The sequence below is a fragment of the Caloenas nicobarica genome, chromosome 23, assembly GCF_036013445.1.
Source record: "Caloenas nicobarica isolate bCalNic1 chromosome 23, bCalNic1.hap1, whole genome shotgun sequence".
NCBI classification, from domain to species: domain Eukaryota; kingdom Metazoa; phylum Chordata; class Aves; order Columbiformes; family Columbidae; genus Caloenas; species Caloenas nicobarica.
The window spans coordinates 2,965,210-3,032,098 of NC_088267.1; the positions used below are offsets into that span (position 1 = coordinate 2,965,210).

A 66,889-nucleotide genomic window follows, 5' to 3' on the forward strand; every position below is an offset into this window, starting at 1 on the left:
TGAGCTTGACCGATAGCTGCAATAGCAGAAAGAATCATAATTTGTTTCCTGAGGTGAGGGTGGGAAGAGCTGGAAGCCTGGTCCTTCTGCTGCAGCCTGTGCCGGTGGGCATGCCGCAGGCACCCTGTGCTCGCAGGGACATTTTGAGACGGGGACGGTGCCAGCGACACACCTTGGCATTGCCTTTTCAGCATCCAGGATGCCAATAGCTTTCCTGTGCTGAGCGAGAGCTGTGGCCAGAGGCCCAGGCTCAATTTGGGCTAGAAAGCAAGGAAACAAGGAGGAAAAAGTGTGTGCTTGTCTGGTCTGGTCTGTGCTCATGGCCCCAAGGTTTCCCATGGCACTTCCCTGAACCTTGTGCTGAACAAGCCCTGAGGGATGGGGTACATGGCGGCAGCACAAGCTTCACACTGGCTCTTGGCACGCTGGGGCTGTGTTTGCTGCTGAAGAACGTCCCTGCTGCTGTCCCCGCACCGAGGGGACTTTGCTAAACTGGGAGTGTTGTGTAAACACTGCAGGACGCAGAGCGGGTTCAGCATGTGCTTCCTGCGAATGCGCTTCACCTGCAAACCTGCTGTAATTAAAAACGAGGGGCAGCCAGACGGGGTGGCTGCACCATGCTCCCTCCGGCGCAGCTGGTGCTCAGCGCTAATTTGGGGAGAGTTTGGGCTGTGCTGCACTGACACTGCCCCGCGCATGCCAGCCAGCATCCCTGGGGTTCTCTGGCTGCGCCGTGCATCGCCGTACCATGCATTGCCATACTGTGCCATGCATTGCCATACTGTGCCGTGCCATCCGTCCGGAGGGCCCCTCCTGGCCCAGCTGCCCGTGCCGCAGGGGAGCCCCGTGCTATGCCCAGGCCCCGGCACATCGGCATGGTGTGGAGGGGGCTCCAGGGCTGGGGTGGGATCCCTCTGCACAGCTCTCTGCTCCGGTAAACACTCCCAACAGCCCAGCTTAAGCACTTGACAGTGTTTATAAAGCCGCTTGCAGCAAACAGACGTGGAAGTGCAGAACAAGTTGGTGTTTACACAAGTGACTAATTATTTATTTGGAACTCCTGTGGATGAGCTGTGGGCTGTAACGACAAGCACATGGGGAGCGCTGTGCTCCTGCCCCAGCAGCTCGACAGAGCCACAGCAGGGACACGGGGAAAAGTTCAAAGCCATCAGGGCAGGAGGACGACGGCAGCATCCGATGGCCTTTGGGCCTCGCTGCCACACGTGAGCCAAAGCTGCCGTGAGGCGCCCGCGCCAGGACACATCTGGGTGTCAAGGCACGAGCTCCTGCAAGGCCCAGCAGCACCCAGGTCACATCTCCTGCAGCAGCGACTCAGGATGCTGCCAGCCTGCTGCGCTGCTGCGGGCAGCCCTCTCTGGTCGGGTATTTTGCTGCCATAGTCATAACCAGCCTACGGCTGGGCTGGAGCAGGGGAGCTACTCCGGCCAGTGGCCCCTCGGCAGGTCCCCCAGCCCACGGTGGCCATGGGGGAGCCGGCACCCTGGGGACCGTGTCCATCCCGCAGGCAGCGCACGGGCCGTGGCCGGGCTTCCTTCCAGCACCATCACCACTGGCCATTTGGGGCATCAGTGATTGTGCAGTGATTATAAAGGGATTAAAACCCTTTTCTGTTTCATTCGATTTCACAGGGTGAATGTTGTCGCCTTTATTCCCACACAACAGCAGCCGGTGGGGAGGCTTTGCCAGCTGCAGAGGGACGAGCGTGGCCCTGCCCGGCAGTCCCAGAGCTCTGGGTGCAGCCCGGAGGCGGCTGTTCCTGCACAGCAGCTCGGCAGGAGCGAGGGCTCAGCGTCTCCTGGGCTGGCTGCGCCCGCAGCCCTGCACCCTGAGCTGCCATCGGCAATTTCTCACTGCACTGGACTTTCTTTGCTCTCCAAGAAGTTCTGGCAGAGCAGTCGGTGTGCCGCCCAGCCTGTCCTCCTGGCATCGCCGTCTCGTGGCCCTGTCCCACCACGCATGTTGAGCAACTCACAGCTGCTGCTTGGCGAGGGCAGAGCGGCACCAACAGCCACGCTCGCTGCCCTACACTGGGCAGCCCTGGCAGCGCAGCTCCCACGCTCAGCGCTGCCTCTGCTCACGCAGGCAGCGCTGACCCTTCCCTGCTGCTTTGGGGGAATGGGAGCGGGGAGGTTTGGAAATTCCCTCTGAGCAGAAACGCAGCATTTCGGGCAGCTCACAGGACGATCCCGCCCCGTCCCCAGACAGCCCCGTTGCCAGCTTGAGACTGCAGGCTCGCTCTCTGCTCCTCCACCGGCCCCAGAGATGCCCACTTGATGGGAAACATCTTGTGCGCTTGGCATCCGCAGAGGCCATCTGCTATGTGAGGAGGGGCGGCCGAGGGGGACTGGCACCATTTTAAACAAGTTACAGCTATAACGGTGTGCAGCATCGGCAGATGGCAAAGCTGCGTTAGACGTTTCGACGTGTCTCACTGTTATTAAGCAATGCAGTGTCTCGTGGATGAGCTTGGAGGGGGATTCGTCCTGCACCCACTGTGTGCCGGTCCCCCAGTTCTCCCCACGGTTTCCATGCTCTGCCGCCGCCGTGCTGAGCCCAGCTGATACGGCAGCAATGTCGACCGGCGAGTTAATCTGTTCTCTTCTTCCTTTGCAGTTCCTGCGAGCACACTTGGAACCTGCCAGCAGCTAACGCTCGCTGCCGGAGCCCCAGATGGGACTAGAGCCCAGCTCCTGCGCTCCTCACGGGGATGAAGGTAGAGCCATGTTACCTGCTACCTAAGCTCGCTGTCGCTGATGTAGTGTGTGGATATGGTCCCGTACCAGGCTTTGCGCACAGACTCTCAGCTCTGATCCAGCCCGAGACGTTCTAGCGGCAGCAGAGAGGTCCCCAGCTGTGGATCGGCTCCTCCAACCACCCTGCCACGGAGGGGCCGCAGCGCTGGAGTGTTACTATGCAGCTTGGACTGTTTGTGGTGGTGGTTTTTCTAAGCTCGATGGATCTAACAGGCAGCAGCAAAGTGGTGAAGGGCAAGAGGCAAAGACGAAGTATGTATGAAACGCTTTTCTTCTCTACTTCTTCTTGTGATGCTTTGCGCGGATGGTGAATGTGTTTGTCAACACAGAGCGCTAGGCAGAGCGTGGGGTGACCCTCGGCACTCCCCTGGTCCCTGTTGCATGCAGAAATGTGCGGTGCCCTGTCCCACAGGACCTGCCGCAGCCCCAACCTGCCAGCGGTCACCTCGGCAGCTGTCTCCGCTAACCCCACAGGCAGCTCCAGGCAGGGACGGGAGGGCCGCGGGTGACCCGGGGTGCATGGGGGGTTTATTCTCCCTCCAGCCTGGCCGGTCCTCGGCCGGTTCCAGCCTGGGGCTCACGCAGGGCAGCCAGGCTGAACCGGCACCAGAGCGGCCCCATGGGTTGGCCCTCATTTTTGTACACTGGTTTTAGAACTGTTTTACATTAAAACTGTTTTAAATTAAATCATATTAAAATGATGTTGTATTAAAACTGGGATTGTTGAGCCCTGTGAGAACAGCAAAAACTTGATGTCGTGGCTAATGCTATAAAGTGCAATTTGCCACGAGGGCCAGGTTTATCCTTTGTTATGGACGCAGACCTGGGCACTGGGGCTCAGCGCTGCAGGATGGACAGGGCTGGACCCCTGGGGGTCCCCTGCAAACCAGGGGCCAGGGCACAAAATGCCAAGAGGAGATCCCAGTCCAGACCCAGCAAACCTCCTGGCGCCGGGTGCAGAGGGTCTGTGGGGCTGGGGACCCGTCTGCTTTCTGTGTCATCGCCCGAGGCTGCGGCAGCCACCAGTCCTGCAGCCCCAGCGATGGGGCTGCAATGGAGGAGCTGCCGGGGTCTCGGGTCACTGCGGAGGGGGAGGAAAGTTTTCTTACCTCTCAGTCTGCCATGTGAACACTGTGATGCTTTTGAAGTGTAGTAAACACAGTATTTAAAAGAATACTTTTTAAAATACACAGCTTTTCTATAAACAAGGACGCTGCTTGCATAATAAACTAATAAAAATAACCTGCATTCTAGCCTGCAAAGAATGCTATTGGTTTCAAAACAAGCAGCATTTTCTATGGTAATTAAAAGCAGAAAACTCTCAAGACATGGGATTGAGTATTTTTCTTGGACTGAATTTAGGAGCTGAGGACACATCTCTATTTTCAGGGCAGTGAAACCTCCTGCACTGCCAGATACAGCCAACACAAGCGAGGTCAGAGTGAGATCTAGCTGGGGATGCAGCCGGGATTGAGGCGCAGCGCAGAATCAGTCAGAGGGTTTTGCTCCGGCACCGCACAGCTCCATCCCGGCTCGTCCAGCAATGTGCCCGCGGCTCACGGGCATCGGGCGCGGGGCTGTGCCGGGGCAGCGCCAGGAGCTGCGGCGAGGCTGTCGGTGCAACGGGACCCCGGCCTTCGGGGTCCCCATCTCTGCCCATCCCGCCCGTGATGTCGGTGTTGTGGGGCAAGGGATGGGGCGTACGGAGCCCCACGGCAGAGCTGGGCACCAACCGCTGCCTCTCTTGCTCTTGCAGTCAGCACCGAGCTGAGCCAGGGCTGTGCCAGAGGCTGCGACCTGTGCTCCGAGTTCAACGGGTGCCTGAGATGTTCCCCCAAACTCTTCATCCTTCTGGAGAGGAATGATATCCGGCAAATTGGGATTTGCCTGCCATCTTGTCCACTGGGATACTTTGGCCTTCGCAACACAGACATGAACAAGTGCATCAGTGAGTAGGGGGTGGGAGGGAGTGGGCAGAACGAGGGCAGCAGCGGCCACGGGGAGGAGATGCTGCGGCTGTATGGAAGGGGAGAAGGCAGTGCCGATCAGGGCAGCCATCTCCCCAGAGAATAACCCCCTCTTTGTGCTGATGGTGGCCAAGGCACCTCGAGCGCCCAGCCTGGGGCTGCGTCTTTCAGCCAGAGCACCAGAAAGAAACTGGACATGGAAAAATGCGATCACTTCCCTGGCAGCTTCACGCAAACCACCCTCATGGCCAGATTTCCATCTAACCCCATCTCTTTGCAGCCTGTACTGTAGCTGCAGCTGGAGCAGTGGATATGGGACTTTATTCTTTGCACTGTCCCCCTTTGGCTGACTGATCCTCAAGCTGAACACCAGCCCAAACCTTTTCCATCCTGCCCAATTCCAATCTGGCAGCAGCTGGTGCTGGCCATGGGAGCCGCAGCACAGCAGCTCTGTCCTGTACCAGGGGACAGCACAGAAAACTGACTCTATCTGAGCGGCACAGCCAGGGCTGGCAGGACGCTGACTTGCCCTGGCTGTTGGCAGAGCCCCTGGAGCCAGGAGCAAACACCAGTTAGCAGTCACAAGCTTCCTGAGGCTTTTGCTCACCTCAGATTATGTGATGGGATTTTGTGTGTTTTTTATTTCCCCAGAATGCAAAATTGAGAACTGTGAGTCCTGTTTCAGTCGAAACTTTTGCACAAAATGTAAGGAAGGTTTGTATTTGCACAAAGGGAGATGTTACGTCACATGCCCTGAAGGCTACTCTGCTGCCAACGGCACCATGGAGTGCAGCAGTCCTGGTAAGTGATGCTCGGGCACCTTCCGCTGAACTTTCTGTGTGTCTGTCGGGTCCGGTCACATGTATTGCTACGGTTTGGTTTGGAAGATAAAATGAGCCCCTCAGAGATGACGGCTCATCGTAGCCGTGTCGGGTGGGTGACGGTACGGGCCAGACCCAGCCCTTCAGAGGGCAGAGCCCTCTGGGAAGCAGCCGAGATGGGGAGCAGCACCCCAGTGTTGCTGCTGCTTGTCCGGGCCGTGACTCAGAGTCTGTGCAGTGCGCCAAGGAAGGGGGTGCTCCGGAAACTGAGGAAGCTGCTGGGGAAACACACGTTCCCGTCCAGCCCAAAGTGGGGGAGAGGTGCGATGGTGTGCAAGGGTTCCGGGAATCCTGAGGCAGCAATGGAGAAACGAGAGTCACCACTGGCCTCTCTTGTTATCTGGCAGCACAATGTGAAATGAGTGAGTGGGGGCCCTGGGGGCCCTGCTCCAAGAAGAGGAAGCTCTGTGGCTTCAAGAAGGGCAACGAGGAGCGAACGCGACGGATTCTGCAGGCTCCCTCTGGAGACGTGTCCCTGTGTCCCGCCACCACGGAGGTGCGACGATGCACCGTGCAGAAGAACCAATGCCCCGAAGGTGAGCAGGCGTGGAATATCTCACCATCCCTCCCCAGCACCCTTTATTTGTCAGGCACAAGCATTCAGCCCATTGTCCAGTATCACAAATGTGCTGCTCATCTCACTGCCCCTCTGTGGTATGGGGAACACGACATGACAGCAGTGAGACAGACCCTGGGTGGAACCGGCACAGACCCCAGGGTGTGATACCCAGCACGGCCAGTCGTGTGTCCCGCGGGCTGTCAGATATTTTAGCTCCTTCCCTGGGCAGAGAGTAGCAAGGAGCTGAGCAGCAAAGGTGCACACCTGTGCGCTGCAGTGGTGGGAGCCGTCTTCTCCTCCACCTGAGTGCTTAGGTCTGCGTTTTTCCCAGGAGTGAGGGTGTCTTCAGGATGAACGGTGGTTTGGTCATCCTCTCATGGGATGGACAAGGATTGCAGCTGGGCTGAGTGTTTTGAGGGAAACCGGTTCTGAGCAGTAACTAATACCGCAGGGATTAAAGAGCCGGGCAGGGGGAGGCAGACACGGCCGATCTGCTCCGCTGATGCACCCGGCAGCCCGCGTTAGCTAAGGGGCTTGGTATGCAGCCGCGGAGAAATGCAAGTGTTAACACTTCTGCTGGAGACTGACAATTACAAAGCTAAATCCAGATTTGATCCTCCTTCCCTGCAATGCAAAGCGCAGCCTGGCAGACGGGGTGGCTTGGGGGCACCTCTGCGCGGGGAGGGTGCAGGCCCTTGGGCCACCCCCGGCGGCAAAGGGCCACGGGCCAGCTCGTTCTGCTGGAGAGCCTCACCGTGCCCCTTTGCTTTACTGCAGGGAAAAGGAAGAAGAAGGAAGAGCAAGGAAAGCAAGACAATGCGAATGGGAACAGAAATCGTAAAGACACCAAAGACGCTAAGTCTGGCACCAAGAGGAGGAAGAGCAAACAGAGAGGGGCCGCGGTACCCGCGACGTCCGCCAGCCCTGCCTAGTAGCTGCCCCTTTTCGTCACCTGACGGCAAGACTTCATTGCTGCTATGTATATGAAAGCTTTAATGAACCAGAGCACTGCTACACAACACGTACACATGTCCAGAAAGACAGACATATACTCCCAGACCGACCCACAGACCCAACAGAAACCACATACACAATATTTAAGGAGGCTGCAGACGTGCACACTGCCCGGGAGCGCGGAAGGACGCTGCCGAGGAGCGGGAGCACCCACGGAGGGAAGCCCAGCTCCCCAGGGCCCGTGGGGACGCTGCGGGGAGCAGAGGTGCGGGGGGAGTCCACCAAAGACCCAGACGCGAGACTTCACGACCAAAGGCCTCAACTCGAGACTGGCCCCAGCACGGCTGCAGCCAGCGGGACAAGACTGGACCTGCACGGCCGCTCTGCCCAGCGGAGACCTGGACTCACATAAAGGCAGCGGCCTCTTTCTCTTCTCCCCACCCTTTATTTTGTGTTTTAAGCTGTATGACTTTATCATTGTGAATACATGTTAAACGTTTGTGGTAAGAGGTCAGTGGTATCTGCCCTGAATCTGCTTCAAAGAGTTATTTCAAATTAAAAAAAAAAAAAAAAAATCAAAATGACAACCAGCTTCCTGAGTGTGTGGTTCGTGCCTTGGCCCCTATGGAGGCTGGTGTCCCACAGGACAGAGACTCTCTGGTAGAAGGGAAACCCACCAAAGCTTTAAGGAAAGCCCAGAAAACATTGCCAGCTGCCCTGCAGCCACAAACCAGCCGTCCTGCGCTCGCAAGACCCCAACTGTGCTCTGCAGAGCCCCCCAAGGAATTTCCCACTGAAGGATCCAGTTAACACGCAGCAGATTGAGAAAATGAGAGGTTACAACAAACCGCAGGTTGCCGAGATGTTGTGACCCTGCTTGTACAGTCACAGCTGCGGGACCCATCCTGGGCTGGGGACACGTTTGTCTGTCCGGACACCCCCCAGGCACAGGGCAGGGGGCGGGCGGGAGGGGGACAGCACCGCTGGGGCTCTGCAGAGGAGCAGCAAACTGTTCAGTTTGGTAGAAACTGCTGGTCTGTGTGCTACTGGCTGCGATTCCCTGGGTTCCACACGAGCTGCTCTGCAAGAGCCAACACCGGGGCAGAGGCACCGGGACGAGGAGCCCGCAGGACAGAGACCTGGTGAGACCGTGCGGTTACATGAACGCTGCATCTGCACAGAGAGCTTTGCCCTCGGCACCGTCATGAGGCGGCATACAGCTCAATTTCCCTTACATTTTGAAATGTGCTTCCTCGATATAAACACGTGCAGGCATTTAATTCCTCTAAAGTTCAGCAGAAGCCCTCTGGTCCGGGGGGACGGAGCCGGGGAGGTGCAGGGACTCCCAGAGACGTGCCCAGGGTGGATCAGGGATGTGTTGCTGGAGCTCCCAGCTCCCCTGCTAAGGTGATGGGCAGGGAGAAGCTCACTCCAAAGCTGAACCTGGCGAATACAATCTCTGCCACGCTTGCTTTGCTACCACCTGCTCTGCTCCGTGGTTTGGAGGGCACAGGAGGCAGCGAACATGTGGGGACACCTGCACGGAGCCCCCGGCTCGCCCCAGGGATCGCTGGCCTGTGTCTGGCTGTCCTCGTCCTCTCCTGGCACCTGCTGAGGACTGGGCTCCATATGGGACCCCGAAAACCCCCCTTGGCCCGGTGGCTTTGCAGCTGGTTGGGCTGGGGTGGGACGGAGGAGCTGCACGGTTGTTTCGGCCGCGGAGCTGCACCAAGCTCTCCGTGACTGCTCCGCTGGCAGCAGAACCTTTCAGCCCATCATCCACTTTGTGATTAAGTAAACAAGAAGCCGTTATATCTTTTAAAGGGGATTCCATTTCAGCACAATGATAAATGACCAGCATACCAGGCAGAGAGAGAAAGAGGTTCTTAAAAGTCATCCCTTGAGTTGTTTATGGATCATGTTCAGACGATTCCTGAAAGCCTCCCAGCTGAAAGATCAGATCTCACTTTATTTTCCAGCCTCAGCCAGCCCGTGAGATAAGTATTTGGGTTGTGCCACGGCGTTGCATGTAATCAGAACCGTTTTTCCCTTCCGCTTTTCAGCAGCAATAACCAGTAACCCTTTCGTGAGCCTCGGCTTGCGAATTCAGAACCAACTCGTCCTCATTTCCCCAGGCAGCAGCTCAGCCCTGTTCCCGGGGGGGCTCGGGAGGCGCCAGCGCGTTCGGGGGTTTGTACCCGGAGGCTCCGTTCGCTGGTGGGATCCCCAGCGGTAACTCATGGCAGTATTAGCACAACTATTTCAAAACTAAACTGCATATAATAAATCAACGCAACCTATATTTTTAGAACTTTCTAGAGTTTTTTGGAAAAACCGACAAGCTTCTTTCTGTTGCAGCCTTTTCCAGTCTTTCTTCCTTTTTCATAGCAAAATGGGAAGAAAAAGGGGAAAGGCAAAGGGAGGTTTAAAATGCAGCATTTTTCAGTATGCGTGATTTAAAAACAAAATTGAGTTAGAAAAAATAGGTGGAAAATATGTTAAAAAAAATTTTTTTTTTTAGCAGCTCAAGAGCTGTGCTTATTCCCACTCCCAGAGAGCTGGTTCATTTATGAATTTAGAAACATTTTGCCTTTGACTGATGTGATTTGCATGCTGAGCTCAATAGCCCCAGCCAGAGATTTCCTCAGACAAGTTGATGCCACCTCAACTCAGTGCACGTGAACACTCTCCTTCAGCCCACCAAATAAAATCTGTCGTGGTGTTCCCTCCATGGCATCACTGTAAAATATGCTTCTTTGAACAAATAAATAAATACGTGGGTTTGCTGAACAAGCTTTGTTTGCTTTGTTCGTCAAAACTGGAGTCAAATCCCAACTGGCGAAAATGTTGGGAAGCAAGAACCTCTTCCCAGTGACCCAGCTGTGGGGTAATTCATCCCACGTAACGGGGAACAAAGGGCAAGGAATAATCTGTTGAACAGCTCACAGTCGTGGGTTTGGAACTGTTTAATTTCGATCTCATTTGCTGGGATTTAGGAGCTAAGGCAGACAAATTTCGCCAAACACAGATTGGTTGTATTATGTTCTTATCCTCTCTGTGTAATATAAATCCGTATTTTTCATCAGCTGCAGTCAAGCTAAGTGTGTGCACACATACTCCTCAAACAATAATTTACTAGCTTTCTACCCCCATGGAGATGGAGGCAATGTATATACTTTTTAGCTCATGTTTATGTTAAAGTGATTTCTCACTCAGAAGAAATCTCAGCTTTGATGAAAGGAAATCGAGTAGGATAGTGAAACAGGTTATCCCTAATACTATTATTTGGATTACATTGTCTGAGAACATTAAAAAGGATATTTTATATATATTTACAGATTTTATTAAGTCAATAGTGTTCACAAAGAGAGATGTTAGGCATAACATTTTTTTAAAAACCCTCTATTAAAATCACAGGAATACCAGCTGTATTTAACCAGTCACCATAAATAAATCGTGCCGATGGCATTTATACACATGATAATATATTATACCCAACCGAATGCCAAACCATAGTTTAGATGGAGCTGCTTGCCAGAATCTCCATGATTTTTGAAGAGCAGCAGGATCTTACCGGAAAAAAAACCAACAGGCAACCAGGTAGATAATATATTGTTATTTCCAGCAGAAGCAGAACCACGTGGTTGGAGCCTCGGCTGCTGTTCATCACCGAACTCCGGGGCTTGGCCCTGCCCGCGCTGCGCAGCCCCCAAGGCCTTTTGCACCCTTTTGCCCTTTTTGCTTGGTTTCGATGTCGTCCTCCCTCCAGCTTTGCCTCGTCTCTTTCAGAACTTGGGATCCAAGGCAAACAGATCTGGGATCACTCTCGTTTCTGTTCAGGAGCTGCCAAACCTGCAGCCGTGTGCCCAGGGGCGCTGCCTTGTAGGCGACATCCCCAAAAACCTGCTCCTGAGGAACTGTTGGGAAAACTGCTGTGGTGATAAACCGTCGACGGAACCTTGCGGCCGTGCTTGGGATGATCTTGAGGGCCCAGTCCTGTCCTTGTGCTCTGCAGGGAATCGCTGCAACAAGGAGAGCAAGATGGCTGGCGGTGCCTTCCTCCTGTTAAATAAAGCAAAGTAGCTCAATACCACACTGAAAGTGCTCTGAGTACAAGTCCAGTCTTGTTCTGAAGTCTTGGAAATCTATTTTTCCTTCATTTAATTGACAAAATCTGTAGATCATACAAAGAAGGCAGTCCCTGCCAAAAATCAAACATCACTAGTTTTTAATAATACAATGGGAATAATCCCTTAGAACATATGTAATTATGGTGATGAGTCACTCTGACAGCATCACAGAACCACATTCACTGGGATTTTGACAAGGAAGAGGCCACATAAAATTCAAAATTATTTGATTTCAGGATGGTCGGGCTCATTTTGTCAAGGGAGCTGAGGCCGTTTGGCAGATCTGACAGACGCAGCATCTGCCACCGTCCTGTCCGCACACGGGATGGACAACAGCCCGTTAAAAAGTTAAAAATGGAAACAGGAGGATGCATCACTAGCAGATGAAAAGCTTGTGAGTCATACGGCCACAAAAAATTATTTTCTTAGAGTAAAAATCTGACTGGTATGTTATCGGATACACAAGTAAACAACCCCGGCTACAGAGATACTGCAAGTAGAACATGAACTGCCAGCCCCAGTCATGGAGCTTTGGTCAGGGAAAGCCTGGGAGGAGCATGGGCTGGAAGGGTGAATTTATTCCAGTTTGAATGCAATTCCCAGACATTATCAGTGTGATCTTTTCTTAAGATGGAAAATAGGGGATTGTGGCCCACTCGGGCTCACCGCGGGCGAGGCCGGGCAGTCGCGCTGAGACCTCCCCGGTGAAGCTTTAACGTGGGAACAACAATTAACTCAGACACATTTGCAATAGGAGTTCTCCACGACGTAACCTCATTTCTAAAGCGAGCGATTTCTGCCCTTTCACAGAAAGAGGCAGCAATTGTCTGGATACACTCCAAAGTATCTTGCTAACAATAAAAAGAGTGTTTTCTTAAGGAAAAGGAAGAAAGAGTGGGGGAGAACAGAGCAAGTATTACTCAACTATTTAGTCTAAAAATGTGAAAATCAAAAGGATCTTCTGACAGATTGATATCAACTCTAATAGAAAACACACTTGTCCTGGGAAAACTCTTCAACATGAGCCCTGAGTCTGATAGCTTAAACAATTATCTGCAATTTGGAATTAATTTTTCGTGCCCACATCAATGTGTATTTTTTGAATGCCCAAGGCATAGATAATTCTATTAAGAGAAAAAATGGAAATTGTAGGCTTAACTAAAACAGACTGAAAATTGAAGGCTGCCATCTTACAAAACATCGCACAAGCCTTGACTCATTAGGGCTTCATTGTACACCCGGGACTATGCACTACCTAAAAGCGAAATGCTGAAAATCATTAAAAGAACAAAACCTCAGCATCTCTGTTATTGTTCTGGGTTGAGAAAAGCATTAGCAGAACTAGAAGGAAATTGAACCAGCTCTGAATGCTCTGCTGCTAATGAGTATTTAGAGACGACGGGCCAGAGCTTCGTTTGGGGAATGATTCCCCGACGTGCTGGGCAGTGCCGCCCCAGCCCGATCTCTGCTATAAATTAACACAATTTCAGTGGAGTTTTGTTAATTCCCCCAAGGTGAGAGTCTTTCCAACGGCTGTTAAAATCTGGCACTAACATGAACGTAGGCTTTGTCTTTAGACATACAATTTGACTTAAGTTTCTGTCTATGCAATTCTCTACATGCATAGAAAAAACGCCACTGTTGTTATTTCTAATTTTAAAAAGTCACAGCCGGTAACCCAGGAAAAAAACCAGGGCCCGGACGATTCTAATTGTGTGTCTGGAACAACCAACGGTCACGGGCAGTGGCGGCGCCGGGGCCAGCGCCTGCTCGCTGCGGCCTTCGCCGCTTTGAACGGGCGGGCGGTGCCCAGGGCGGGAGCTTGGCCCGGAACACACGCGTCCCATCCGCTGCTGCGAACGGGCCCGGGGGATCGGGGGGATCGGGGAACCGGGGGAACCGGGGAAACCGGGGCGGCAAGGCCGGGCCGGCCCCATGCGTTGCCATGGCGACCGGGGGCCACACGTGCTTGTCAGGGCAACCTGATGCGCCTGCGCAGCCGGAAGATTGCTTAGCGGAAGTGCGTAATGGCGCCGACCCCTACGCCGGAAGCGTTTCTACCGCCGCTTCCTGGCTGGAGCGGCCCGTGTGGCGGAGCGGCTTCCCGGTTCTCCGGGTTCCCCCTGTTCTCCCCGGCCCGGCCCGGCCCCGCGCGGGCGGCTCCGCTCGGCACGATGGTGAAGCCACGCTACAAAGGCCGCAGCACCATCAACCCCTCCCGCGCCAGCACCAATCCCGGTTCGTGCGGGGGTCGCGGGCCTGCCTTGACCGGGCCGGGCCGGGCTGCACTGGGTCTGCCCTGACTCTGTCTTGTCTCCGCAGATCGCGTGGGAGGCGCGGGAGGAAACAACATGCGGGACCGAGCCACCATCCGGCGCCTCAACATGTACCGGCAGAAGGAGCGGCGGTGAGCCGGGGCGCAGGCGGCTCCGTGCACCCGGTTTCCCTTTGGGGCCGCGCAGGGAGCGAGTTTCTGGGCACAAACCGGCAGCCTGGCCTCTGGTGCCGGTGTGCTCAGCCCCTTTTGTCGCAGGGCAGCCCCGGGAGCCACCGCGGGGCTCCTGCTCCAGGGGAAGGGGCTCTGGGGGTCCCTGGGTGGTATGGAGGTGGGGCTGGGGTGGGTGCTCCTGGTCTGGTGAAGAGCAACGCTGGTTCCAGAGGAAGAAGCACTGGGGGTCTCTGGGTGGTGTGGAGGGGCTGCTGGTCCGGTGACCAGCAGCAGTGGGGGTGGGTGCTCTGGGCACACTGACTCGTGTACTTGTTTCTCACTTAGGAACAAACATGGCAAAGTGATTAAGCCTTTGCAGTACCAGTCAACGGTGGCACCGGGCACAGTGGCAAGAGTGGAACCAAATATTAAATGGTTTGGTGAGTTTTGGGGTTTTTTTCCCCTCAGCTTTCACACTCAGCAAACTTAAAAGTTGCTGAACATTGTGTTTATTTCTGAATTGCGGTTGCAGTTTTGTGTGAGATAGAATACTTTTAAAATCTTCTTTAAGTGGTGGGAGGAAAGGGGTTGGCTTGTTTATGCCAGTTTGGGGGTTGTCTTAAGTAAAATTCTATTTTTTTTAGTCACTGGCATGTTTTATTCCAAGTAGAATGTTAATATTTTATTAGTGTACCTGGGGTCTCTGAAACCGTTAAACTGAGGAATGGTAAGGTGCAATATTTGTTTTTACATGCAGGAAATACTCGTGTGATCAAGCAATCATCCCTGCAGAAGTTTCAAGAAGAGATGGAAACGGTCATGAAAGATCCTTACAAGGTGGTCATGAAGCAGAGGAAGTTGCCGATGTCCCTTTTCTATGACCGGATTAAACCTCACGTGAGTGCTGCGGTGATTTTTATCTTGAATTGGAAATTCTTGTGCACGCAGCCTTTCATTTCTTGTACATCAAGTTTTAGTTATTACCAAGTTTCTTTCCTGACATCTGAATGGGCTCTTGCTAGCTATTTTTTCACATGGAAACTTTCCAGGTTTATGTCATAAAAATATTACCTAAATTAAGGAGAAAGTTATAAGCAACTAAAATGTGCATTACAAAACCAAATAACTTCTTTCAGCAATGAATTGGATGCAGTTCCAGGAAAAGCTGGCATTCATTACAGGCTTTAAAATCTACAGTCTTGATTGTAATTACCCCTGACAAAAATCTGTGAATTTGTCGAGAATTGTGCACTTGTTAGAAAAATAAGAAATGATCAAAGATAGCAGCTAAATTTTCATCATTGTACCTTTAATTACATTTGACATAATTTATGCTGAGGGAACTGGAGCATAGTTCTCTGGCAAGTGCAATGTGTTTTGTTGCTTGTTAAATATCCATTGTTATGTTTCTCAAAGATTAAGCTGGAAAACTCAAACATTGTTAGGAAAGTGCCTGTAACCCTTGTCACAGGTTGCAGGGTTGTGAGGAGCTAAGGTCTTGTTCATGGCGTGTCGCGAGAGATGGAAAAAACAGCGCTTGTGGGTTTTTTTACCAACCTGTTTTTCCTTAGACCTCCAGAGTTCACATTCTTGACACCGAAACATTTGAAACAACGTTTGGCCCAAAAGCGCAGAGGAAAAGGCCAAATCTCTCTGCCAGCGACGTGCAGTCCCTGGTGGAGAACGCCGAAGCCTCCTCAGGATCGTACGATCAGGGCAAGGACCGAGATCTGGTGACGGAAGACACTGGTGTAAGGTAAACAGAAAGGAGAAGTTATCCGTTGTTTAAATTCAGAAAAGCCACCTTTATTTTTTTAAAGAAACATTTAGTACATCCATCGATGCTGTTACTGTATGAGGAGTAAGGAAAGTGAAATTAGCTGAATTTGGGAATTTTAATCCTGTTTTGTCCTTATGTGTTTAACCAGACTTGCTTCCATAGGACCCTTCTGTCTTTATTCGTAATTCAGTTTCTGTTGCGTGTCACAGTATTTCCAAGCTCGTGTTTTGGGTTGGATGGGGAACTGAGCAGTGGGCAGGTGGAAGAATCGCGTGTTTTGGGAGTTCTTTCCACAGATGGGCAGACAGGGCATGGGGAAGGGAGCAGAATCCCGGCTGTCTGTCTCTTGGGCCTCCTCTCCTTTAGAGAAGACTACACCGTAACCTGTTACTGTGGGTGCTGATGTCTCTGTAATCCACTTCCAGGGATGAAGCGCAAGAGGAAATATATAAGAAGGGACAGTCCAAGAGAATCTGGGGTGAGCTCTACAAGGTGAGCAGCAGAGTCAGGTCTGTCTTCCAGCCTTTGTGAAGTCAGGTGCTTCAGCACAGCGTTGGAAATCCTGTACAGCAATAATCAGAAAAGCTCTGAAAACCATTTATTGCTCTGTTGGGGAGCATTGGTACAATTGAATTTGCTGTAAAGTTTCTTAGTAACATTTGGACAGTGACTTTCTTCAGGCAGAGATGTCCTGAGTTTGTCACTCCCTCTCCTTTCCCATCAACCCCGTTGAATGGACTGACTAGGAACCACACAGCCTTTTCCTGGTACTGAAACGGAACACAAACGGGAACCAAGAACACCCGCTGTAGAAGGGAGCAGAGGTTAATGTTCAAATCTCTGCCTGACTCAGCTCGATTCTTCAACTCTTGTCCACTGGAACAAACATCCGTCTATGGTCTAGAGATGGACTGGCAGAGTGAGGGTGTTGGCTTCACCACAAGTAAACCAGTCAGAGAGTCTTTAGTTTCTTTAGGCTAAAAAGGGTCATCTTTGGGAGGCGCTGAGCCTCAGTTCCCCGTGAGTCACCTTGCCTGCTGGAGAAACGGAGACTGAGAAGGAATGAGGGTTGTAAGAGCAATTTTTGTGCTCCCCATGACTGTTAGGTGTGCGCTTGCTTGAGCTTTTGCTCTGAATTTCTGAATGTAGCTTGAAACCTTTTCACTTGGATCTAAAAGCACTGGGAACGATAGAGCAAAACAGATTTCAGTAAAATGCTGCCAAAAGTGCAGGAAATAGCTGTGAAACAAGTTCACGAAATGGCAGCTCCCTGCTGTAGCTGCTTTGTGGGCTAACAGCAGGTTCCTGCCTGGTGTGTGTTTCATATTGATCCAGAAAACACACTTTATGTCCTGATCCTTTATGAAAAGGCAGAATTGAATTGCTGCAGGATGGATGGCAAGCATTGTTTTTGTCTACTGAAGCAGTTGATTTTCCCATTCAGGTGCAGTGTTTTCTTTCCCGAGCGCAACGAGCAATTCCTGGTGCACACGAACAGATCAGAGCTGCTCAGCTGCCCAGCCTGACTGGGGCGGGTTTGGGGAAGGGAGGCTGTGGAGGGTCAGTGCATGTTGCTCTGAGCTTCACTAGTCTATGGGGATGTAACAGTTGTTCGTGAAGGATACGAGGTTTTTAAATTAGTGATGTAGTTTAGAAAAGTACTGGTTTTCATTTTGAAGGTATAGAGATGTCTTACTTTCTGTGAAATCTTTTCCTTCTGCATTTTTTTTTTTTTAGGTGATAGACTCATCAGATGTTGTTGTTCAAGTTCTTGACGCCAGGGATCCCATGGGCACTCGCTCCCCTCATGTGGAATCTTATCTTAAAAAGGAGAAACACTGGAAACATCTCATTTTTGTCCTGAACAAATGTGATCTTGTTCCTACCTGGGCTACTGTAAGCACAGTCCTGCCTGTTATTCCTTGGGCCTTCTTTGTTCCTTTTGTAGCCTCTGCTTTAATTCTGTTGCTAGTCCTCATGCTGTCTCAAAGGGTGTAACGTAACTGGAGCAATGAGAGCTCTCTGCTCGTCTGCTGTAAAAGTAACAATTACAATGTAAATCTGTCCAAGTTTGGCTGAGTTGGGCAACACTCGCCAGCCACAAATTCTCTACTTCCTCTGTCTGGATTAACAGTTCAGCTGATGTCTCCGGAGTATGCTAAATGTTAGTCTGCTTAAGATCCATATCCACCACAGCTGGTTTGCTTTAAATTGCTAAACTAATTAGCTTTAGCTAGCAGTGAAGGCGTTTTTGGGAAATTGTTTGTCTCTTATAAAAACAATGCTCAGTGCTTTTAGTGTTGGGTTGGTGAAATGCCTCAAAGGTTGTTACATAGCAATTTTCGTAGATGGTTACATCTGTGACCAAAGTGAAGACGCTGTGTGCTCGGAAGCAGATTGTTTCGACGCCTCTGCAGCGCAGGATCCCTCACCGCATCGTGTTTTCCTCCACAGAAGCGCTGGGTTGCTGTCCTCTCCCAGGAGTACCCAACGCTTGCTTTTCACGCCAGCCTCACGAACCCTTTTGGCAAAGGTGCTTTCATACAGCTCCTAAGGCAGTTTGGAAAGGTACAGAACAATTTGGGAGGGATTGTGTTGTTGTTTGGGGGGGATGTTTAGCATGGAGTGGTTTATTTTGTTAGTGTTTGGGGCTCACTGCGCTTTCCTATGGCTATTCCATCAGCAAAGGACTCCATCAATAAAGTTCCCTTCCTTGGAGAGAAAGCGTTCCTTCAAATATCTTCAAAATGTTTGTCAGACCGAGGAGATCTGGAACAAGTGGGTCTGACCATCAGCCTTGCTCTGTGTGGTGTTGAAGACATGTGTTGTTTCTTAACAGTTACACTCTGACAAGAAACAGATCAGCGTGGGTTTCATCGGTTACCCGAACGTTGGCAAAAGCTCGGTGATCAATACGTTACGGTCTAAGAAGGTCTGCAATGTGGCCCCTATCGCAGGTGAAACAAAGGTAGGAAGAGATCCCTACATTAGAGATAAAAAATAACTACGTAAGTGTATTGTCAAAGGCAGAACCCATGTAAAATGAACTCAATGACATTCCCAAGCACTTGAACTGTGCAGGCTGTGTGACCTGTCCTGTGCTGCTGGGAGCTGCACGCTCAACTGCCCTGGCTCAGTGTCTGTGCTTTCCCAAATCAAATGATTGGGTGTATTTGTGCTCTCAGGCTCTGCTAGTGCTGGTTTTCTAACGCTTTTCTTCAAGAATGTGACGGTAAATGTGAAGACAAAGTTACAGGAATCTTCTTTGTTAGCTTGTATATTTTACTTCTAAATATCACTAAAGTTAAGAATGGTGGAAGAGGAAAACCAGAGAATATCAGAGTTTGTCGTAATTGTAGTTTCCTCACCTTGGTCCTGTGAGTTAGTAGTTTGATGGAAAGCCGTAGGGATAACATTGGCTGATGCAGAAGGAGCAAGGTGCAGTGCATCTTGGCCAGCTCACAAAAACAGCAAGTTATATTGTGTTTCTGTGCGTTAATACCAACTTCCTGAGGTGACTCCTGTGTATTAGAACCGTGCATACAAAAAGCAGACCCAAGGGCTGCGTGGGAGGAGGTGACACGGGGAACTATCGATCTCTTTCAGGTGTGGCAATACATCACCTTGATGCGGCGGATTTTTCTCATCGACTGCCCAGGTGTAGTTTATCCATCTGGAGATTCAGAGACAGACATTGTGCTGAAGGGAGTGGTACGTAGCTGCACTAAATGCTGGAAAATAATTGCTGTTGCCAATGTGACGGGTTCAGAGGAATGAATGCATCCTTTGCAAAGGGTTGATATTCTACTGTTCATTTTCAGGTTCAAGTTGAAAAGATTAAGAGCCCTGAAGATCACATTAGTGCTGTGCTGGAAAGAGCCAAACCAGAGTACATCAGGAAGACGTACAAAATTGATTCCTGGAATGATACTGAAGACTTCCTTGAGAAACTTGCTGCTAGGACTGGGAAACTGCTCAAGGTATGACAACTTTCTGCATTTGCAGGCTGAAATAGCATGTGGCCTGTTACTGAACGTGGGAAATGTGAATGTTTCTGTTGCTTGCAGGTAACAGAAAGGTGGTGTGTCCTGCGAATGTGGACATAAATTGTTACTGGGTTCTTTCAGGGTGGTGAACCTGACACACAAACCGTGAGCAAGATGGTTCTCAATGACTGGCAGAGAGGCAGAATTCCATTCTTTGTGAAGCCACCGAATGCAGAAACAGGTCCCCAGGTAAGAACGTGATGCTCGTGCCTCTTCTCATGTATTATTCAGTTTTTCTAACAGTATTCACTGTTGTTTTTTCCCTGGAGTGCCATGTAACTTGGGCCATGCATGTCTTGGGTGCTGCCCAAGTCTGGTGATTCAGGCACACTCGCATTTGGTGAGGATTAGGTAGCAATGCTCTTCGCAGAGATGTCTGAGCCATTTTACAAGCATCTCATCTTACGCTTTTTCCAGAGGTAAAACGGAGATTGCTCTCAGAGATGCTGGGACAGATTTTGTGGTTAATGTATCCATTGCACTTTTTATTGTAGCCTACTGCCTTGGAAGTAGCTGTGACATCAAGCCAAGATAATAATGAGGAGAAAACCCCAGAGTCAGTAGCAGCAAGTGTGGAGCCAGCAGAACAGAAGAATAATACAAAGACCGAAATGAGGCAACTCATGTCACATGTTCGGCAGAACTTTGGGAAGATTAATGTGGCACCTGAGTTCTCGGAAGAAGACCTGGTTCCTGTGGATGTGCCAGGCTTTGATGAAACTGACAGTGATTCTGCTGGAGAGGAGGAGCAGGAAGAGGAGAAAGAGGAAAATGAGTCGCATCAGGATTCAGTAGAGGGGGAGTCGCAGTTGGCTGTGCCAGGTGCCAGGGAGAGCTCGAAGACAGTTCTTAAGGCTTTGGAGGAGAAGATTGCAAAATACAAAAAATTTCTGGATAAAGCCAAAGCCAAGAGATTCTCAGCAATAAGGTATCTGAACCTGTTCAGTGGCTCAGGTATCCCACAGCAGGGAAACAGGGTTAATGTGGCTCTGCTGCCGTTTCCCTCCATCCCTGGCTTGTGTGACTGGTTCCTCTGTGTTGCCACACACGAGTTGCCACGGCTTACCTACTTAAGCCATAGGTATTTGAACTTTGGCTAAGCAGCAGTTTGGTTTTGAAATGTTATTCCAATAAGTCCTATTTGCCATGATAATTGAAAATGTTTCCAGTTTTGGAAGGCTGCCTCTTAAGCTTTGGTTTAGAAATCTGTTGGCATTCTGTTGGGTAGCAATATCATAAAATCATCAAATCCCAGGTTGGAAGGGATCACAAGGATCACCTGGTCCAACCTTTCTTGGCAAAAGCCTGGTCTAGACAAGCTGGCCCAGCACCCTTAAGTGTCCAGTGTTGTGGAATCAACCGCTTCCCTGGGGAAGTTGTTCGAGTGGCTGATATCACAACATTCTTTTTTTGCTTATTTTGTCTTTTGTAGAATCCCTAAGCAGCTGAGTGAAAAAGTGTTTGCAAAATCCATGCAGAAGTCTGAAGAACCCAAGGAAACTGAAGTCGGAGGTAAAACAAGATTAGTAGGTGTTCTTAATCTACATTTAGAAATCCTGTAAGCAACAGGAGAGAGGGAGTTAGGGGAAGAAGCATTCCCTAGCTCCTGATTGCAAGGGGTTTTTTTCCCCCCTAGAGCTATTTAAATCTTTCTGTAGCTCACCTAAGGGCTGCCTGATGGCCTTGCTGTAGCCTTTCTGTAGAACCCCTGTCTGTACAGTAACTTATGTCCCTCTCCTAGCAAATGAAGGTAAAGTGAAGATGAATGTTGTGTTTCCAAAAGAATGGTGGTAAGGACGGGTTGCAGTCTGAGCAGCTTCCGTTCCACATGGTGTAATGTTACACAAAGGGAGCGGAAGGGGTTTACGACATTATAAAAGCCCAGAGCTACTTCAGGCTGTAGGTTTTACTGTGGTGACGTCAAGAGTCTGTGGCTTTGGTTTCCATAGTAAGTGTGATTAAATGCAAAATTGCATGGGAGAGCCCTATTCTGACAAGACTATGAAATTCTTCTGGACTTTGGGGCTTTGAGCAATTGGCTTCTCGAGAGTGATTTTCATAGTAGTAGCCAGTGATTCTCTGGTAAGGAACCTGTGGGTTTGTTTGGTAGAAGCTGTTAAAATATGACCAAAGGAATGCTTTGCTGAAGTAGATGGGATGGTCACCCCCGTCTTAAGTTTGGCATGCTGTTTTGGAAGATGCCTGAGTATGTGATCTCTGCCGTTAGCAGGCAGCACAGAGAAGAAAAGAAAAAGGAAAGCAGAAGAAGATGATGATGATGATGATGACCATTTGGGTAAACAGCCTTGCAAGAAGCTTACATCCAAAGAAGTAAGTGTGATTTTTTTGTAGTACAACAAATGAGCTGGGCAATGGGAAAGTTTGGAACTAGATGGGCAGTGGGTGGATTCTGTATTGATGTCCATATACACACATCAGTAACGTTTGGTTTCAAATTATTTTACTTAAGGCATGTGGAATGCAAAGTGAACAACATGAAATAATGCCAACAAATTCAGGCTGTGGATACTGTGGATTTACTAATGTGTTTTGTGTGTCTTTGCAGAGAAGACGAGCTGAGAGGCAGCAGCGCTCCAAGAAAGTCGGAGTCCGGTATTATGAAACTCACAACGTGAAAAATAAGAATAAGAACAAGAAAAAAACTGGCTTGGAGGGACAAAGATCAAAGCACAAAAAATACAAACACAAGCAGTAACTGCTTATTCTATTAAATTTTACATAAAACAGCTCTAGTATGCAGTGGCTTTTTTTAATATAAAACTTGCAGTTCCCATTCAAAGCCTGGTTTGACTTGTCTTGTTCCCAGGAGTAGCATCTCCCTCTTTGTTTCTGCATCATCTGAAAGTTCTTTATGCAACTGGAGATGATGGTATTTCCACATCACCATTTCAGGCCAGGAACACCGCACTGGCAGAACATATCCTGAAGTGCTCAGTGGTGGTAGTTCTGTTGGGTTTTTTTCTTCCTGGAAACTAGTTTTGTGGAGTTTTTCATGTACCTGCAGCGAGTTCTCTGCTTGCTGTGCAGAACCAGCTGGTTACACAGGTACCTCAAGTAACAATTTCAGTCACTTCCACTGAAAAGTTGATGCTTGGAATGGTGTCACACCCTCGTTTCATGGGGAATAATGGTGTCGCGAGCTTTGGTGTTGCCCTTCTGAGGTGACCACCAGTGGTTCTGACAGGGATTTGGATGTACGGTTCACACCTACTCAAGGAAATACCCTCCAAACACCTGTTCGAGAATTACCTGCCATTCGATTCTTGGTGACTTGTGTTTCTTGTGTTACAGAGGTGCTTGCATATAAAAATATGTATTAGTTTATTGCTTTGAAGGTCATCTAGTGTATTACAACCAGGCCAGTCTCAGACAGGTTCACTGCTAAAGGAGTTGAATGCGAAGCTGGCACTGAAAGCGCGTGCAGTAATTAACAAAGCTCTTGAAGAGATAAAGAACGAAAGAATACAATTACACTGCCTTCAGTTACCGGTAAGTGAAAATTCAAGATTGTTTTATGAAGACAAATCTTTGTGACTAATTGCAAACTTCTTGCTTTGCCAGCTCTTCCGAGCACTGCCTGGAGGACAACAAAAAACTACTTAGTTGGTGCAAGGATGCTTTCAAGTTGGGCCTGAAAAACAAATGAGACAGTAAGTCAAATTACATTCAACCTACCAAATAAAACTGCATTGCTGTAAAGTGATGAATTAGATATTCAAAACAAGGAGCTGAGGGATGCTGCAATACTTCACAAGAGAAGCAGGCCAGGGTTTTTTTCATGAGCTATTTGATTCCTTACTACATGTTTTATAAATTAGCTTTTCATTCTTGGCATACACACTTGTTGCATTCTGAGAAGAAAAGCGCTGGCCTTGGTTCCATACGATGAAAGGCTCATTTTATAATGTAAAGTATTGAAGAGGAAATTAAATAAAAGCTGTTGAAACAGTGGTCTGAAATCTCTGATTTCAGGCTGGACTGTGTTAGCTAAATTGAGTATTTGGAACACAGACCAACTCTGGGACAAAAGTAGCTGGGAACAGCGAGTTTTTCAATTCCTGAGACAACTTGACGGCCAATTAGTAGATTGATGGGGGAGTTCCCCGTGCTTGGGGAGCGCACAGTGCATGAGGCTTCCAGGACTGACTACAACAATTGGTCATTTTCTGAACGAATTCTGATCTCTCCTTGCCCGAAGTGTACGGTCGGAATTCAATTAATCTGACCTGCTGTTGGCATCATCAGGTTTATTAGTGTTTACCAATTGCTGCCTGAGTGAGAAGCAGAGGAGGCAAAAGCACAATCTTCCCATTTCAATAAAAATTTAAAGCGGAATATTAATACAAAATGTGTGATAAATGTAATACTTCTAAAACTAAGGAGGAAATTATTTTTATATTGTTCTAATTAAAAAAGGAGAAGTTCTACTTTTTTACTAACCTTCAGCTGCTGATTTATTTGTTTCAGGAGCTGAACCTCTTCGGCGTGTTTTTTCTCTTCTATCAGTCGCCTTTCGCTTTCACGTTTTTCGATAGCTTCACATTTTGCTTTCTGTTCATTCACTTGTCTTTGCAATTCCTGCTTTTCCTCTTGTAGCTCTGCAATCTTGGAAAAGAGCACAGATCTCTCAAGTTTTGTTTGTTAATAATCCATTTTCAGTTAAGATGGGACAAAACTGTATCTTGTACAGTCTTTAAAGTGTTCCAGATGCAAAGCAGATGAGTTAGGAAGTGCAATTAAGGAAAACAGTAAGACGAGTATTTTCATGAGCTTTACTGCCACCCAGTGGAAATGGAAATAAGTGACTTAATATAAAATTTTATATGTAATATCCTTATGCTGTATCACCTCTGGAAAGCTGTATTATGGGTCTGACAGCCCAACTTACTGTTTTCTCCAAGTCAGATTTGCCTTTTTCAGCGTATAGCGCCTTCCGCATGCCAAACGCGATGCTGCTCTCGTACAGCGTCTGGTAAGCGTCGATTGTCATCCGGATTTCGTCCCTGACACGGAGTAGCAACAGTCCTCGCTCTGCACAGTTAATTGTAGTTTCACGGATCAATTCATCTTTAAAGAAAAAGAGTACAACAACCTTGTTAGAGCAGCTACTGTACGTTTATGCGGGAACGCTGGATATATGCAGGGGCCACAGCTTCTTGTCTCTCACCTGTTCTCTGCACCACAAAAGCAACCTGGATTTACTATAGGTAGTAATAATTTTTTTTTTTTTTTTTACTTTACAGCTCTAGCATCAAGTTCTAACAAATAAAAGTGGAGTGGTGGTACAGAATCTACGGTAACAGCAGTGATACTGAACAGCAAACACTTAAACACTTGTACTGTTTTTTGCAGCTGCGGTGAAGATCCCCCAGGAGCCTCCTGCTCAGAGGCCAGTGTTGGCATTTGACCAGTACCACGTCATCTGAGTGTGTAAGAGTGCTCACAGTTACACAGTGGTTTAAGTTATTTTCAGTTAACTGTTGCATTTAAGTACAACTAGGGGAATTTTAAGCTTCTTCGCATCTTTTACTGTTATGTAAAGGTGCAACTTTACAGTGTGTCTGAGCGCTAGCTTTGTGAATGACAAGACTGAGTGGTTCTGTAGAAAAGCCGATGGCTTTGCCAGTGGCAGCGGTGGCCCGGGCTGGTGCGAGGGGTGGGCGCTGGCAGAGCCCCTGGTGCAGCCCCCCGGTGCCCTGCACAGCCCGGAGTGGTGCTGAACCTCCCGTGGGAGTGGTGCTGGTGCCGTGCTGACCGAAACACTGCGCGTAGAGCTCCCTGCGCACGGGGCAGATCCCGGTCTCCCGCGCCTGGCGCTGCCGCAGCCGCAGGTCCAGCAGCTCCTGCAGCTGCACCACGTCCACGCGGGTGCTGGGCGTGCTGGACACCTCCTGCACCCAGCGCTGCGTGTCCTCCTCCCACTCCCTGCAACGACAAGCACCGGCTGTCACGGGTGGGCCCGGCCCAGCGCGGCCCAACGCGCCCGGGCCCGGCCCCACTCACCGCGGCGGCAGGATGGCGTTGAGCAGCTCCTGCGGCGGCTTCTCGGCGACGGTCGCCGTGCGGGGCGGCGGCGGGACGGGCCCGATGGCGGCGGGCGGCGGCGGGGTCCCCTTCAGCGGGTGGGCCTGCGGAGAGAGCAGAGCGCGGTGGGCGGGGGGCGGCCCGGCCCCGCTCACCCCCCCCCGGGAGCGCTGCCCCGTGCGGCAGCTGACGGGCCCCGCTCACCCCCGGGGAGCGCTTCTCCGTGCGGCGGGTGACGAGCACCGGCGGGTTGTAGCGCAGCAGCGAGTCCGGCGGCGGGATCATGGCGGCCGCGTCCCGGGTAGCTATGGCGACGGCGCCGTGCGGAAGGCGCGTGCGCAGGCCGGACACGCCTTTGCGCAGGCGCAGAAGCGTCCGGGGAGGTGCCGGCCCCACCGCCGTGCAAGCGCTTGTTCCGGCGGAAGTGCTTCCGGGCGGCGGCGCGCGGGCCGGAAGTGGCGCTCGGTTCCCTTTGTGGCCGCCATGGAGGCGGCGGCCGAGCGGCGGCGGGAGCGGCGGCGGCGGGAGGCGGCGGTGAAGGCCGAGAAGCGCAGCCCCCGGCGCTCCCCCTCCCGCTCGGGCCGGGGCAGCCAGTCTCCGCCGTCCGGGTCGTGCCAGGGCAGCCGCGGCAGGAGCAGCAGGTAGGGCCGCCCGGCGGCTGCGGGCCCCGCGCTGCGCCCGGCCCGGCCGCGGCTCATCCCGTTCTCCTTGGCTTCCAGATCGCCCAAGAGGAAGAGCCGGTCCGGGCGGAGGAGCCGGTCCCCGCGTGGCAGGAGGAGCCGCAGCCCGCACCAGGTGAAGGTGAAGCAGGTAAATGGCGCCGCCGGGGGCAGCGGGGCCCGGGCTGGCCCGCCCAGCGGTACCGGGGCCTCGGGCCCTTCCCGGCGGGACTCGGCCGAGCGAGGTACGAAGCCCTTCTCCCCTGGCAGTTACTTTGTTGTGGTGCTTGTAGAGCCGCGCAGGCCAAGGGGCTCTCAGCAGCTCAGCGCGAGAGCTCGGCCTGTGCTCTGACACACGGCACCTGGAGCAGAGGATGCAGCCGCTGTTTCCTGGTCCTGTGTTATTCAGTGCGAATTGTAGGAATCTACATAATTTGATGAGGGAATAAGTTTCTCTTGTTTTATGTCAGATCTGCACAAAACATGCCCGAATGCACATTTTCCAAGTGTAGGATTGTGCATTTCTTACAAGCTGAGGTAGATTTGCTGCTTTTTCATCCAGGTTCTGAACCCGTCACTGTAAGTGATTCTTTGTTGCAGGAGCGAGATGATCATTGTCGTAGAGGAAACGAGGAGCGAAAGCAGAGATATCCGACAGAACAAGAACACCGGAGAGACAGGAGCGGGGACAGAGAGAGACACAGAGACCACTCAGACCGGAGGAAGAATCCAAACGAGAGGCCTGGAGTTCGGGGCCATGAGCGAGAGAGGGATGTTCAGAACATCCGTGAGCAGCAAGCAGAGAGGGAGTTTTACAACGAGAGAAGACGAGAGCATCGACAAAATAATGAGGGCGGTGGCGTTGACCAGAATTCAGAACTCAGGCAACCTGATAACAAACCTAAAGAAAAAGCTCCTGTAAACAAGGAGAAGCCAAACTTCGAACTGTCTGGCGCGCTTCTAGAGGACGCCAACACTTTCCGAGGGGTTGTGATTAAGTACAGCGAGCCCCCCGAAGCTCGGATCCCGAAGAAGCGATGGCGCCTCTACCCTTTCAAAAACGACGAGTTTCTGCCGGTCATGTACATCCACAGGCAGAGCGCGTATCTGCTGGGCAGGCACCGCCGCATCGCCGACATCCCCATCGACCACCCGTCCTGCTCCAAGCAGCACGCCGTGTTCCAGTACCGGTGAGTACGTGCTGCCGCGGCTCCGACAGGAGCATTCAGGAGCTTCTGAGGGAAAAGCAAACACACAAACAGCCCCAGTTGAGAGTTCTGAGTTTGCTGTAAGTACGTTAGAGAGAGAGGGAATTTATGTTTGGCTGCTGCGTGTCATTCTAGCAGTAATCAGAAATATCTGTCACTCTTCTCATTTAACCATAAGCAGCCTTTTAGTCAGGCTGATAACCCAGCAGGGTTAAACACAACGGTTTGATCATCTGAACCGGAATAAACCAGCAGGTGTAATTGGCCATACAAGCATTTCAAGGAGAGGTTTTATTAGTTTGGGTTTTCACAACGGAGACAGCTGATCTGCAGCGCTGGGAACCAGGGTGTGGTGTCACGGGAGGTTTGGGGTGACACAGTCTGTGGGGCTGCTCAGCCTGCACCGTTCCTCGTCGCCCTCATCACACACGTTCAGATCTCTGCGAGTGCAGACTGTGAACTGCCACGGGGCTGGTGCTGGAAAGCCACATGCTTTTCGGAGAGCGTTTTCTGTGTCTGTTGTGGTTTAGCGGGTGCATTTTGTTTTGGCAGGCTGGTGGAGTACACGCGTGCCGATGGGACTGTGGGCCGCCGGGTCAGGCCCTACATCATTGACCTGGGCTCGGGGAACGGCACGTTCCTCAACAACCAGCGCATCGAGCCCCAGCGCTACTACGAACTGAAGGAGAAGGACGTGCTGAAGTTCGGGTTCAGCAGCAGGGAATATGTTCTTCTCCACGAATCTTCAGATAAATCTGAGGCAAACGCAAAGGACGATGATGATGATGAGGAGAAGGAGGGAGAGTCTGACAGTTAACAGATGAGGAGGAAGCCGGGGAGGGGGAAGGGGAGAGCAAGTCTTTGCAGCTGACCGTGCATTGGGCTGTAAACATTGGAGCATCGCAGCACTGATGCTTCTTATTGCCTTAAAGTCCTTTTTCTGTTGCTGATCCGTTCTCGTAGTTTATTTCGGGGACTTCACAGATCATTCATCTTTGATAATTCTGCATATCAGGGAATACAGATTTTTTTTTTTTCACTTTTTTGCCCCTGGCAAGCAGAAGAGCACCTGGATGTGAAAGCTCTGATGCTGGAAATATTCAACAAATGTTAAAAGACTGTCCTCTTCTAGGAAGGGTGTGAAACACAGCTGGTGAATGTTAAATTATTTTCTTTAACTGTTTTGTTGTAGCCCTTTGAAAATGCTACGTAACCGAAATACTAGTTAGAAAGTAACCCAGTGCTTTTTGTAATATGTCGTTTGGTGGAGTTTGCCAAATTCCTTTGCCTGTTAGAAGTTCTAGGCAGGAGTGTTTCCCCAGCAGGTAGTTTGTCTTGTGATACCCTCCAGGGACAGACGTTGCACTGGAACACGCTGCCTGGGAATTACAGGGTCATCTGGATGGATGTGAACGCTTCCTGGGATTTTGGGTGACAATACTGGGATTTTGGGGCTGAGGTGGGGGGTCAGTGTCTGCCTGGGGCATGTTGCAGCATTTGACGAGCAGCCCTGCCTCGTGAGTGACTCCTTGGTTTGTTCGTGTTACACATAAGTACCCTTTCTGTGGTCACACGTTTTAACGAGAGTTTGCACTATTTAAGTTTTCTTTTTATAAAAACGTATATTGTCACTTGTTTAAAATAGTTTTCTCCCCTGTCAAAGAAAACAATGCTTTCGGGAGAAAAAAGACAATTCCACTCACGGAAAGTACTTGCATCTTGCCTATTTTTTTGATGTCTTCTCCCCATGGTTTGCTTTATGGTATAAGAAAGGTATATTTTCCGTGGTCAGGACCTCTCCCTACCTGCTGTGTATATACCTGGTGTATACAAGTGTTGCATTTTGTATACACAGGCTCGAACATTGATGGTGTAAATATGGGGCATTGATGCCAGTTTTCAAGCAGTGGGCAGAGTGAGTTTTGACTAGGAGGATCTCCTTTATATATACGCTAGGGATTTTTAAATAAAGAATTTGTAAATTTAGCCCTTAATTTAGTTGTAATATTTTTCTAGCGTCCCTTTTTTTTTTTTCCTTTAATGTTCCCTGAAGCCGATGAACTTCCAGTATTCATTTCAGTATTAGAGACACCGAATAAGTTTATTAATAAAAAGAGAGTGGGCGATTTGTGTAGGGGGGGCGCGGAGGGTTTGTGCTGCACCCCAGAGGCTCGTTCTGTGCTCCGGCTCTTTGTCCCGGTTCACACTCAGAAACGGGAAGTACCCGGGGGGTTTGGGGCAGGGGGATCGGGGCCGGGCAAGGGGACCGGAGCCGGGCAGGGGGATCGGGGCCGGGCAAGGGGACCGGAGCCGGGCAGGGGGATCGGGGCCGGGCAAGGGGACCGGAGCCGGGCAGGGGGATCGGAGCTGGGCAGGGGGATCGGAGCCGGGCCGGCCAGAGCGGCCGCTCCCTGCAGCAGGACGCGGCGGCAGCTCCAGCGCCCGGTTCGGTGGCACCGGACCAAGGCGCACCGGCTGCGATAGCTGTTCCCAACCGGCTTTTTCTCCCCGAAGCGGGGGCGCAGAGCCGGGATGCTCCGCAGGCGCGGCCCCGCTCGGTACCGGACACCCGGCGGACGCTCCGCAGCCTCGTGCGCGGGTCCCGGTGCCGGCGGGCGGGGCGGCGGGGCCGGGCGGGCTCGGGGCCGGGCGGGCTCGGGGCCGGGCGGGCTCGGGGGCGGGGAGCGGGCGGGGCGGCGGGGCCGGGCGGGCTCGGCGCTGCCCCCGGCGGCCCCCCCCGGCAGCGCAGCCGCCGCCCCGCCCCGCCCGGCCCGCGCAGCCGCCGCCGCCATGGCCGCGCTGCACGCCAAGGCCGGCGGGCCCCCGCAGATCCCCGACACCCGCCGGGAACTGGCCGAGCTGGTGAAGCGCAAGCAGGAGCTGGCGGTGAGCGGCGGGGCCGGGGCTGCGGGGCCGGGGCGGGCGGCGGGGCCGGGGCCGGGGCCGGGGCCGGGGCCGGGGCGGGCGGGGGCCGGGCCCGCTCCGTGGCCGCGCCGGGCCCGCTCCATGGCCGCGCTGTGCCCGGCAGGAGACGCTGGCCAACCTGGAGCGGCAGATCTACGCCTTCGAGGGCAGCTACCTGGAGGACACGCAGATGTACGGGAACATCATCCGCGGCTGGGACCGCTACCTCACCAACCAGAAGTGAGTCCGGGGACGCTGCCGGTGCTGCCGGTGCTGCCCGCGCCGCCGGGCCCCCGCCATGCTGCTTGTCTCCGTTTCAGGAACTCCAACAGCAAAAACGACCGCAGGAACCGCAAGTTCAAGGAGGCTGAACGGCTCTTCAGCAAGTCCTCGGTCACCTCGGCAGCGGTGAGTGCCGTCCCCGTCCCCATTCCCGTCCCCATCCCCGTCCCCATCCCCGTCCCCGTCCCCGTCCCCGTCCCCATCCCCGTCCCCATCCCCGTCCCCATCCCCGTCCCCATCCCCGTCCCCGTCCCCGTCCCCGTCCCCATCCCACGCTGCTCCTCCTGGTTGCCAGGGCTGCTGCAGGACCAGTTTTCCATTTAAACCCCGACCCCAGCATCTTCACTCTCCCCTTGCAGCCTCTTTCCAAAACCCTTTTCCTGGTGCCCAGAGAGGTGAAAGGGAACCACTGTCAAGAGCCACCCGTGCCACACACTTGTCACTGCCACCCGTGTCTTTTTCTGTTTACTCCTACCCGCCTTGTGCCGTGCTGGTGCTGGGCTGTAAGCCCTTCCAGGCAAAGGCCTGATGTGTTTTTTTCTCTGCGAGGTGATCTCTGTGGTTTTTGAGCATTTGAAAAGTGGTGAGTGAATTCCTGCGTTCATTAACACCCCTTTCGGTTTTCTAGGCGGTCAGTGCATTAGCTGGAGTTCAGGACCAGCTCATTGAGAAGCGTAAGTCACTTCTTAATTTCTCTCAGAGCTTGGAAAGAGCTGCACTTCTCCCCACCCGTCAGCTCTCCCCGGCTGTGTGGGTCCTTGGGCTGCTCCTGAGCGCTCCCAGCGCAACCTCCGGCAAGTCAGCAAAGTGGCGCTGGGAGGAACAGAAGTGAAGTTGAGCTTCCTTTCTCGAGTCAACCTTTATGCTCAGCAAGGATTGATTGTGCATCAAACTTATTTAAATGGATTGGGTGCTCTTTGAAGAGGCTAGAATTGCCGGAGCAACTGTCTGCGAGTCACTTGCAAGTGACACGGGGAGGAGCCGCTTGTGTTCGGGATTTTAAAAAATGTTTTTGCGATTCTAGCGTGCTTCAGCTGCTGAGGAGGCAGCTTGCTGTCCTTCAGACATATTTTTCAGGTTCACTTATTTACCTCCTGGTGCCGTAAGGCTCAGCCTGTCTCTGCTTCCCCGTGTGCTGTTTCTGGGGGTCGCTCCTTGTGGGGCTTTGCTGGGGTGTAACCGCTGTGCTCGTTCCCCTTTGTCACGCTCTAGGGGAGCCAGGCAGTGGCACGGAAAGTGACACCTCTCCAGACTTTCACAATCAGGAGAATGAGCCCAACCAGGAGGACGCTGAAGAGCTGGATGGGTCTGTGCAGGGGGTGAAACCCCAGAAAGCTGCTTCCTCCACTTCGTCTGGGAGCCACCACAGCAGCCACAAAAAACGGAAGAACAAAAATCGACACAGGTTAGTGGTACCGGCAGCCTTCTTGTCGTGCCTTCTGAGTGCTTGGCTCTTGGTGACTTGACTTTATTATGTGAAAGGAACCAGTAACTTGTTAGAACGTCGAGCAGCTCAGGTTGTTTGTCGTGGCAATTTCTCTGGTTTTCGGTTGCGTGTGTCCTGTAGCGTTCGTCAGGCCGCCGTTGCATCAAGGAGGGGAAGGGAAGGGCTGCTGAGGGTACCCAGGCAGCACCGTTCTCACTGCAGCTCTGCTGCGTTCGGCGTGTCCAGCTCTCCCAGCTGCCCGGCAGAACAAAGCTGTCTGCCTTCCCCAGAGCAGGATCGCAGTCCCGGCCGCCTGGGCCTGCCGCTTGGTTTCCGCAGAACCAAGTAAGATAGGAATGTCAATACTTCCTTTGCTCTTTCACCTTCTTCCCCAAAGTGGAATGTTTTGGGGGTTGTGGACACCCTTCACTCGGATTTCCACTCCAGGCCCTTTCAGTTTGCAGTGTCCCAAACTGAGTCGCTTTTGGTTGTCACATGGAAGAGTCGCTTTGTCACATTAACCTCTAAGTGTTTGTTATTAAACTCACCTCACATTGCGTGAAATGAAGCTTTCCCGAACTCTTCATGGTGAACTGAGATGACGAGTTCTGCCGCTGGAGGTATGTCCCTAAGGCGTGACGCAGCGTCGTGGGCTGACGGCTCAGAAATCTGAAATAACCCCCCAGCCTCACCGTGCTGCTCCCCACGGGCCAGCAAAACCTGCTGCGTAACCCTGTCCCGGTGCCCCTGAACCGAGGGACTGGCCAGAGCAGGACAGGGCACTGAGAGTCATACCCCAAAGGGGAAAAAATCCCTGGAAATCCACGTTTTTGGAGAGAGGAGACGCTGCAGACACAACCTCTCTGGAAGTGATTGCTGGAACCGGTGCCTAAAGATTATTAGAAGTGAAGGAGCTTTTAAAAATCAAGTGTTCTTGCTAACTTTGAGCTTGTTGGCTTCATGTATGGATGGGCTTTCCTCTTTAAGGGGCCATCCCATACAATTACAAGAGAAAAATGTTGTAAAGAAAAATGGTGAAAATTTTCAGATTTCTGGGGGAAGGATGGTTTGGGAGATACAGAGGTAGGTACAGTACTTGAAAAATGTTTAACTCCTTTTTCTCCTTTGTTAGGTTTTGAGTCGTTAGTATATCTTTAATTCTTAGATCAGAATTTTCTTCCTACAGCAGTCTTAATTGGGCCGACATCCTAAAGTACTGGGTGTCCCTTTGGGAACCCAAAGCAGGTCAAAACTCTTTTTTTTTGCCTTTAGACAATTGGCAGAAAGTTCAGGAATAACACAAGAAACTACACCCGTAAGCAAGTTCTGAGAAATAATCTGTAAAAGTGAAGTACAATTTAAGACAGTTGCTATTTCAAACAGATTACATGGCCAGCAAACCAATCCACTGCAGGCGCCGTGGGGTGCAACGCAAATGCTGGAAATAATATAAATTCTTTTGCTCCGTTGCATAACCTGGACTCTGGCACCGGGAGTCGGGATGAGGCTGCTGCACTGGCAGGTTCTGTTGCTTTGGGGTCTCTCCTGTGTCCCCCCGTCACAGCAGCCGGTGCTGGAGCCGAGGAGCCCCTGGGGCAGCAATTCCTGTCACCCCGAGGGACACAGCGGGCACAGACACGTTGCAGTTAGTAACTGACTGCTCTGTAATGCTTAGCGTGGCCAGACAGATAGATAATTAAAAGAAGAAAAGTTTGCCTGTAATAAAAACACTGTTAAAATTCGGAATGCCATTACTGGCTATCCCCTAAAATTGGCAGAAGAGACCAAACAATTTTCAAGTCTCTCTAGGTTTTAAAAAAAGCAAAGGGCGAAGCAGCCCCAGCCTGCTGAGAGCAGAGCTGAGCGCTCTGAAATGGGCCAGACCTGCCAGAGGCCGGCGGGGCTGTTCCTTGAGTGCATTGGAATGATTTTTTTTTTTTTTTAAAAAAAAAAAAAAAAAAGGCAAGGAAAAGAAATACTGGTGTTTCTTTTTGTTCAGAAGCTCTTCCATGTGCCAGCAGACGTTTGAGCCCTAGTCCCTGTTGTGCAGAGCTGGGAGGTGCTGGGTTGTGCTGGTGGGAATGGGCTCGGACTGGGCTGAACTGGTGCGAATGGGCCGCTGAACTGGGGACCTCCCAGCAGTTAAACGCAGGAAGCAGCTGGGAGTTACAGTGTCTTTATTGGGGTCACCCGCAGCTCCTCTGGGACGGCAGGAACACAAAGATGACCATTTTCTGTTTTATCAGCGCTTTTCGCGGCTAAAAAGTAATTCAGGAGAAAGCAAAACTGTTTCCACCGAGAAACCCAGTGCTGAGGAAACCCAGTTGCAGCTGCTGTGGTGACAAGTCCTGTCCAACAGTGTCAGCTCCGGGGAGACACCAGGGTGGGATCGTCCCCAAGCCGTAATTAGCTCCAGCTAATTGCCCGTGTTGCCGTCTGGCTGTGGATGGTCAGGGTGAGGATCCGCCGGCCCCGTCGGCCCCTCGGCCCGGGCCAGCTTTGCTTTGCTGCGACAATCTGGACGTGGCCGCCGCTCCCCGGCCTCCCGCTCAGGGGGTTTTCCAAGAATTGGGGTTTTCTGTGCACTAAAACCCTCCGTAAACCGCTCCGCTCCGACACCCCGCGTTCCCAGAAGTGCGGCCGGGGAGGGGGACCCTGCATTCCCAGATCTGGAGAGCTTTTTGTGCCCAGCTCTGGTTAAGATACCTTAAGAACTTTATGGCATTTGAACGCTGGCTTTATTATTTTTGAATTTTATTTTATTTTTTTAGTAATCTCGCTAGGGTGGCTAATCAACTAATTTATTTAATTCATTAGTATATTAATTTCTATTGCTTTCTTCCTTTCAAATGCTGCCCCTCAGCCCGTCTGGCATGTTTGATTATGACTTTGAGTAAGTTTGACTTGAATTAGTACTTGTGCTGTGTTGTTAGTGTGTAGACACCAATGTGCCTTTTGAGACCTTTCTAACCCATAGTTTATCTGTTTAATTGTAGGTATGTATATTAGGTTAGGCTGGGAAGTTTTTTTTAAAAACAGAAAAGCGTGATGGAGGTAACATTTTATTTAATAACTTCAGCAAAATTAAATTAACTTCACTCTTCTTTACCTTTCTGTTTCATTTTTAAATATATAAACTTTTAAACTTAAAAATCTTAGTTTAAAAACTGATTCTTCTGGCTTTTTGCTTCTTAAGGAGATTAGTGTAGACTTGGATATTTCCTTCTGGAAAAAAATGTAATGAACTCAGTACCTTTGACTCACGTAATCCCTGTCCTCTTAAACTCCTGTCTATCTCTATTCCAAGTAAATAACCATTACCACTATGTCCGAGTAATTACCTGTGGCATAGTTACACATCTAACGAATTAACATAGAGCATGCGTAGTTAACCTGATCTCTTTATGCCGCGTAACTTCCCTGTGATTTTTATTATGAACCTTTATTAACTCTCTTTTTGAGTGGCCAGAATATGCATTTTGGCAAATAATAAAGAATCCACTCTCGGTCTCTCTGCTGCTCTCTGGTCCAGTAACACTGGGACAGTGATTTGGCTCAGCCGAATTGAGAATGTGGATCAAATTAACCAAATAGTCTTTGTCGTAGCCTGTGCCATATGCAGTAGCTGGTTCTTTGAACTCTGGTCTTGGTTTAATGTATTGAAATGGACGTTTCTCTTATCTTTCCAACCACAGGATTGATCTCAAGTTAAACAAAAAGCCAAGAGCCGTAAGTATCAGTGCTCTGTCCTTGTTTTCATTGCTCATCTGTAGACTTGCGTGGCTGACTGACTCCTACCCTTACCAAGCCTCCCTCTGCTGTGATTCAAGATCTTGTTTTCATGGTTGAGGAATATCGTGGTATGGAATAAGCATTGTCTTGTGGATTTAACAGTAAATAAGCCCAGGCCGGCTTGTTACGAAGCGAGGTCACAGTCAAGTCCTATGCACTTTTTATGAAAAAAGCTGGTTTGTGTCTTATTATCTTGTCATGATCTGGAGCATTAAAAGCATCTGGTTGGAGTTGATGCATTCTTGAACTGAGGTTTTAAAGGGTCCTTTCTTTGGAATGTTTAGCTACAAGAAAAAAAAAAAAATCTCTTTTCTGTTTTGCCTGCAACTAATGGTGTGTAGAAATGAGAGAAGACTGAGAATCCCAGCTCTGACAGCAGAACTGGAGGTGGAAAGGTCTTAACGTGCCTGTCGTTTCCTTTCTTCGCAGGACTACTAGAGTCATCGGTGCGGATGCTGCTGGGATTTAGGTCCACAGGAGTCCCCTCTGAGAACAACGCCGGTCGACTGAACGAGCAGGATGGCAGCTCTGGCCACGCGTCTGCAGATGGGAGTCGCTCGCTCTAAAGAACTTAGCTGGGGGGAGAAAATCTTGGACCATGTACTTTGCAACATTTCGCAATCACCTGAGTTGCAGGAAGACGTGGAGGTGTAGCAGCAGTGGCAGTCTGGAATTCCTGATTTCTGTGCTTCCACCTCAGTCAGGAACTTCCTAAACTTAGCTGCTCTTGCTGCTGCCACCCCGTCATCTGCAAACCCATGGAGGGTGCTTCTTTTTCCACTGGAACTGGGGTAGGAGTCGGTATGTCCCATCCGTGTTGTAGGACTTAGATTACTTTTGTCGCTGATACTTAACTTTGTAGTTTTATTTTTGTTTGGGTTTTTTTTGTTGTTGTTGTTGTTGTTGCCGTGTTTGGTTTTGGTTTTCTTTTTTTAAAACCAAAGTGTATAGTTAACAAATTGACTTTTGGTTTCTTTGTTTTAATCCATGTAAAGTGGAAGGTTCTTCATTTTGCGGAACAGCTGATTTTGATTCTTACTCAAGCAGAGAAGGTGGTGGTGAACCCTTTTCACTAACTTTAAACACCATCCCCTAAAATTCATGCAGTGCTTTTAGCTGCGGGGAAGGCTGGAGCTCAAAACCCTCTTGTTCTTTACTATCTTTGAGGCTGGGTGGATTCTCTTTTTAATACAAACTTCTGTCATTTGTACATAAACAATAAAAGTTATGTGTTTGTCTCTCTTCTCCTGCTTTGTTCAGTTCAAAATTTGACTCCTAGTGCTTTTTATTCTCCATCTGCTTTACGAAGACTTTGCTAGAATCCTTCCACCTTCCTGTGGTAGCTGTTCCTTGTCTCGTGACCCTGAGAAGGATTCCTTGCTGCTTTCTTTCCTCTGGTAGACATAACACTGAGTACTTGAAAGGGTTGCCAGGCACTAATCTCCAGCTGTGTTCAACTAATCCCACCTCAAGGTAGGCCAGGGATGTGAGTCAGTTCTTACAGCTCCTGGCGGGCCGCCCGCAGATCAGGGCTGAGCCGGCGCCATGAGCAGAAGGAGCTTGTCACAGGAGCTGGGTCAAGACATCAGTGCTGGTGTCGAAAACAGGCTCCGCTTTTCTCAAGGGGGTGCGTTGGCTTTGCGGCTGCCAAAATGTTGCTGATGGAGAGCGCCAGGGGATAAGCTGTGTCACCTGCAGCCCCAGTACCAGCACATGTCCCCAGCGAGCGCTCGTCCCATTCTGCTGCACGCCTGCTTTCCTGGAGCACCGCAGAGCAAAGGCAAGCGTCTAAGTGAAGCTGCCCTATTTTTGTGTGTTTTGAGTTACAGAGGTTAAATACAGGGGTGGAAGATGAAGGAAACAGCATAAACTCCTAAAAGGACTTACTTTTCCATAGTTCAAGGAAAAAAAAGTCCTAGTTGATGGTTTTCAATTGTTTGGCGTTGGTACAGAAGCAGCTTTTCTCTTGCTGCCGCTGCTGTTCCAAAGCAAGGATGGCAAGCATGCCTGAACTTCAGAGGTGAAAACCTTTACTGCCCCTCTGACCCTGCAGAAAGTGGCTGTATCTTCTGGGCCAGAACATCCACCTGCAGAGGAACAGCAAAGGGCTCGACTCACTTGGAGTCCTGTGTGTCCAGGCCTTTATTTTTTGTTTTTTTGGTGGCAAAGTCAATCAGCTTCACTTGCCCTGTGACACACATGAAGGGTGCTGTGGGGACAAAGGGAAAATGTGACCTTTCGGGCCCCGGGCAGTGTTTGGCACTCCAGAAGGGGACAGCCTGTTCTGACACGCCGGTGTCTGATGGAGCAGCCCTGGGCAGCCAGCACATGGGTCAGGGCAGAAAGCTCGATGGTAAATGCTCAGGTCACACGTGGTCGTGTGGCTCTCCGATCACTTTGGGACCATACACACCGTCACCTACAAAAATGTTGTGAGCTGGGTGCTGGAGTCTGACGCTGGCAGTTTTGCCTAAAATGTTTATTTCTGAAGACTTCTATTTTTTTCAACAGCCCAAGTGACTAAAGCTCCCCAGGACAGCCAGTGCCTGGCCTAGGACAGGGAATCAGAGAGAGTTGCACAGGCTGTTAACTGAAAGGCAATGAAAGCTGAAAGTAGCAATTAAAAATAAATCACAAGTCCTTTGCTTGCAGAAGCTGAGTCCTGAGCAGAGCAAATGGAGGGAGGGGTGGCAGAGCAGCAACTGCCCTTAGTGCCACCACAGGTGGAGCAGGAGGGACACTAATCCCTGCACAGCCTCGTCACCAAGAGGATTAGCAGGAGTTTATCCAGCCCAAGCAGCAGCCGAGTAGGAGGGTCCATGCGCGGGGTAAGGGGGCAGAGCCGGGGAGGGGGAGCCGCTGTCCCCCTGAGAACACGTCCCTTGGGTGGGCAGAGCATGGTGGGTGAGCGGGGCGGGGGGTCCCGGGGACGTCACCTCTGTGTCCCGCTCCGCAGGGTCCCCATGGGCCGGCTGCGCGGCCCGCCGGTGCCGAGGTGGAGGCAGCTCCTGCGCGCCGGGTGCTGGCGGCTCCTGTCGCTCTCCGGGACGGTGCTGCGGGGGCTGCGGGGGCTCTGGAGGCTGCTGTGGGTCAGTACCACGGGGCCCTTCCGCAGGGACCTTCAGACACTCGTGTAGGCTCCAAATCTGTCGTGTGTCCAGAGCTGGGGCAAGGACACAGGGTGCGGGTGCTGCCAGAGCTCTGTCTCTGTACTGGTGGCACCAGGGGCTGTGGGAGGGGGTCACCACCCCATTTGGCAGCATGACTGAGGGCTCAGGACCCTCATCCAGGGGGTTAGTTCTACCTACCGTGAGCCCTGGCGACATTGCTCCGAGGTTTTGTGCTCCCCAGGGTGGGTTTGAGCCACCACTCACCATGTGGCCGCATCCTCTCCCCCAGTACCTGCTGATCTGCTCCAAGATGTGCTGGGACAGCGCCTTCCAGGTCACCGAGGAGGTAACCGTCCCACCGTGTCCCCACCGCGCAGGGGCTGTGGAGAGCTCCGAGCCCCAGGACGCGGCGGCGCGCGGTGACGTGCTCTGTCGGTGGCCCTGCAGCGGCTGTAGGTCCCCAGGGCACTGCACGGTTCCCCGGTCTGGGTCAGTCCAGGCTCGGTGTCCAGTGCCTCTGCCAGTCCCTGCTCTCCGTGGTGGCTTTCAGCTCAGCACGGCACTGCGGACAAGGCTGGAGAGCGGCAGCGAGGAGAGCGAGGAGGAGGACGGGGGCTCCGCTTCTGCGCTGCAGCCGGGGCAGGCAGGTGCGTCCCGATGTCCCCGGAGCGGAGGGTGGGTGTCGCGGGGCTGTGGCAGGAGCAGAGCTGTGGCACCAGGGCAGCGGCGAGGTGACCCCGGCGAGGCTGTGCTGGGGAGGCTGGAGGCGCTGGAGGCCGACGTCCGCTTCCTCTGCACCGAGCTGGGCGCCGAGAAGCTGCTGTGGAGCAGCCGGTTCCTGGAGCTGCTGCAGGAGCAGCAGGGCCTGCGCCAGCGGGTGAGTCCCCATGGCCCCCGGGCCTGCACCAGCGGGTGAGTCCCCATGGCCCCCGGCCCCTTTGCCCCCTCTGGGACCCCAGAAGCTCACGCCCCGTCCCAGCTGCAGGAACGGCCGTGGCGGTGGGACAGCGGTGACAGTCCCGAGCTGCTGGGGGAGGCAGAGGATGAACGTGCAAGTGGGATTGAGGGAGGCACCTGCTAAAGGACACCGGTGGACGGAGCCACCCTGGCAGCCAGCCCCGTGCCCAGGCAGCCTTTAGAGGCCAGCGGTTCTGTGACAGGTAGAACATGTAAGTGAACGTGCAAGCAGGGTGGTGGCGAGAGGAAGGAGCCCCATCCTCCCTGCCCAGGCACTACGGGCCAGGACGCTGCAGTCCCGGTTGTGTTCTCGTGTCCCTGTATGCGCCGCCATCCCTCAGTGCCAGCTGGGCCCTGTCCCGTCCCGCCCGTTCTGCAGAATTGCAGCCGTTTCCCAGAAGCAGGAACAGTGGGGAGGCAGCTCCGGGCAAGCTGCTGCCTCCTGCGCTGCCCAGGGCAAGTCACAGCCGCCCTGTGCTCAGGGCCACCCCGGGGTGACTGTGCCCTGGGCAGGTTCTCTGCCAGCTCCCGCTCACCTTGCACAAGCTGGAGACGCTGGTGTCACGGATGAATTCCAAAACCCAAGTGCTGCCTCGTTCACTTCCTTGTTGGCCGGACAAGTCCCCTCCATCGGCTCCACACACGTTGCAGCTCTTGGCTGAGGGGGTCTTGTCCCCAGAGAACGGCTCAGCCAGGGATGCTGTGCTCCCACCTGGGGCACCAGTGGGTGACCCTGTGCTCTGGTCCTGCTGCCCATGCCCTGACAGGGACCCCCCACGGCCGCTGCGCTGCTGCTGCAAAATACAGGCGGCTGCTTCCCACTCGGTTGTGTTCGCTTGGTCTTTCCCCCGCCCAGGCTGGGGTGGCTGCACCACCAACCCTGCACAGACCCCGGTCCCACGGCTCTGGGGAGGGGGTGCCAAGGCAAGCAGAGAGGGGACGGGTCCCCAGCCCGGTGCGGTGTGTGCCCGGGGGTGACCCAGTCAGGGAAGCATTCCCTGCAAACACGACCAGTCCTGCCGAGGGGAATGGGTAGCAGCAGCGCTTCCCACCCCAGAGCTAATCCTGCCTTGCGAGAAGGCCATGAAAACCAGCCGCTCCTCGCCAAGAGATGGGCAAACCCTTTTCATGGCCATTCCCACTGCTCGGAACACGTCTCGCCAACCCTGTGTGCACAGCCCTTCCCTGCGGGCCCTGGCACTGCGCTGGCTGCCACCGCCAGCTGCCTACGCCCTTGGCAGCGCTGACCCCACAAGTGTCTGGCACCCAATAACTCCTGACAAGTGCCAGGTACAGGGGAACGGAGCCATTCACTGGCAAACGGCCCGTTGCAGAAGCTGCAGCTGCCCCAGAGACAGGGCAGCACTAACACAGGAGCATCCACCCTCTGCCGCAGGCAGCACAGACCTGGCCTCCAGCCCTCAGGCTCGCATGGGAATACTTTCATTCCAGCTTTATTGCCAGCACCAGGCAGACTTGTCTGATGCTGCTTGGGAATAAACCCCACAATGCTGAGGAACAGCTACCATGACCCTGTGCCTGCTGCCGTCCCCTGAGCCCTGGAGAGCACAGGGGAACCATCCCCACAGCCTGACTGCAGCCTCCACACCCCTCCGGGGGAGCTGGCCCAGCGCAGGGACTGGGGACAGGCTCTTTCGGCAAGCTGGGATCAGCCAACGTGCCCATGCAGCACCTCAGATGGTCAGGGAACTGATGCAATGCAAATAACAGCAGCCTGACTCAGCCTGCACCAACCTGGCTCCTGCACCGTGTTTGAGGTGGGACAGCCCCACGCTTCTTAGAAATACCAAAATAAATCAGGTCCTGCAAAAGAGCCACTCCTGCTGCAGCAAACCCCGGTCCTAATCTGGCCATCCCCACTGCCGCAGGAACCACAGCCACACGGGACACGGCAGCAGCACTGACCATGTCAGACGGCAGCGATGGCACAAGGTCCTGGTGCTGCTGCAGCCCAGCAGCGACACGTGGGGCTGTGCTGGAAGCCCCCGGCCAGCCCCGCTCCGCCAGTAGCCAGGGACGGGCTGCAGGAGGTGAGATCCAGCAGCATTAGGTACATTCAGCAGCGTTTCCCAGCCCCTGTGCAGCCCCCGCGGGTTGGCAGCCCCGATGCAGCCCTTGCACCACCCGCACCCTATGAGGCAACAGTTGCCACACAGGCTGCAGAAACCTCTCTCCAGGGCCAGCACACCATGCAAATCCTCCTGACCTATTGCTCAACTGGACACCACATTAACTCCAGAACATTCGTGCAACGCGGCCCTTGGGGGAGGCCACAGGGAAGCTCAGGGCTGCCTCTTGCCCGCGGCTTTGCCAGGGGGCTGAGCGGCTGCTGCCTCTCCAGTCACTGCGGCCAGGGGTTGAGCTTTGCTCGGGGCAGTCTGCTCAAGGACAAACTGCAATGGCAGGACAGCACTTCTGCTGCCCTCCTGCAACTCCCGAAGGGAAAGCTTTCCCCAGGCTAACCCTGGCCTGAGGGAGCACAGGGGTGTTCAAGGCCTGAACCTCAAGGCACTGGGAAGGCTGGTGACAGGTGAACTCAAAAATTGTGCAGCTAGAGGAAGGCGAGCACTGACAGGGACCTGCACCTGCAGCATTGCCAGCCCCAGCACAGCCTCTGCGGGACCCAGACCCTCCGTGGCTCTTGCACCTTTCTGTTCCCTTGGGTGCAATGTTTGCTCTGTGCAGTTACTCGCTTCCTGCATTTCTGTCTCTCAGCAAGACTGAGCCTCAAGCTGCCTCTGCAACACAGGGTGCAGAGCTGCTGCTGCACCTCTTCCTATCTGCAGAGACAGAACCAGCCCTGCAGGCTCAGAGCTGGGTGAAAACAGCAGTTTGATGCTGAACCTGCTTCCCTGTTGGGTGGCACGGCCACAGCCCCCACGGACACATGTACTGCCATTCCTTCACGGCCCCTTTCCCATGGCCCAGACAGGGGCCTGGGGTCAGATTCCTGCCTCTAGAAATGCCTTCAAGTGTTTTGAGTTGAGCCTGCCACATCCTGGAAATCCCCCGATGGGGAGGGAACTAGATGGGTTCAAGCAAAAGTTCAGTGAGCAAGAAGGGCAGCAGGCGGCTGGCGCAGGGGAGGGGAGGCCGGGGTGCAGACACGGTGTCTGGGCTGGGGGCTGCACCCACCGCCCAGGGGAAGGAGACCAGAATCCAGCTGCCTCTGCCCAACGCGGCTTCCCCTTTCATCCTTCCCTCTTTTGAGCACTGACTTGAAAACACAAGTGAAGATATCCCGAGGAGCACAAACAACCACTGCTGGAGGGTGAAGGACGGGATGCTCGATTTGGAAGGACAGAGCTGGCGATGGATGGGCTCAGCGCTTGTTTTGCAGAGCTCGCAGCTGCCCAGGCAGCTCCCGTTGGCCTCACTGTCCCACAGAAACAGCCCGGGCCACCTCAGACACCCCCCTGCTCCTTCCCACGGCTGTGCCCTGACACTTCTGCAGCCCGTTCTCCAGCTCAGCCTGGTCGCTCGCCTTTCCGGGGGGAACAGCACTGATTCCTCACCCTGTGGGGGTAGGAAAAGCAACTGGGAGAAGATGCAGCCCTCGGGGCTCGGCACGAGGGGTCTCCAGCTGCACAAGGCCAGGACGGAGGCAGCGCAACCCCCCAAAGCACAGGAAACAACTGGGTGCCTGCGTGTGACCTCTTTAACCCAGGCCTAACTTTTAGAAGGATAAGAAACAAAAGTTAATGCGCGGCAGTCACGATGGGCCCTCCTGAGGAAGCGGTAAGCCACGGGACGCGGCTGGAACGCTCCCCAAGCGCAGCCTGCGGCTGCAGGCAGCTCCTCTGGCTCGGGGAGGGGAAAACACAGCAGGGACAGTTCTGATGACACCTCCCATCAGCAGCACCCGCGGTTCCCGAGCTCCTGAGCAGCACTCACATGGGAACGTCGATGGTTCCAGAACAGGAGGCAGCAGGGTCGCTCGTGCAGGAGCCTCGTGCGAGAGGACGGGAGGATTCAGCGGCTGGATCTCCACGGAGTTTTCTGGGTGGCACAGCAGCAGGTTGGGGGAATAATTTTGACCAGTCTTGTGTTAGGGACTGACCCTCCCAAATTGCTCTGTGTGCCACCTGGACTGTCACTGCAACAGAAAAGTTATAACAACATCGTAACCGAACTAAGTCACCACCAGCTCTTCCCTTCCTGGTTATGGTAATGAACCTCTGTGCTTCTGTGCCAATTCCTTTAGTTTTATCGGTCCAGCTTTGACAGAAATTTAACAGAAATAAACATCCCCCTCACATCTATGCATCCTGCAAAACTACAATTGTCTGTTAAGGTATTTTACTGGAATATCAGCCTTAAAATCCTGCAGCATTTTCCAACTGCAAACGCCACTGAACAGTAGAAAAGTCTTCACCTGGTTGAAAGGTCTGATCTAATCTGTGACCTATCGATTAACGCCCTCCCCATCACACACGTATAGGGCCACACAAACTTACTGTCACTTCAGACGGCATCCTCCACGGGGTTCCCCTCCCACAGCCAATAAATGACCCTTCGGACTGTGAGGTTCAGATTTCTTTTTCTTGTTTGTTTTAAACAGAGCACTACCTTCAGGAGAACCTGCTTCCCTTGGTTTTGATTAACTAGAAATAGCCATTGCTCTGCATTAAATCAAGAGCACAAATTTGGAGAAATGTGATTTTTTTTTTTTTTTTACCTGCCACACTCCATCATCAATTAACAGGCCCATCAACATCCAGCCACCCACCCGCTGCTGCCACAACACTGTGTATGGAGATGCGAGATTGTCAGGAGAAGCCCAGGGAAGAAGGGTAATTCTGACTTTCCTTGAAAGCCAGCCAAAATGTCGAACGGTCTTCCAAAAAGCCACCAGAGACCAAACGATTCAACTCAGCGGTTTTTATTTCTATAACACAAGTTCTTACTTTGCCATGGCTTTCACACGGCTGCCTCCATTCAGTACATAAACTATATACTGCATAATGATATACGAAGTTCATCAAAATGTCAGCTTGTGAGTATAAAATATTAATCTTCTGATTGCAAGAGAAGCAGCATATATCAGCATTCTACCAGAAAAACAAAAAACACCATGCCAAGTAACACAATGGCTGAGTCAAGAATAGTACTAATTAAAAACAGCATCAAGCAGCACGTCGCTGGATAATAACATTAAAAACCATTTTTCCTGTAATTTACAAATATGCAAAGTATCAGGTTACTTAAAATTAAGAAGCATTTTGCTTACTAACATGAAACATTACTAATTTGTAATGTATCATAATTAACCAGGTATACAGGTTTCTGTGTCCCTGTGGTTGTTACGGCACATGGTGCCAGTCTGGGCAGGTCCCGCTTGGACATCAGAGGGAAGAAGAGTGACAGACAAAACCCTTCCCAGAGGGTTCTCAAACCGCCGCGTTCCCCTTTCCCCTTTGTGATTTGCCACTCACCGACCTTGCTTTAACCACGAGATGGACGTATTTAAAAAACATAACAAAACACGCAGATACAATGTGTATCAACAAATCAACTGCTTCTGGCCTGCAAGTGCAAGAATCATCTTTGCATTCTAAGCACAGTGAAATTCCAGGACCAGAACCAATTACTACAGCAATTGGTTTTGCATATTTAAAATCTGTTACAGTATCTACAGTAAAAAACACCTTACAGTAAAAGGGAAGGAAAGGGAAACGGTCTTACCAAATAAGTCATATCATACATTTTTGGCTGCTGCTGTGGTTTGACAAAGCTGAAGGGGACAGGAAAACATTAGTGAGGAGGAAGGTGAAGCAACAGCTTTACAGAGAAAAATATTAAGGAATTGTCAGGAGCAGTACTGGCAGCAGTCCAGCCATGACTGCAGCTGTTTTACTGAATGCTCAAAACTATTGCTGTCTGAAGACAAAAGGCACAACATCATAAATCCTGCCGTCAGAGCTGCACAGAGATAGCCCGAGACAGGTTACCAGCCAAGGTCGCTGTTTTGGAGCAGCTGCAGCGTGGTTACCCACGGGTCCTGACAGCTGCGTTCTTCAAACACCGAACACACAACTCGCATGTGTCTTTGGAGCATGTCAGGCCCCTCATCCTGATGAAGAATTGCAGAAGCACTCGGCTATGCACCAGAGCGGTCTTGTCTCGGGAAGGTGAGCTTCAGTGGGAGGGGTGTGGAAAGCATCGTTAAAGAAGTGCACCAATAAAACCAAATCAAAGTCTGCTAAACCTGGCTTCATACTAGATTTACAATCCAACATTTTCCACAGATTTTCATGGCAGGATTTAGTAAGGAGGCTTAGTTAAGAGCTAAGAACAGCCTTGACAACGCATTTCAGTCTTCACAAACAAGCCTCACAGCACTGCAAAGGCAGAAGCCCCTTATCTTCCATGAGCCCGCTGAGCCATCCCCGTGCCTGATAAAACACTAAACCATCTCCAAACCAAAGCTAACAGGAGGAGTAGGGTCACATTCAGTGAGCAACTGCAGGAATTTCAGGTGTGCCTGACTCACCACACAAGTCCAAAGGAAAAGCCCTCTCTGAAGCTGCAGCCTCCCCTGTCCAGCACCCAGAGCCTCCCCAGCGCTCTCCGGGAGCGATGGGACCCAAGGGCACACGGTCACGTCCAGAGCAGAGCTGGCTGTGAGCACACCACACCTGGCATCCAGCCTCCAGCTGCAGTCTGCTGCTTCCAAGGAACAAGGAGGACCCTCAGAAGGCATCTGTGGCAGCTACAGGTGCAAACACTGTCCCTAAAGCTTGTCACATGCATGGCTGCCCTCAGCAGCTGCCTCAGATACCGGGGTTCTGAGACTTGTAGGTCAGGATCTCTGCAGCCAGCCTCTGGGGATCCAGGAGCCGAGGGAAACGGCTCATGACAGCATCAACCAGGTGGGGATGGAATATGCCACACAGCTTGACGTGCACGTTGGCACGCTCCTCCGCAAACTGGTCAGAGACAGCCCACTGGCAGGAGTCTCCGTACGCCGGCCCCGGGGCTCGCGGCACCGAGCGAGGATCTCGCACGCTGGGAGATCTCGCTTGTGGAGGCGGCATCTGGTAGGGCTCAGACCAGAACTCCCGAGAATGGGGCAGGGGGGTGTTGTACTCACTGGGCAGACTGTACTGCCCAGCGTTAGTGGGGTGGACAGGTACCCCGTAGCCTGAGAAAGAGTGAGGTGGTCCTGAGTGAGACAGCTCAGGGCTATACTGCAAGAAGCTAGCACCAGAGGAAGATTTATGGGAACCGTGCTTGTAAGAGACCAGACCGTTTTGCTCTAAGCTGGGAGAATGTGAGTAGACAGGTCTCTGCCTCCCACAGGTGCAGACTGCAACCGGATCAGCACGCGAGTGATCACAGTGACTGGCACATCTGTAAGGCCACATGTCGGACAGTTGGTTCTCCAAAGACCCAATGCCCGAGTCGAGGTGCTCCTGAGAGATGTAAGACAGAGAGTCCATATGAGGCTGCTGGTAGCTGTCAGAGGACCTGTGGCTCCCACTGTTAGGAGGGACACTGCCTGACACGCAGCCCTTGACCTGAAGCGGAACATCGCTGGGCTTTGCTTTGTGGGCCAAGCTTTTCCTCTCTGCAGAGACCTTCTGCAAGGAGCTTTTCTCACTCTCTGTGGGCAAAGAGCACGAGAGCTCTGCCTGGGAACCTTTTTTGCTCTTCTTCTCCTCCTTCGCACTGGTGCTTCTGGTAGGAGACAACCTTGCATTGGCTCGGAGTTCATCAGCTAACGAGCGCTGAGGCTGATTGATCCTTTCAGGGTGGTAGAATTTACACTTAATTCCATAAGTGCATTTCTTCCCTGCAAGGAAAGGCAGAGCATGGAATGAGCAGCTGAGTTTTACTAAAAGCATGAATTACACTTGCAGACACCTCAGTCCTCATGTTCAGAAGGCATTTCTTACCATAAGGGCACTGTTGTTTCTTGTGTTCTGGCACCACAGGTTTCTTTCTGAGGAAGTTATCCAGGCTGGGGCCGTGTCTCCCTAAAGGATCATCTGGAGGCATAAACCTAAAGAAAATGAAACCTCGTTGAGGAGCAGTTCTCTTTCTTGGGTCAGGGTTTCACTTCTTCTAGAAGTTTCCCATTTCATTGAAGGTTAAAAGCTCTGAGCCCTAAAGAGCTTTCCCATTTCACTGCAGTGACAACTCTCCTGTCACCTGGTGAAGACTGGCACCCAGTGCTGCAGGCACAGGCGAGGTTTGGTGCTCTTGGCTGACCAGAATTAGTACTTGCTGCTGGGCCTGCTAATGATTGTCCCACGAGGAAACAAAGTCCTGGGGCTCTCCTAAGAGCTCCACTACAGCAGAAGTCCCAGCTCCAAACCCTGACCAGCCATGAAGATGACTCCAATTCCTTATGACTTTGTACCGCACCACAGCTGGGCAGTTCTTCCCACCATGCTTCCTTCTACCAAAAAAGAATCTCTACGTTTTGTGTTTTTCCCCCCCATTCTGTACCAACACTTTGCTCTTTTCATGCATTACTTGCTATTGCTTCATTAAAACAAGACAGCACGCTCACATGAATCTGTTTTAAAAGCAAAGGAAGAATGGGAACGTACTTGTCATTAACAAAGGAATACATCAGCAGACGCTCCTCAATGAATTTCTTCCACTCAGGACGCTCGTTCTGCAGGTCCCGATAAGTATCGTTAGAAACCACAATGCCATCAGACTCGTGTGCCAGTTTCACAATGAATCGATCATCATAACAGACAACACGCTTGCCTCCAACCCGCCTGGAAGGAGTGAAGACCAGAATTTTCTTCTTTTCAAGGTCACGGAGAATGTACTGGTCTAGAACAAACACAACTGTGAACATACTTACACAGCCCAAAGGCCTTGGCACAGATAAAGTAACACTATACATGAATTTTGTCATTTACTTAAAGTAAAAATATTATTCATCAGCAGTCCTGGCTAGCCATGGAAGCAGAATAGTATTACATTCTTTGTTCTCTGAATTATTCCAGCTGATCCAGGCAAGAACTTGCTTAGGGGAGAAGTTAATGACTAATTCTCACTGGTCAGCTCAGCTTACTGGACCTCCTACTACTCACATCTTCCATTCATAAGTTAATTACTAACTAGCCAGAACTCTGCAAGCTCATTACGTGACAAAACAGTAAGCCTGAAAAGCTACTTTTGTTTTTCATGTTTCCACACCTGTTATAAGTACATCTGGTCGTGGCTGCTCCTTCCTCCAAGATGGCACAAAGACTGTAATGTCCTTGTGTCCCCTGTCCCAAAACCACTGGACAGCCAGAAGGATTCCTCGGCAGGAGAACACTTCTTTATTTCCATGGCTGCAAAGAGGAAAATTGAGAATTTCAATATTCAGGTTATGTAAGGACTAGTCAAGCAATACACCAAGCAAATGGACCCAGCAATTCAAACAACCTTTAGTGAAGAAGTGTTAGAGCAGCACAACCAGCATTCATCGCTCATCTTGTGTAAATGCAGCAGCGAGATTTCACAGAATTACTGGTGCTTTTAGCAGCTCTGTACAGCAAAGACCCAAATGCTCAATGGGAGGGAGAAAGCAGCTGCTCTCCAACAGCCTTTGCTTCATCTCTGGACTCTAGAGCTCTATTTTTAGCCCTGAGTACAATGTGATCTTGAACGCCCTTTGTCCTATTCTGCCAGCTACCAGCAGTGGCCAACCTCTGCCAGTGCAAACTGCACACTCACCAGGTATTTTTCTTCTCAAGTTAAGGAAAAGAAAGCATTTTATGCACTCAAGGACATCAGCACTGCGGAAAGATTCTCCCTCATTATACTATGGCCCAAAAAGTCAGTTACAAATGCACTATTTGTACAAAACAGAAACAGCTCCCATTAACAGGATCAGTGCTGAAAGTCTTAACAGCCCTTGGCAGGTTGAGAACAAAGTCTGACAGCAGCACCACAAGCTACATACCAAGGCAAAAAGCTTCTTAATTATTCATTAGGTCATATCAATAAGTTTCCAGAAATTCTAAAGAGGAAACTACTGCTCCTGTTTTACGAGTGGCAGTATTTACCGTGTCATCAGCTCCTCTGTTGATAACAGTTCTGGCAAGCTTTCAACATTTCTGTATGACAGCCGGTTTGTCACTCTGGGGATCTAACAGCCTGCATCTCAGGATGACACCCTGCTAAGATGTGCTGTACTGAAGATAACAGGTCTCAGAGTTCAAGGAGATTTTCCCCACCTGGGCACTACTCCTGCCCCAAGTCTTACTCTTCCCACTTACACCTGAATGACATTTCAACTCCCACCACCACTCCACATGCCCATGAACTCCTCTGTAATTAGTAAAGCACTTACACCCCAGCAGAGGCACTGCTAAAAAGCACTACTATGGTAGTACAACTGTACCACTAGAAAGAAACTTCATTTCTCCTCCTGTCCTCACCCTTCTCTGAAGCTCTTATGAAAGTCTAAGATTTGGACCAGGATAATTATTCTATAAGAACTATACAACTAACACCAAAACTAACACCTAAAGAGACCCAAACTACAGAAAGGCTGACATTAGCTATCAGAAGAAAGATACTCTAAAAATCTTCTCCAGTGTCAGACTGGGTTTTGCAATAGATAGCCAGACACAGGTTACTGCAGTCGTGTAGAGACAAATGAGAAAAGCAGAGATTTATTTTTTTTTTTAGTCCCTGCTACCAATCTCATGTCTACAGAAAGTAACTAATTGGACTGATCTGATTTGGCAGCAGCCAAGGAAAAATTCCCTTAGAAGGAAGTAAAAGCTAATTTCCACTATGATTTGCATATGTTTGTCAAGAGCTGTTCAGGGAGGCCGCGGTACACACTGCAAATGAATCAGCAGGGAACATCACACCATCAATACAGGAAGTTTCAGAATGGAATTCCCCTTCTAGCAAATTGCTTAAAAAAGCCAGACTGCTTTTCTCACATCAAACTCTGCCCTATCGGCCGTGTTATTAGTGCCTGGCCTGCCCTGAGTCACATTTGCTGTGATCCCTCCTGCTCTTTTTGGGATAAATCTCATGGCTAAGAGGCTCCTCATTCAAAAGCCACAACCAGTTCTGTTGTTTAAGCCTGAGCACTTATCTAAGGTAAACTTCACTGCCAGAGTCTCACTTATCAGCCCAGGTCTCACAATGGGCCCTTTTCCTCAAGTGACCGCGCAGCTGTGGAGAGCCGAGCAGGACCAGGACCGCGCTGTCCCGCAGACGCCCAGGTCACAGCGTTCACCCTCCGGCCCCGCTCGATTGCCACGGGGATTCCGTATCTGCCCTGGGACACAGGCTCTGCTCGTCAGCCACACAGCGGACAGTACCTTGTCTTTTCTCAGTCCCGTCTCAGAACTGTCAACCGCGGCTTAGGGAAAACCACACCTGCAAGCACAGCTCCGCTCAGCACTTTCACCTCGGACAAAGCCTACAGTAATGCACGCAGCAGCTCTGTGAGCACCCTCTTGGCTGTGGGGTTTTTTTTTATAAAAAGGTCTGTGTACACAAACACACATTAGAAGATCTATCAAGCTAAAACACAGTGAAGGAGGCTCGCTTCTGAACTGCAACAAAGCCCCATTCAGAAACTTGGCTGCACTAACTTACCAGAGCTCAGAACCCCCATGTAGAGGCGGTGGGTGCAGCAGAGGGGTTGGGGGGGCAGGCAACGCTTGCTGTCATGGGGAGCAAATGGCAGAGGTGAGAGCAGGGACATGAGGCCAAGGAACACCCAGCCCAGGGATCCTGTGTGCTCAGGGTGCGGGGCCTGACGGGACCTGTGCTGTCAGCACCAGGACACCTGAGATGCTGGGGGCAAGTCACAGAGTCACAGCCCTGCCTTGCTGACACCAAAGTGCCCCTTCGGCACCCCATCCGTCTCCTACGCTGGACAGAATTTTAACCAAAATACAAGAGTCACAATGCGGAGACTGGTCTGTAACACTGGAGACAGCTTCATATTACACAGCCTTCCCTAATTAAACCTGTAATTATTTATTGAGCAACTTCCTGCTACAGAAACTTACATAAAGCCATTAGGTAAGAGGAGAACGTATCTTCAGTTATCCTGCTCCTAAGCTAGAAAGTGGAAGGAAATGTCTTCATTTCCCTTGTCAGAGCCCTGTGACCACTGGTCACGGGCCGATACCGCCAGGCGCGGCCGCCAAGGCAGAGCGATGCTCACCTCCAGAGAGCCCCGCGCGCTGCTGAGCTGCCTTGGAAAAGATTACCAGGCACTGCAGGGCACCCAGCAGCAGCTGTTCACAGTGAGAAACCCCCGGAGATTTTCAGGCACCGAGCGCTTCGCACACGTCAGAGCTCGAGGTCACGCAAAACCACCACCAGGCACCCGCAGCCCCGCACAGACCCCCGAACGCACCTCATGGCCACGTTGCTGCCGTCGATAACGATGGGCCTCAGGTTCTCGCTCTCCGGCTCCTCCGGGGCCGACGCGGGGGCCGGGGGCTTGTTGGCCGCTCCCCCCCGCGGGACCAGCGGGGCCTCCGGGGCCTCGGGCGAGGCCTCGGGGCCGTCCCGCTCGGCCGGGCCGTGCTTCACCAGCTCCCCCAGCACCGTGTTGGTGTCGGCGTTCAGGCCCAGCTTCTGCAGCACGACGTGGATCTCCTCCGAGGAGTAGCCCAGCTTGCGGAAGAAATCCACCTTCAACTGCATCTCGGCGCTGTCGCAGGGCTCCCGCCCGGGGCTCCCCGCCTCCCGGGCCGGCTCCGTGCCGGGGCCGCGGCTCTCGCTCGGTTCTCTGCCGCTCATCCTCTCTCCGAGCCGGGACGCCGGCGGGCGGGCGGCCGGGAGCGCCTCAAGCCAGCCCGGGACGGCGGAGACGCTCATGGCTGCCCGCGGGGGACTCCCGGGCTCCGCTCACGCCCCGGACCTGCGGGCCAAGACGGGCGTCAGCAGCGGCCCGGCCCCCGCGGGGCCCCGCCAAGGCCCGGCCGGGCCCGGACCCCCCGCCCCGAGCCCGCCCGCCCTCGCTTACCGGGCTGCCGCTGCCGCGTCTCCATGGGGCCGGGGCGGGCCGGGCCGCCGCCGCTTTATACCGGGCAGCGCCGCGCCGAGGCGGAAGGGCAGAGCGGGCGGGGGCAGAGCGGCGGCCGCTTCCCGGTCCGCCCCTTCCCGGTCCGCCCCGCGCCCCGCCCGGCCGCGGCTCCGGGTCACCGCGGCCGGAGCGGAGCGGGGCCGGGGTTCAGCCCACCCCGTGGCCCCCGCGGTTGCCCCCGGTGCCTCCGTGCGGAGCAGCCCCGGCAGGTGCAGAGCCAGGTCCGTGCGGCGGACAGCCGGGGTTTATGCAAATCGTGTTGCAATGCGGGCGGATTTGCCCCGACACGCGTTGGGTAAACGCTCCCTCCTGCTTCCCGGTGCCGGGACAGCCCCCGCTCCCCGCCTCACCCGGCGTGGAAGGCGAACCCCAGCAAACGGGCCATGTGTAGAGAAGCTGGTTCTTCAGAGGGTTTTCAGCTTCTCGTTGGCTGCTGTTAGGTTAAAAACATTAACACACTTCAGTCCTGGTCCTTTTTTACTTCCCCCCCGCGCCGCCCTCAGAGGTGGATGTCAAGTGGTAATTGAGTCCCAGACCTCCAAAACGTGCTCAGTGCTTCCCAGAAGAGTCCGTCTGCTGAGCTGTGCGGGTGCCAGGCGGTACCAACCTGCTGCCCCTCGCCATGTTAAAGACCAGGCTTTGGCCTAAGAGCTCCCAGGAGAACGTCGCTCCAGCCCCGGCACGCTCAGCGCCCGGCTGGAAAGCGGAGGAGACCCCCGAGCTGCAACTGGAAAGGGAGGGAAACGGGACAGAGGGCAGGGGATGGTGTATCAGGTGCAAGGACAATCCTGCCGTCACCAAGGAGCTGCTGAGAACGCACCACCGCTGCTTAAGCCAAGCCTAAACTGTAGGCAGCTTTAGGCAGAAGGAATACGTGAACGTGCAGCCACAAGCTTTGGGCACATCAGCAAAGGCGCTCTATGGACTTTTATGTTCTGCATGAGCTGCACTTCCAGCAGCTGGTGCTGGGACGCAGCACATGGTGACACTGAAGTCCCCTGACGGTCAGACACAGCCGAGTGTGGTCGGGGTGCTGGCAGCACCTCCTGCCGCGGTGGCCGCTCCGGTGCCGCAGTGGCCAGCCCGGGGGCACACGGGCCGCGCGGCGGGCACGCACCGCGCGGGAGCCTGGCGACACATGGCTCTCACACCACCGTGAGCCCCAAGTGATGCGGCTGGCTGTGATTCAGCCGGCGGAGTTATCAGCCCGGGCTTGTGGAGGAGATAAGAGCCCACAGGAAGCATCCATCAGTCACCAGAACCTGTCCCCTGAACTGTTCGCTAAAGCCACCCTTACAGACTGTACGTAACTGCAAGAATTGAATTTGCATCTCACAATGTGCAAAAATCTTACGTCTCTGCCTTCTGATTAATCATTCTTAAACAATTTAATGAAGGTAGTTGCAAATTTGCTTCCCCGAGGCCATGTACCAGAGCCCAGCTGAAGAGCAAGGGAACTCTCCCAGTTACAGGAATACATTTGCATTCATCTTCCTTGTGGTTACCCCGAAACAATCATTTTTTCTTGTCTCTGGCCATGTCTGAAACCACACTGTGTACTCAACAGTAACACACACACACGGAGGCGAGATTCAGATCAGAGATAATATCCTTAGTCAGTACTTAAGTAGGTGCTTTCCCAACTCTTCTTTCCCTTGGAATCTACTCCAGTCAGCATGAATTTAGCATTGTCTGTGTGCTTTTGCTTCCAGGCTGAAGTCTATTGCACCAAAAAGTATGGCAACAGATGTGCTTTTTATAGGAAAAATCCCCAAGTAAAACCACAAATCTGGATCTTCTGATTGATGCAGAGCAGTGACAGCAACTGTACGCCGCCTGGTTTGATTTGGTGAAGAGCCAGGCTAGAGAGGGTCTGTTGGCTTCTGCACCCTCAAGTCAAAAGGGGTCATATGCTGGCCACACCCCAAACTCCCCGTGGTTACTTTTGATTTTTATTTTTTCATTTTCAAATCGCCTTGAAGAGGAAGTTTGCTTCAATTGTTTGGTGCTCTTGCGGAGGCTGCAGTTTCTGAGGATGTGAAGGGTTCCAGAGCGAAGCCTCTGCCAGGATGGCGGGCGCACCGAGGCCCTTCACTGCCACCTACGAGGCGGGGGACACGGAGGGTCCCCTGCGCAGGGACAGGGGCTGGAAGCCAGAGCTGCCCCACAGTCCCTCCCCGTGCTCCGTGTCCTTCCAGCTCTGCTGACTCAGCACACGATGCCCTCCCATCTGGTTCCTTGCTCATCAGCAAGTCTTGTAAAATCCTGACATCACCTTTTTCTAGGGAATTTTTATAGGGATTACCCCTCCCATGTCCCAGATTTTAAAGGAAGAGCTTGTCCTCTGGCATTTAACGCAGTCAGCAGTGGTGGTATCAAGGATCTTATTATTAATATCTGCTGTCGGGAAAGACGCTGTCCCGGTGCCGGGGCCTCGGGAGGAGATGCCAGCGCCCCACAACTACCGCTAACCAGCTCAGTCGGGAGCCGTGTCAGCAGAAAGCCCGTGGACCTGGCTTGCCTATCTATGGCAGCTCACGGCAGTTAACTCCCTTTTAAAAACGAGCTAATTAAACTTCATTTATAAATGCCTATATGGGAACACTTCTGTTAATTAAGAACAATTTAAATGGCCTTATTTAGTAGCATTTGGGAGTAAATTAAACTGAATTAAGGCCACTTTAATTCCGAATGAGAGTTTTATGCAGAATTTTAATGCTCTTTGATCCACTTTAGATTTAGGTACTTCAGTTTAGCTTTCTTCAGACTGCTGTGTAGACGAGCCCTGAGCACCGAGGGCAGGTCCAGCTGTCCCCGCTCGGAGGGGACGGGGCTGCTTGTCTGGGGGTCTGTGCGTTGCCCACAGCTCTGACACCCCAAACCCCCCGCTCATCTGCAGAGTGACCTGATGGCTCATCTCACCGCATCCACCAACGTGCTCCTGGGGAAGTGAACAATACCAGGAAGATTAACTGAATCCTCCCATCACCTGCGACGCAGGGATTCAAGAGGCTGGCAGAGCTGCATCTGAGCTTTCTTTTACAGTGAGCGGTATCATTTATTACACAGCACTCAGAACATCCAGGAATTAAAGGTAAAAGCAAGGGATGATGCATGCCCTTTCTTTGGAAGAGGGTGACCATGCCTCATGAGGAAAGATGAGCAATAATGCTGGAAGGAAAGCTTAGCAACGTCCCTTTATAGCAGTTTGCTTTTATAGCCGCAACCGCTCACATTTATGGAGATGATGACTGAGAGACCATCTGCTTCTTGTGCTCACCTCAATAACGATGTCCCTGATGGCAGCACTGTAGGGGGGTGCAGAGCAAGAGCCCCTCAGCGGGTTTGGGAGCGGACACCAGAGGGACCATCACTGTCACAGACCAGCTCCGCTCCTGGGCATGTCGGGTGAGAGCTCCTGCTCTCCCGACCCGCGTGCTGTGTGCCGTAGCGACTCAAGAGGAGAAAACGTAGCTCAGGTGTTCTCAGAAAAAAGGAAAATGTAGCGAGGGAGAACCAGAAGAGAAGCTAACCAAGGATGTGCAGAACTGACTGGCGTGTTGAGCCCGTGTGCCCACAGCACTCGTCACATCGCCAGCTGCCTTCCCAATGCCGCCTTCATCCAGGAGTATGGGATTCCTTTGCAGCTGCAGACAGATAGACTGATTTTTCTCTCAAATATTCTGTCTTGAACTTATTTCCTGGCTTCTAAGGAGATCCTACTAAGCTCTATGCAGAGTAACTTACTCCCTGCGTAGCCCGAGGGCTCCTTGCGGAGCAGACGTGTTCTGGAGGCAATTGCTTGCTCTGGAGGAGAACACATGCTCCCGAGGGACCGCGCCAGAGTAATTTATTTGGCTGTCACCGCGACTGCCCGTGTGCCGGCTATACACGGTACTACTCTGTGTAAGCAGCCTTGAGCTCTACCTTTGGTCCCAGTGAACGGTGGCATTAAGCTATAGGAGGACTGGCTTATTTCCTCCGTGACAGATGGATCGGGCACACCCTGGCTGTTTTTTCCTCTTGTGCTTCTGTCAAGGAAAAGAGCCATCCCTTTCAAGGTCTTTTTGCCTATAAATCTGTTGTTGTCGAGGGTTGAAGGGACAGAGACAGCAGGGGTCTCGCTGCCACCCGGGCTGTCCCTCCGAGCGCTGCATGGGCACGTGCGGCCTGGGCTGAGCAGCCTGCGAGGGGCTGCGAGCGAACCCACCCGGGGCTGTGCGGCTCGGGGTGTCTCCCAAAGTCTTCCATGAGAGGTCACCCTGCACCCAGCGAGGCCCTGACAAACCACGCTGGTGTCAGGATGGCTCCCAGGAAACTCTGTCGCCAGCCGTCCCGGCAGCGAGGACAGGGCTCAGCTGCGCCGGGGAACGGTCCCCACGTCCCTGCCCACCGCCGGGTCCCACAGCCCCTGCTGGGATGCAACAGCGACTCGATGTCTGCAGGATTCCTCCCGCTGCCATCAGCCTGTCCCAGCAGCCGTTTAACAGAAATACTCAGAGCATTTACCCTTGGGCATCACCTTCTCCTTTCCAAAGCAGCGTTCCCGGCTTACCGGCTAAGCTCGGCTTTACTGCAGCAGAGTCAAAAGCAGAGAGAGGCAACATGTTTCACTAATAAATAATGATGGGGAAAACCAAGCAGTTACGCAAGTGTCTGCGACAGCAGCTATTTACCGTTTTCCTGAGCCCTTCCCAGTCACAGCCCCTCTGCCGGAAAATGTCAGCTGCCCCCTTTTCCAGATGCATCCCTGCCTGCTCAGCCAAGTTTTGTTTAGATGCAGCATCTGTAGCTGCGGATTTGCTGTACTCTGGCATGCCGGAGAGTGTTTACTACTTCAGAGCTAAAAGAATAATATAAGTTGAACAAACACTTCATGGTATTAATATAAGAAGTTTAAATAGACAGTCGCCGACTATTTTATCCCACCCAGGGCAATGTGAAGAACAGAGGATTTATACCTATTGCTGAGCAAATACCTCTTGAGAAGCCACATCCATTGGGGAAAGAGAATTTGTTCTCAGGAGTGGAAGGCAGAGCGCGCCGCAGACAAGCAAGCGAGGGAGAGCCCCGTGCCTGCTTGTGGCAGCGTGTCCGTCACGTGCCACGGGCACACGGTGACGTCGGGCTCCGTGTTGGCAAGGCTGGCTTCGCAGCGAGGCGCTGAGACCGTGCGGTGTCACGGCTCGTAGCTACTAGTCATCCGTAGAAACGTCTGCGGGATGAATGGAGACACGTAGCAGAAATCAGAAGTGTCAAACGTTTCCTGAGCAGAGGGACACGTGTCCCCCCGCTGTCTGCTCTGTGGTTTGCTGTCGTGTTTCCAGCCCTGAGAGCAGGAACGTCTCCCAGGGTCACAGGGATGTGCTCTCACCAGCAGCTCGGGGTGCCCTGCCCAGGACACCGGTGCCAGCAGCCGCTCTCCAACAGGCCAGTCCCGAACCGCGGCACACGCTGGTGATGCCACCACGCAGTGGGAGTGTCACAGGGAGGACGACTGTCCATCCGGGAACACCTTCCACGTGTGCCCGGGCTGGAGCATCTGCTCAGGGCACCCAGGGGCTCAGGGAAGGACATCTCTGGTACTTCCCTTACAAGCCCCACTGAAGTCTCCATAGCCAAGGGGTTAACTCCTCAACAGCAGCTCTGGGACCGCTTGTGCTATGGGGGCTCATGCGGAGCCCCTCGGGACATGGGCTGGGTCTCCCCAGTGCTCCCAGTAAAGCCGTGTGGGACGGGGTTCCCGCTCCGCAGGGCACGGAGCTGAGCACTTGCTGCCCATCAGGAAACTCTCATTTCCTCCTTCCCCGGCCAGGCTGGTGGGGTCAGTGCGGACCCCAGACACGGGGGCCGGTGTTGCCGTGGGGCTGTGCCGCTGCCTGCCCGCCTGCCTGCGCAACGCGGGACAGCGCCGGCCGCCCCCCGCCCTCCCACGGGACGGATGTGTGTCACCGGGCAGAGACACAAACAGCCGGCACAGCTCTCCCCGCGTGGCTCCCATGATGTCAGCGGCAGCGGCAGCCGCTCCGGTTGCCGATCTGATGTGAGTCAGCCTGTGTCAGCGCGGCAGCCGGCCGAGCCGGCGGGCAGGGGCCGAGACGTGGTTTCCTACCTGCTCAGGCTAAACCAGAGGTGTTAACTGGCCCACGGCTCAGTGGCAAAGCTCCTTCCCAGTGTTTGACGGATGGGTCAAGGGCCGAGCTGGCTGGTATCAGAGGGAAGCTCTGCGTTTGGCGCAGCTCGCAGTGGTTGTGCAACGCACACAATGCAGAAGTGCGAACAGGACTGGCCTCCCCCTCGTCCCTGGAGCAGCCCGGCTCTGTGGGAGAGGACGGTGCTTTTGCTACGCGTGGCTGGGGATTTCCCCAGCGTCAGGAGTGTCCCGCTGGCATGGGGCCACAGCAGCCTGTGGCTGCGCCAGGCTCCCGCTGCTCCCGGGAGCCGCGGGTTCCTGCAGCACCCAGGGCACAGGGACCCCCTGGCACAGCCCCGCGCTCGGGACGCTGCGGCCGGCGCCTCGGCCCCGCCACCCTGCGCTGCCAAACCGCGTCCTGCTCGGGTCCCGACGTGCCGCACCGGGAGAGCACCGCCAGGCTCCAGCCTGTCTTTCCACTTTTACACAACAGTGTACAAAAGAAGTGATGCATTAATTGCAAAACAGCATCTGGAGCAGAAGGCTCAAGAGACACAATATTCAGGAACAGCATGTGGGATCTGAGGTCTGTTTGTCAGACTGTTTCAAGCCTTTGACAATATCCTCCCAACCCACATGCCTGATTCACATCTGACATCAAGTAAAGAAGGCAAAGAAGTGATTGCACTTCTAGTTTTGCTCTTCGGGATAAACTACCCTTTTTCTAATAATTAGATTTGTTTTCTCAGCCTTCCACCTAGAGGACTGAACAAGGTTTTACAATTTAGTCCAAACTTTCTGATTGATTGCGCCTGTCTTTGTGGAACAAGCATTTGGGATGAAAAGGACGACATGATACAGAGAGGAGGTTACGGAGAGGCTGAGGTCCGGTTAATGCCATCTTCCCATCATGCCGATAAATATGTGTTGCATTTCTGGGCTTGTCTATCCAATCTTATGTGCAGAAAGGGAAGTATTTACTTTGGTTTATAATCTTGAATCCTCTGTACAGTAAATACCAATAACTTCCGATTGCTTAGAGCAGCAGATAAACCTGGTGTGCCTCTCCCAAGTCCCTGTTTGCCACCCTGGTGCCTGCACACCCTTCTCTTCCTTCCCGCTCTGCTCAGTGTTTCTGTCAAGGGTGGAAAGTTGGCTGCTCACCAGCGAGAACTGCATTTCGATAGAAAACGTGTTTTTATGAAAACAGAAGACTGGCTTTCAGTGTCTGCCGAGGTTTGCTTTAGCAGGGATTCTGCCCATTAGTGAGCTGCTGAAATGAAGGGAAAAACCTGTGCATGCAACAGTTGCTTACGAAATATTCACAGCAGGACGGGGCTGATGTACCGTGCGAGGCTCAGCTCTGGTCCTGCTGCAGCCAGCAGCCCAGGTGTGTGAAACCCGGCCTGAAATCCCCCCGCAAAAACATCTTCGAATATTCTGGAAGGGAGCGGTGTCTGGCAGGAGCCATCGCCCCGTGTGGGGCTGACCCCCCACCCAACGTCAGCCGGATGACACGGTCCCATGCAAAGACTTCTGAGCTATGATTAGCACAAAGCTGCAAACACTAATTAATTTAACGCAGCTATTAAAAAAAAAATCCATTCTAATAACTTGTTGCAGCTTACGGCATGTAGACAATTCTATATCTTCCTGTAATTCTTTGTAATAATAATTAAATGACCTTTAAAATGGCAGTGGGTGGAAAAATTCAGTAAAGCTGAATAGCAATTCAGCAACTGCTACAGAAAATTGAAAATCGAGAAGAAAGAAACTCACTTTGATGTTAAAGTGATGAGGGAAAAAAAAAAAAAGAAAAAGTGAAAAAATTAAGTGTGAAGCTGGAAGTTTGTTTTTCCTTTGCACTGATTTCCAGGTCCTGTTGCGCAGAATAACTCTGGGAGCACTAAAAACCCCGGCGTGTCCCCTGGGTGGTGACAGGGCCAGGCCGGGCAGCGCCCGCGCGTCCCGGGCACGGAGCCGCCGCACCGGTATCGCCGCTCTGCAGCCTCGCCGTGCATTTGATCCCCTACAATACGCGGGATTTATCTCTCTCACTTTCATGTGCCTTTAAGGAAACACCACTTTTTATCTCATTTCTACTGCTTTTTATCATCACAAAGAGTTTTTAATGAAACGAGAAAGCGTCTGTTTCTGCAGGCTGGAGCGGCGTGGGTAATTTCAATATAAAACAAACAAGGCGGCTTTCAAAATTAAAATTTTATGTGTGGCGTTTTCTCATTTAACAGAATGCACAAAGACGGGCAAAACTAATTAACATGAGCTTGAGACTCAGCACTTGGCAAAATTAAACAACGGGACTCTGCAAAAGGAATGATTTGCTCAAACGGGTGGAGAAAGGGACTGAGAGGAAGCAACGCTGCTCTCGAAAATTCACCACCTCTTAAGAAAATAAATGCAAACAAAACTGCATCCTACCTCACGTTCCTCAGACGGGCTTCAGAGCCCCACGGCCCAGCTGAAAACACTGGGGAAGGGCAAATATAACGTCTGGGAATGGCAGCGTCAGGAGGGAGCTGGGGCAGCCCCAGGTCAGGGCTCGGTGCCGCAGGAGGGGTCGGCTCCCAAATGTACCTGCCGCAGGCTGGCAGCTCCTCCAGAGACCCCCAGGAAGGTGCTGCCTCCTTCCCCAGGTGTCCCTCTGCTTTCCAATCCCTTCCCACCACAAAAACACGTCGGATCCAGCAGAAGATGGAGACAAAGACGCAAAGGAAGCCGGGGCAGAGCGGCAGGGCAGGGATGCTGCCAGCGCATCGGGGCCGTGATTAACCTGCGGTTACCGACGCCGTGGGGGCTCCCGATGAACCGTCTTAGAGGAGAGGAAGAGGTGGAATTAAGGCTAATCACTCGTTATCAACCTGGGGACTGTGCCTGCAGAGTTCACGATTTACAGTCCCTGGGAGCAAGTCAGAGTTGGGCTCTGATTGCTGCAATCACTGCAAAATGGGGATGGGGCTTATTTGCCTGTTTTGCACATAATTTGTGGGGTGAAGTGCTGAATCTTTAAGGTGGCAAGGTGTCTGGATGTATTTAACGAGCAATTTAGGCCCGCTGGGCCAGAGCAAGGGCTGAATCCTGCCTTGCAGCATCAAGCCTGGCCACGGCAGCAGCCGCAGAGCGGCACCGCGCTCCCCGGCGTGCCAGGGCACGGAGCGGGGGCCTCCTGTGCCTGGGAAATTACACTTTCCACTGAAAGGAAGAAGAAAGCAAGCCTGTGGAAAGACAGGAACAAGCTGCCAGACCAGGTAATCCATCTGAGGAGCGTCTGTGTCAAGATGATTCATGTCTTCCAATTTACTCCCAGCTCAAATCTAAAGTAAATCAGCCCAGACTGTTCCCCGCCCCGCGCAGCGGGACACAGGGAACATCCCGCCCATCCACTGCGCTGCTCTCGCAGCTCCCAACACTTGTCCTGCGGAATTAGAGCCAAACTGTTTGTTGTTGGTTGATAGGTGAAGGAAGGGGAGGAGGTGCCCAGGGAAGGGAAACGGGGTGCGAAAGGGGATGACGAGAATGGATTCTTCCAATACGCTGTTCCATTGCTTTTCTGCAGCAGTTCCTTTCACAGGAGAACAGCCCAGGAAGAACACTATCAGTACTAGCTCCCACCTGTAATGAGAAAGCTGTCCAAAGTCTTAATTACCTTTTCAAACGACTTAAATTCTCCTGCCTCCTCGCCGCGGCCCCGCTGCCGGTGCCGAGCCGTGTCCGCGCCGCCGGTGCCAGCGCCGCAGCCGGGGGCTCAGCCGACCGGCTCCACCGAGGATGCGGATGATGAGAAGGTTTGGCTGGCGGTCCTGGGAACAGCGACAAAGCGCAGCAAGGCTGCTAATAAGCCAGACGCACTCTAAGCACTAATTCACTTTATGATGAGAGCGCTGTTGCTGCTCAGATTAAGTATTTATCTACTTGTTTAACAGAAATCAATAAATGAATAACAGCTCAACGGATGTGACATTTGTGGAACTCCGCAGTCATTTGTAACTCATGTTTTAACGTCTCCTAATGAGCAGGATTAGCTCTGCGCAGTTCAGGCCGCGCACTGAGAGCACTGAACCCGAGCAGCCCGTTCTCCAGAGCTGAAGACTTATCCCTTGTTTCTGTTATTTTGAGGCAGGGGAAGCTCTTGGAGAGCGGGACTTGCCTGGCTACGGCAGGGCTGCGCGGAGCCCCGCGGCACGGGTCAGGCCAGCTTGGGGGTGGGAAAATGCAAGGGAGAGTCCGGGAACGCCAAAGCCGGGGATGGGCAGGACCCCAGGGTGCGTGTCACCCCTCGCCATGGCTCTGACAACACGTCAGGGTTCCCAAAAGGATCCACGGTGGAGTTGTGGCTGCTCTCGGGCAGACGTGGTTTCTGCAGCTGCGCCTCCAAAGTGTCCCAGAGGGGGTCCCCAGAAGAAATAACTTCCAGAAGGGCTGGCCTTTATGTACTCCAGGCATGTTTAATTTGCTGAATATTTCATGCTGTTGTGTTTAGCAGCTCTTCAAACTCCTCAAAAGTGAGAAGGCAAACTTTTAAATCTATTGTCTAGGGCCATTTTGCATCTGTTACCCCGTGGCTGCAGTCCCAGTGCTGGAGGCACCATATGGCTCGCATTGTTATTAGAAAAGCAGCACACACGCAAAGAGCAGCAGGACTGAAAAAAATGGCCTGGAATTAAAATTCACCTTGTTGCTAACTGCAGACTAAATGACTAAGCCAGAGGGACTGGGTATCTCGCTGCAGTGGTTAGAGCGGTGTTTATTTCTCTTCTGAAGGAGCCCTGAAGTATTTCTATATTGTGTCTTGATTTAAAAACACAGGAGCCACTTCCACTCCAAGAGCAGCGCAACGCTTCCTCCTATTGCTAATGAGAGCTACACAAATAGGAGAGTGGGAAAACAGGCCCTAAACAGCACTCACATTTTTCATGATATGGGAAATAAGAGAGTCGCCAAAGGGAGCTGCTTCTGTTAAGTACCAGCACAGTGGAAATAATCCATTCGTGTAGCAAACCTGCAATGAGCTTGTTACCTGGGCGAGCCCCCGTCCTCCTCCTGCAGGACGAGCCTCAGCCCTGGGTAGCGAGGCTGCAAATGGGGCCACCCGGACATTTGGGAGGGGAGCAGGACGGAGGTAGAAACACTTTTGTGCTGGAAGGCGGGCAGATCCCCAGCGTCTCCGGCTCCCACGCAGCTCTCGGGCGCTCGCAAGGGGAATTTGCCGCGGAACTTGCTCCGCGAGCTGCAATGTGGTGTTAAAGGGTTTCCCTTCCTCTGCGAAGCTGAAGCTAAGGGCGGATGAGAACCGCGGCAGTTCGGGGATGGAGCACAGGAGTGCGCAGACTCCCGCGCGGTGCTGCCACGCTCCACGCCAGCCCACGCGATCCCAGGATCCAGTGGATCCCGTCCCGCTCGGCCCCGCGCTCCCCCGGCTGCTCCTCAGGGACATTTGCTCTGCTGTAGGAGCTTTAGCAGCTCAGCTGCCAACGCCAAACACAGACAGAAGCAGGAGCTGGTTTCTTCAGGAGCTGTGCTGGCAACACGATCGGCTCTTTCTGAAGAAGAAAATGCTGCCGCCTCCCTTGCGCCCTTCCGATGGCACCCCGGTCCCAGCGGTTCCTGAGGGACCTCTTTGTGTCCTGCCCTAGCGAGGCTCTGTCTGCACAGGGCTCAGACTTCAGCTCTGATTTTCTCCCCTCTGTTTTATCCCCCTGCATGGAGTTGTTTTTTTTTTTTTTTCTAAGACCTGTAGCCGTCTTTGATCTCAGAATATTGATGTAAATATTGCATGATCCTGCCTCAGCCTCCAGGAAACCCAGATGTTCAATTGATTAGATCTTAACATCGAGTTCAAGAACTCTGAAAAGCACATGAAATAATAAACTTGTTCCAGTGTGAAGTTTCTCTGTTCAGGACCAAATTCAGGGTTAATTCATTATTCTTGACAACTATTGCAGGAGACAGAGCAGTTAAGCCAACTAATTGTGGGGTGGATTCTGCATGAGCTGAAGTCAACAGGTCACATACAATTAATATTCAAATCAATCTCACATAGCAAGGAATAATACACTTTGCCTATCTGCAGACTGTGCGCAAGCAGCGCGAAGGATGGAAACATCTCACGGGGGGAACCGGGAGGACTCGAGCACCAAGGCAGGGAAGCTGAGATGGCATTAACCGCGGCGCTGGACACGCGCGTCCCTTCCCACCAACACAGCGTTCTGCTGAACACCCTCACAGCTGGAGCTCACCTGGAGTCTCCTCAGGCAGAAGCCTGGCTCACATTTCAAAAGCAGAGAATCCAGCTTCATTTTTATCTCTAGAAGAGACAATTAATCATTTTCGGTGTCAGGAGAATGATGCTCTTCCTCTCGCAACACCCACTGCAGAGTAAGCCTGAGCCCAAGTTTTCCTAGAGTTCCTTGTGCTGTTGTTTAGATAAGTTTAAATGAGCTGTGATTAAGCTAATTTCAAGCTAATTAACTCAGAAAGATATCCTCCACTTTTTAAAATTCTAAGTGGTTGTTCATTAAGAGTGAGTGAACGGGTAAGGGCTGCGTCACTGCAGCACGAGGAGCTAAATGCAGAATGAGCAGCAGAGTCATTACTGAAATATGAATATTCGTTATCTAATTAAATGGCATAATTAATGGACTGTTACTGTACCGCTGCTGTGGGGATGTGTGTTTTCATGCAGGCAGGCAGGGGAGCGGGGGATCCAGTCGCCGGTTGCCCTCCTGGCCGCTGGGTCGGACCAGCCCCGCTGCGCTGGCCACGGGCTCTGGGGCAGGAGGTGGCACTTGGGGACCAGCCCTGGGAGCCAGCCAGCCGGGGCAGGCAGCCCGAGCCTGCCGGGGAACGCTCCCCGTCTGGAGGCTGCGGGGGCCAGAGGGCACGTGCCGCCCTCCCGCTCCAGCCTGCTCAAAAAACGAGGTGGAAAACCCACTGCGGTCGTGCTCCCGGCTGCATCCTGGCATGGCGAGGAAAAATGGAAGAAAACAAGACTGGGAGAGGAAGCTGCAGGTAAACGTGGCGCAGGAGCTCTGCTGTGCCTGGCTGCAGCTCAGCCCTGCTCCCACGCACAGAGCCGCGGCGCTGGCGGGGGATTCACGAGCAGCAGAAGATGCTCGAGTAGGTGACCCCTGCGTTAACAAAACACGAAGCCACAACACAGAGCATCGCTGGGTGCAGCAAGGATCTAAACTGTGTATCATCACAATTCATGAGTTTTCCTTTCCCGCCCGGCTCATTCCGCACTTGAATGGAAACCAGAGAGCTCTTTCCTTTATTCTCATGTCCTTCTCTCCACAGCTCTTGCTCCTTCAAGTGAAAAACCTGAAAATCCCCGAGAAGGTCATGAAATACAGTTACAATGGAGTGAGAGGCATTAGATTGAAGGATTGATCCTGGCAGCAAAGCCATTTCCCTCTGTTGTGCACGTATAAATAAACCTGGATTGTGTGTTGAGCGATGAGCCTCCTTGGCAGCCGGGCTCTCGGTGCAGGGAGGGGCAGAGCGTGTCCCCCGGCTGCTGGCGGCGGCTGCGTCCCCAGCGCGTCCCTCGCTGGCCCCTCGGGCAGGGCTGGGGGGTGGCGGTGACGCTGACGGGCTCGTCGGTGCTGGGTTCTCCGTGGCGGGTGACAGCCGGGGTCGCCCTCCGGCTCCTGTTGCAACCCACGGCGCTGGCTGGGCATGAAGGGTGGTCACCGTGTCACCCTCCGCAAAGCCTGAGGGCCCCACATCGTGGGCTTGGGGAGGCACCTGCAGGGGCTGCTGCAGCTTAAGAAAGGGCTTTTCAGAAGAGAC

At 52.5% G+C, this 66,889-nt stretch overlaps 6 protein-coding genes across 9 annotated transcripts; 4 read left to right on the forward strand and 2 right to left on the reverse strand.

Annotated features, from left to right (window-relative positions):
• The first annotated feature begins 2,932 nt into the window (after positions 1-2,932).
• RSPO1 (R-spondin 1) lies at positions 2,933-7,113 on the forward strand. Its single transcript, XM_065650714.1, has 5 exons — positions 2,933-3,026; positions 4,531-4,722; positions 5,393-5,542; positions 5,970-6,158; positions 6,959-7,113. The coding sequence occupies exons 1-5, from the start codon at positions 2,933-2,935 to the stop codon at positions 7,111-7,113; spliced, it is 780 nt and encodes a 259-aa protein (XP_065506786.1).
• Positions 7,114-13,310: 6,197 nt separating this feature from the next.
• On the forward strand, positions 13,311-22,266 carry GNL2 (G protein nucleolar 2). 2 transcript variants are annotated; one of them, XM_065650614.1, is made up of 16 exons: positions 13,311-13,503; positions 13,588-13,672; positions 14,039-14,133; positions 14,451-14,590; positions 15,265-15,449; positions 15,899-15,965; positions 17,211-17,369; positions 17,928-18,041; positions 18,313-18,441; positions 19,080-19,184; positions 19,295-19,453; positions 19,601-19,708; positions 20,014-20,447; positions 20,952-21,031; positions 21,747-21,850; positions 22,086-22,266. In XM_065650614.1, the coding sequence occupies exons 1-16, from the start codon at positions 13,440-13,442 to the stop codon at positions 22,233-22,235; spliced, it is 2,178 nt and encodes a 725-aa protein (XP_065506686.1). In that variant the 5' UTR covers positions 13,311-13,439; the 3' UTR covers positions 22,236-22,266. The 2 variants fall into 2 exon arrangements, with proteins under 2 accessions (XP_065506686.1, XP_065506687.1); XM_065650615.1 differs by having other exon boundaries at positions 21,750-21,850.
• A 406-nt stretch (positions 22,267-22,672) lies between these two features.
• DNALI1 (dynein axonemal light intermediate chain 1) lies at positions 22,673-26,049 on the reverse strand. The gene is made up of 7 exons (XM_065650307.1): positions 25,914-26,049; positions 25,769-25,869; positions 25,544-25,668; positions 25,296-25,465; positions 24,429-24,607; positions 23,981-24,145; positions 22,673-23,171 (listed from the first exon to the last, which is right to left on the reverse strand). The coding sequence occupies exons 1-7, from the start codon at positions 26,047-26,049 to the stop codon at positions 23,136-23,138; spliced, it is 912 nt and encodes a 303-aa protein (XP_065506379.1). The 3' UTR covers positions 22,673-23,135.
• SNIP1 (Smad nuclear interacting protein 1) lies at positions 26,014-29,384 on the forward strand. The gene is made up of 4 exons (XM_065650616.1): positions 26,014-26,205; positions 26,284-26,374; positions 26,824-27,413; positions 27,984-29,384. The coding sequence occupies exons 1-4, from the start codon at positions 26,048-26,050 to the stop codon at positions 28,246-28,248; spliced, it is 1,104 nt and encodes a 367-aa protein (XP_065506688.1). The 5' UTR covers positions 26,014-26,047; the 3' UTR covers positions 28,249-29,384.
• Positions 29,385-30,203: 819 nt separating this feature from the next.
• On the forward strand, positions 30,204-37,073 carry MEAF6 (MYST/Esa1 associated factor 6). Of its 3 annotated transcripts, XM_065650553.1 has the most exons (7): positions 30,204-30,317; positions 30,460-30,575; positions 30,656-30,743; positions 31,246-31,291; positions 31,830-32,022; positions 35,739-35,772; positions 36,265-37,073. In XM_065650553.1, exons 1-7 carry the CDS (start codon positions 30,222-30,224, stop codon positions 36,271-36,273), a joined length of 582 nt encoding a protein of 193 aa, XP_065506625.1. In that variant the 5' UTR covers positions 30,204-30,221; the 3' UTR covers positions 36,274-37,073. The 3 variants fall into 3 exon arrangements, with proteins under 3 accessions (XP_065506625.1, XP_065506627.1, XP_065506628.1); XM_065650555.1 differs by lacking the exon at positions 35,739-35,772; XM_065650556.1 differs by lacking the exons at positions 35,739-35,772; positions 36,265-37,073 and adding an exon at positions 35,040-35,098.
• Positions 37,074-44,827: 7,754 nt separating this feature from the next.
• On the reverse strand, positions 44,828-52,965 carry ZC3H12A (zinc finger CCCH-type containing 12A). Its single transcript, XM_065650573.1, has 6 exons — positions 52,888-52,965; positions 52,273-52,782; positions 49,086-49,225; positions 48,482-48,716; positions 47,822-47,928; positions 44,828-47,718 (listed from the first exon to the last, which is right to left on the reverse strand). Exons 2-6 carry the CDS (start codon positions 52,737-52,739, stop codon positions 46,697-46,699), a joined length of 1,971 nt encoding a protein of 656 aa, XP_065506645.1. The 5' UTR covers positions 52,740-52,782; positions 52,888-52,965; the 3' UTR covers positions 44,828-46,696.
• Positions 52,966-66,889: the final 13,924 nt, after the last annotated feature.

Coding starts and splice junctions, on each gene's coding strand:
- RSPO1 (XM_065650714.1), top strand. CDS start 2,933: ATGCAGCTTGGACTGTTTGTGGTGGTGGTTTTTCTAAGCTCGATGGAT. Junction 3,027..4,530: donor GGGCAAGAGGCAAAGACGAA/GTATGTATGAAA, acceptor TTGCTCTTGCAG/TCAGCACCGAGCTGAGCCAG. Junction 6,159..6,958: donor GAAGAACCAATGCCCCGAAG/GTGAGCAGGCGT, acceptor GCTTTACTGCAG/GGAAAAGGAAGAAGAAGGAA.
- GNL2 (XM_065650614.1), top strand. CDS start 13,440: ATGGTGAAGCCACGCTACAAAGGCCGCAGCACCATCAACCCCTCCCGC. Junction 17,370..17,927: donor TTGTTCCTACCTGGGCTACT/GTAAGCACAGTC, acceptor TTTCCTCCACAG/AAGCGCTGGGTTGCTGTCCT. Junction 19,454..19,600: donor GGACTGGGAAACTGCTCAAG/GTATGACAACTT, acceptor GGGTTCTTTCAG/GGTGGTGAACCTGACACACA.
- SNIP1 (XM_065650616.1), top strand. CDS start 26,048: ATGGAGGCGGCGGCCGAGCGGCGGCGGGAGCGGCGGCGGCGGGAGGCG. Junction 26,375..26,823: donor ACCAGGTGAAGGTGAAGCAG/GTAAATGGCGCC, acceptor TCTTTGTTGCAG/GAGCGAGATGATCATTGTCG. Junction 27,414..27,983: donor CACGCCGTGTTCCAGTACCG/GTGAGTACGTGC, acceptor TTGTTTTGGCAG/GCTGGTGGAGTACACGCGTG.
- DNALI1 (XM_065650307.1), bottom strand. CDS start 26,049: ATGGCGGCCACAAAGGGAACCGAGCGCCACTTCCGGCCCGCGCGCCGC. Junction 25,870..25,913: donor CTGCGCCTGCGCAAAGGCGT/GTCCGGCCTGCG, acceptor CCGTCGCCATAG/CTACCCGGGACGCGGCCGCC. Junction 25,669..25,768: donor CGGAGAAGCGCTCCCCGGGG/GTGAGCGGGGCC, acceptor CTCTCTCCGCAG/GCCCACCCGCTGAAGGGGAC.
- MEAF6 (XM_065650553.1), top strand. CDS start 30,222: ATGGCCGCGCTGCACGCCAAGGCCGGCGGGCCCCCGCAGATCCCCGAC. Junction 30,576..30,655: donor CGCTACCTCACCAACCAGAA/GTGAGTCCGGGG, acceptor TCTCCGTTTCAG/GAACTCCAACAGCAAAAACG. Junction 30,744..31,245: donor CCTCGGTCACCTCGGCAGCG/GTGAGTGCCGTC, acceptor TCGGTTTTCTAG/GCGGTCAGTGCATTAGCTGG.
- ZC3H12A (XM_065650573.1), bottom strand. CDS start 52,739: ATGAGCGTCTCCGCCGTCCCGGGCTGGCTTGAGGCGCTCCCGGCCGCC. Junction 49,226..52,272: donor GGCAGCAACGTGGCCATGAG/GTGCGTTCGGGG, acceptor TCCTCTTTGCAG/CCATGGAAATAAAGAAGTGT. Junction 47,719..47,821: donor GAAACAACAGTGCCCTTATG/GTAAGAAATGCC, acceptor CTTTCCTTGCAG/GGAAGAAATGCACTTATGGA.